Source organism: Apteryx mantelli, chromosome 3 (genome assembly GCF_036417845.1).
Source record: "Apteryx mantelli isolate bAptMan1 chromosome 3, bAptMan1.hap1, whole genome shotgun sequence".
In the NCBI taxonomy this organism is placed as follows: Eukaryota; Metazoa; Chordata; class Aves; order Apterygiformes; family Apterygidae; genus Apteryx; species Apteryx mantelli.
In genome coordinates, this window is record NC_089980.1 from 15,201,577 (window position 1) to 15,273,665 (window position 72,089).

Here is a 72,089-nt window from a genome sequence, read left to right on the forward strand (position 1 = left end):
TCTGATTTAGGCATTGCTTTGAAGCAGTGAGGGTAGCCAGCAGAGTCTGGTCTCCATCACAATTTTTCAAACATAAAAATTAAAAAATGATGATAATTATGTATTCTGAAATCTGGATGGGGCCATGCTACACTGAAACATATTTTCCAATGTAATTAAGGCTTTCAGCTGATTCCTTCCGACTGCAATTGTTATTTCAAATGTGAATTAATAAATCATGTCCATCTAGTTAAGAATTAAAATCAGTCTCAAGTATTCCTGCTTAGACCAGCAAACTTAAAGAGAGGGAGGAATGAATGCTCCCAAGAAATTCTCAGTGAAAAAAAAACAAAAAACAAAAAACCCAAGAAAAGGCCCTGTCTTATTTAGGGTTTTCCAGGCATCTAAAAAACACACAGGATGAAGTTACATGACTTACACATATGGAAGCATTTTTCAAGCTTTATACCAAAACAATATGCAAATAGTCTACCCCTACTTTCACTCATGACTGGCTGCAAATACAAAATTCTAGCTGAATAATGTTAACTGCCCACATGCTCTGCTCTAAAGGATCCTCAAGGGCTTCTGGTCTCTTGTGGTATACACAAAGCACTTTAGCTATCACAGTGAATTAGTGTAAGGCCTGGTAATGCACCTTTAAGTATGTGAGCCCTTTTAAGGCACTTAGAGGTCAAGTCTGTGGCTATATAAAGTACAACCTTTGGAACATTTATTTTCACTTGCCCATCCAGAGGCTCGGATGGCACGCAAAGGCGGTGTTTAATTTCATAAGAGCCCTTCAGATTCCAAATTGCCAGAGTCATCAACTGGCTCTGATAGCCAACCAAAGTTTACAGTAATGTAATGAAGCAAGGTAAATATTGGCAATCAGGCGATGACTGCTAAGCATGACTGCTTGTTTCAAAAGTAATTGTCATTGTGAAAGAAAGTTGTCATTTTGCAAACAGACCTCTAAAGAGCAAGGCACAAGGCAGAGCAAGTCCAGATGGGCCTCTTCCCTGGAACATAAACACAGACACACTGTTCAGCCCCTTCCACATTTCTCAGCTATCCCAGGCCAAGAACAGTAGCTTCTGATTTGTCATCGATCAAAAATTCTCTTTGAGTAAAGGACTTTCCATGCAAACATTACGTGTTTCTACAGACTTCATGGCAAAAAGAGGCTCAGGCAGAAGTTATCTTAAATAAAATGGGAGCCTGAGAAAGGACTTGTGGATGTAAAAGTTCAGGAGATGCTACATTGTATCCCAAGTCGCCAAAGCAGCAAGACGGAGCAGCACACAGACAGAGCACCATTTTTGCACAGACCCATTTACAAGCGGGCACAGTTTTGCCCTGACACACTGAATTTTGGAGTACTTTTCCCTGGGAACAAAAATCAAGTGCGAAAGGCACAGAATGTCACTGCTGTGAGATAACAAGAGCTGCCATGTGCACGCCCGGAGACACCTGAGCTTACAGATCTGGAGAAGCCTGCTGGACAGCTCTGCCACACTGCCAGGCCTGCGCCGCTCCTGGCACCGAAACCCTGTCCTTCCCTATTCCACCGGGAAGTCCCTGGGTCCTTGCAAGAACACACCTGATTTGCTCCGTACAGTGCACCATCAGCTCCCCCTGCAAAGCCTTCCCCTCTACCACTGCTCCCTCAGGAAGTGGTTTTGTTTTGCCTTTGGAGAGTCTTAGATGGCTGGCAAAAAAGAGAAAGAAAAAGAGAGAGAGAGAGTACTTTGTACTTGCGACTTATTAAGATACTAGGAGAAAGAGTCAAATAAACGACCGTTTAACAAAGGTCAGTGCACCATATATGTTGTTTTTTCCTTCCTGTGTGCAGTTACCATAATGGTAAAGCCAAAGAAACAATTTGCCAGGCAGCACGTGCTTACAGTGCAGGTCTGCATATGTGTGCAATAGATACAAGAGCAGAAATTACCTGCTCATGTATTTTTCAGTGCATCTCAGGCTCTTCTCTTTATTTAATCCAAATTATTTAACTTGCATTTATATGGAACATGACTTGATCTAATTATATTTAAAAGGAAGATTAAGAGTTAGGAATCCGGTCTTATTGATTTAGATATCCACAACGCAAATGAACAAATAATGCAACAAAAAATATTCAGAGAGGTTGCCCATCGGGTAATGTCATATACAGCGTTATTGTGTGGTAATATTAATCAGTCTTATAGCTTTTGTACTGAGCTTTTTCTGAGCTGCTTAGTCACACAGTAAATGCTTGCCTAGGAGATCTTGCCATTCTCAAGTTCTGATCATTACTGGATGCTTGTCCTAACTTATCCAGGCAACCCTGACAGCTCCCTATATCAGGCAAGATTTCTGTTACTTGCTGATTTTGCAGGATGAGGCTTGTTGTGAAAGCCACACACTGTTCTCTCAGACTTTCAGTGCTTCCACCACCAGCTTAAATCAAAGTGGGCGTAAGAGGGAGAAAATTCAAAATAAGTTGCATCCTTTAAAATCCCAAGGCCACTTTGGGTGTAAATATTGATCTTTAAGCTAGGATTCTACTTTCTTGACATCAGGAAATGGGCAGGTGTGAGAGGTGTTCAGAGAGCCCACTGCCAGTGCTAGGAAGGGACCACACTGTATGTGACCAGTACAAGAGAGGCAGTGTTGCCCCAACAGGGTCTCTTGTCATTTGGTTCTCATTTTTTGGAGGCTGGTTCCTCTGTGGCTCCTCACAGTGTTTCATCAAGGAGAAGAGGAGGCAGCGGACTGGCTTGGCGCAGAGGAGCAAGAAGTAATGCCCTTTTCCCTCCTTCCCTGCTCCTTGGTGCTCTTGCAGTTCTCCCACCTGCCTGTAAGTAAAACCATTTCCCCAAAGTTATATAAAGGCTGATTTGAGGACGCTGAGTACCCTTGCATAGTTAAGCAGTTATTCAGTTTGCTGAGTGCCAATGCTGTCAAGGACAAGAAATATATTCATGACTCCATTCACTAGTTTTAGCAGCAAGAGTTTGTTTCATGTCAAGAAGCCCTGGGGAAAAAAAAAAAAGTTGGAGGGGAAGGTGGTGGAAAGAAATACATTTATACCAAGAGGGGAAAAAAAGTGTTGCACCCTCACTGTTCTTGTTCAAGATAATGCCTGGTGGAAATTGGAAAGTGTCACAACACCACTTTGAATGACACCGGTCAAATCAGTCTCTAGTTAGCACAGATTGCAGCAACCACTAGAAAGACAGTGCCGCAAATATACAAAGGCTTACACTACTAAACAGAGAGGGCGGACTTCCACTTACGAAACCCGTGAAGACAAACATCCCATCAGCTCTCAGCAGTGCTAGTCCCTCCCTTCCATCAGCAAGCCATAATATTCACTTTCTGCCGTGGCTTCCTCTCCCAAGCAGGAGGGAACCAACCATGCCAAGCCTCGAGCGACAGTGTAATGACATTAATTCACCAGGCACGCTGATGACAGCTCCGTGAAGGCTGGAATTTGAGTAATGCAGGTTGCACTGCCACTGTCCTGTGTCAGTGTCAGGGGTCAGCACGCGAACGGGCTCCAGCAGCTTGCTTTATGTGCAAGGTTCACGTCTTGAACTGAAACGTACACTATCAAAACCCAGCACATGTGGAAAACAAGGCCATTTTCTGGAACTGATAAAAGGTGTCATAACTGACTAGTATCAACATGTCCATAACACAAGAATAGGATAGTCGTTGTCCACGCTGCAGCTCACAGTTGATAGTTGTGAGATTGTCTGGCTTACGCAGGAATGAATGTTTCGGTTTAGTCTGGGCATGTTTTGCAGCTCAGCGCAACTTGCTGAGCTGCTGACCTTTGCAGGTGACCTCTGTAATAAAATGACCAATAAGTATCTGGATGATGGACAAAAATAGTCACATATTCCTCCCTATCTCCATTTCCCCCCTTCTCTCAAACCAAGCTACATGCAGGATTTCTACCTAATATAGCCTCCTAATAACTTGCTGTAGTCTGTCATCACTTACAAAATGCATATGAGACACTTTGTTGATCTTTCTCATTCAGAGTTCAGACCCCTCTGCTAACGGCAACACTGTCCAGAGCAATTGCTAATCCTCTGAGTCAAACTTGTAATACTAAAGAATGGCCTACAGAGAGATTCAGCCTGAAGTTCACAGGTGATGCAGAACTGGTGAAAAATGACAACTATTAAAAAAAGCAACTTTTTTTTTTGTGTGTGTGTCAGTCCCCCAACACTGCACAATATTAGCATTAGCTTAAGCTTCCTCTCACAGCCATATCACAGGGGTTAAAATGCTGCCTGAAGAATTTGGGCCAGGTTGCGGCTCTCCTTAGCCTGAGCGGAGAGCTCAGAGCTGACCACAGCAATACCATGCGCAATACTGTGCTGGCTAAGCTAACGAGCAGCGGGGCAAAGCGTGATCTGACTCTGATCAGTATAAAATGGGGTAACTTTTGTACCCCTGTAGAAGGGAAAATCAAGACTGCAGCAGGACAATGATGTGTTGGTGACCTGGAGCTTAAAGCAGACATGTCCTTGGCAGATACCTATGGAGGCAGCATGCTTTATTTGTACTCCTCCCTTGATTAATTTCCATCTTTCATCATACGCTGGGTGTAACTTGCCAGCTTCTCCCAGCCTGTCCCAGTTCACTGACACATAAGAAGTCCACTATTAGGTGTGTCATCTATGTGTTTGGTCATTAAAGCTGATACTGATTCAGGCAGCAGATATCTACAGCACGGTACAGAGATATGTGCAAGGGTTAGCTGATTGCCATCTTCTAGAAAGGGATACTTTAGCCACTAAAGACACTGCATTCAAGACTGCTCAGCTACTGCTTCAAAACCTGATCAGATGTTCTACAAAAGAGGAAAAGGCTAAAATTTCTAGAGAATTGTATGTACCTGACTCTCTTTGAAAACCTGTCCCACAGTAATTAAAAACAACATAACACTGCATGGAGTTCAGGTGTTTGAAGTTTAGCCAAATAAAAATGTTCTTGGTTTTATCATAACCATCTAAAAACTACCAGGTTTATGTTTGTATGCAAGGTCAAGAATGATTTCAGGAGATATGTATATGTAAAGTAGGCCAAAACAAATGTTACAGCTAGGATATTCACAGGAGCTCAAGCCACTCTAAAATCTTCGCCTTATGTTAGGCAAATTAAGGTAGCTTCATTAATCCTATTCTGTTAAGATCTCTCTGGCTATACCAGGGTAGTTCCATCTTTCTTTAGTCTCCTTTCAGGTCTTGCTTTTATCCCTCCTCAAAGTCATAATGTCCACCCACTCAGTGCCTGACATATAACTTCTTTCCCCTGATTCTTTTCTAATTGTTTAATTATGAATAGCCCTCACATGCCTCAGGTTTATTCTCTCCCTAGCCCATCAAATTTCTTTCTGTGACCTAGGTATTCTACGTTAGGAACATATTGGGGGGAAACAGCAAATCCTGCAAGAGATGAGTTGCTGCTGAACCTGAGATGTTTTGTGGACCTCTTTGCTTGGAGGCACCATTAACTTGCTTCCTTCCTCTTCTGTCTAATAAGACTTTAGACCATAGGTCTGGGAAGAATGCAGGTATCTCATTCAGACTTTAACAAAGATTTCAACAAAGGCAGGATGTAACCTTGGAGCAGAAAGGAAGGCGATAGAGCACAGAGCTGAATATTTCTGCAAGGTTAGTGATTTGAACAGCAAAACAGTTCTCAATATAGTTACAAATCAAAGTGACTTGCTGGTAGCTGATATTTCTTACATTCAATCATTCAGCTGATTCTTCCTTGACTAATTCTTCCATTGCTATATAGGCTATTCTAGTGCTGTTTCCCATTCTGTCCTCAGAAGGTGAGACATACGCCAGTGTCCCTTTAAAAGTGATGGCTAGGACCAGCTAGCATAAACTCGGCATAAGAGAAGCTTCCAGAGAAGCAATGCACCAGTTGTCTTCCTAGGTCTTCCACAGGAATCAGAGAATAAGCGACTTAACAGTTTCTTAGGATCTCTCTAGTGATGCTTTAAGGAGCTGAGAACTAATGTGAGCCCTAAGATCCAGCCAGAAAACAGCAGTAGAATAGAAGTAATGCTAGCAGTGGAGAACGACAAGTAAATCATTACCTGGAGACTGTCATTTTTTTTAATATAAGACTTGGAAGAAGTATATCTCATGAAACTCAGCATTTGTTAGCAAAACCAGCGAAGCCAAACGGGTTGGCTCCATTCTGTGCACCTATTCACCACAAAACGCTAAGATCTTCCTGCCTTGTCTAGGGAAGGTTAGCTTGGGGAAAATACAAGCGAGCATGTACAGATGGAGCTCCTATTCCCACATCACACAAAAACTTTCAGACAAATCTAAAAGGTTTGGTTCACTTCCAATCCCTGCAAATCAAGCAACACGGATTAGTTTGCAAATCCCACCATGAATGGAACCCTACAGGGATCGCACAGCTCTAATTTTAACCCACGCCCCCATACTCTGCACAAACACATATATCCATGAAACAGAACAGCATCCATATCCAAGGCTGCCTATTTGCTCATTGCCAAAGAGTGGATTAGAGTTCAATTCATTCTGATTAAAGGATTGGACTGATGTGTGAGCCAATCCTGATTTTTGCCCAACACCACTCAATCACTGTTCACACACTGGCCCACGGTGATCCTGGCTTATGTGTAGGCATAAAATGGGTCTCCTCCTGTTTTCAGTGCTTACTGAAAGAAACGGTTAAAACTGCAGGGCTCAGCTGTCAGGCATGGAAGGATCATTTGGGACATGCATCCATAGCAGTAATGGCCTGTCCAAAGGACTGTGGCTGGGGGACCAAGGAGTCCACTGCATGAAATGCGCTCTGCACCCTCTTCACAAGTGCCTGTCCTCTACAAGCCCCACGGTTGTCCTTCTGGAGCCCCTTCTCCCCCAGCCTGCCTCCACGCAGAGCCCATTTGCTTGCAAAACTGCTGGGGGCTCGCAGAGCGTGATGTGGTGATCCACACTGCTTGCACTTTTCCAAGACAAAACAAAAGTATCCTCTTTTGCTGTCCATATCAGAAGAAAGGATGTGGACACGTGAATTACCTACACTGGCAAGGGGGACCCAAAATGCTCCAGACTGAAGAGTCATTTAAAAATGCCTTCTCAGTATATAACTGTTTACCCAACAGGAGAAGGCTGTTTCGGAGCTGCTGCATTGCTCTCCTGCCTGCAATGGCCATCTGGGACACGAAGCAATGCCAGAGAGAGCAACTTGAGGCGCCACTTGCAGCCCGGCAAGAGGGTGCTGGGCACATCTCACACCCGACACAGCTCCTGCCTGCGGCTTGTTTAATGGAACAGGCCTGACGCTTCCCCGCTCCTCTCCTGCTGCCTGCACAGCCGGTGCTGCGTGTGCAGGCACACAGCACAGGCAGGTGGCATGGGAGAAAATGGCAACTCAGAATTGAAAGCAAGGCCACCGCTTGAAGCCGTATAAACTCCCCAACCCCCGAGGAGAGTAGGAAATGGGAAGCACAGGCTTCGATTCCAGAAATCCACCTCCGCAAAAACCAAGCAAAGTGACTTGGAAGACCACGTTTTCACATACATGCACACTGTGTGTTACTGCTCTGCCAGTAATGGGAGGTGACAAAAAAGCAGACACCTGTGGTGGTTATAGTGCATGCAGAGGCGACAGCCCTCCGCCGGCACAGCCTCACCGTCAGCAGCCACCCGGCCTGCCTGCCACTGAAGAAGCAGGTGCCCCCTTGAGGATGCATTAGTTTGATCTCCACGTTTTACATCAGCAATCATCTTTTTTCATATTCATTATCCCTATTTTATTCATTCACCTTCTTGTCTTCATTCACATAATTGTCTTTTGCTTTTCTTCTCCGCAATAACTCTTAACCCCCAACTTACACCTCTGCCAAGCGACTAGGTGTTTACACAATGTGGCCAAGCATGGTATTAATCAGAAGACTGTGGATGATCCAGAGAGCTGCTAGATTTCGAAGGGGTGCTGTATCTCTGCCTGTCTATAGATTCAGAAGCTAATTGACCCAGAACACAACCTTCCTTGGGACAAGCCCACTGATATTTTTTGATAACATTTGCGTTTATACTAAGTCACTTAATGCAGTGCAGATTAAGTTCAGAGATGCCATAGGCACATATACATGTGCACTGACCACGTACTACATATTGCATAAAATTATATTCTATTTATCATGATAACCATGGCAAGCACTGCATTACATGGCCCGTATGGCAGTTTTATAAAGACAGATCCTTCCACTATGAATCCTTCTTCTAAGTCCTAGCAGGAAGCAGGAAATAGCTTGTAAAGTTTACCACAGGTCCCTAACTTTCATTTCCACTGTTGTTCCTCTTCCCTCTCTCTTTAATCACGTCTTTCTTGTTGTTTTCGGAGAGCAAAAATTGTGGGCTGTCTTCTGGTTGAATCTGTTTAGGATTCCTCATGGGACTGCATGAGAACAAACACAGTTTCTGGAAACAACAGCAGAAGGGGAAATTTCGGAAGGATGGGTAAAATGGCCACAAGCAATTAGCCTAAAACAGTGCTCCCCTCAGCCTTGTCAACAATGTGCTTGAAAGTCTGAAGAGATGGATGTTCCAAGAAGCCTGAAATTTTTGCTTTTGTTCCTTTCCCCTGACCCAGTGAATCATCTGTAACATCTTTTCTCATACAGCCATGTCCAGGGACTATGGCTGCTACACTAGCACATCTTCTTTCTCAATAAGGAGGATGAAGAGGGTAGAGAAGAAAAGCTGTTTGGGACCTATTCATTATGACTGTGTTTTCTAATGAAATACCTGAAACCTGTCATTGTCTCTCCTGTAGTTTCCCACCCTCCTCCGCCCCCCCACTCCCCACCATGGTTGCATATCATGACCAAGAGGCTGAATCATCATGCACTAAGGAAATATTAATCCCTTTGCTGTTGCATCTAAAAGCTAAGATGACGAATTTCTGTGCCATGCTACATTATACGGGGATAAAGGAACAAAAGGGTGAAGGACAGTGGCTGCATGGTGTCTTAATCAGATGCAGATCAGCCTAAGAGCATCAGACCATCAAATCCCTGCTCTGCAGCAATCGTGCACCTTTAGTCAGGCTCTGAATGGGCTGAGATAGATTCGGGGCTTTATTGAAAGATCATACAGGATGACTGCAAAATCCCATTACTTGTTGATTAAGTATTGATTGCCTCGGTATTAACAAGCCAGCTAATATGAAGTGACCTCTGAGGCCACTGGTTGGAGGAAAAAAAAAGACAATTTACTAAAACAGGCAGGCAGATGAATAAGAGGGCTAGATCTGCTCTTGGCTTTTAGCTTCGGTTAAAATGTCACACTCGATAGTGCAGATCAATGCCCACTTTATTTCCTTGCAGCCGTCTTATTACCATCATGAGGCTGCCTCCTTTGATGCTTTTTAATGACCCTCTGAACCGCGTGCTCTGCTTACCCACTGCCTTTAACTAAAAGGAAAGGAAAAGCTTTTTTTTCCCTTGCTGGTGATGGAGTGGCTGAGAACGTGACATTGTGCCAGCATAAGTGGAGCAATGAGGTTTCTCAGGTCACCGGTGCTGCGACTCTGCTCTTTCACTCGGTTTCTAGCTTTTCTTTCTTTCTTTTCTAGATTTCAAAAAGTCTTGCTCCTTTTCATAACTTCAAAACTGGTGAGATATTAAGAGACCACCTACTGACAACTTCTGTCCAACACTCTTATTTGTGTTTTTAAGTGCAATAAGTTTAGCAGCTCTTGCTACATTAATTCTCCTGAAAAGCACCTCACCCAATTATTTTGAATCTAACCTTTTTATTTATTGCCACTTGCAAATATAAGAATTATTTTTGCTGCTGAAAAAAAAGCACTGAGGGATACAGTTTGCATCTCCTGAATCGGAACTGGATCATATTAAGAATTCCGAAAGCTCCAAGGCTTTTCCCTTCAACACATATACAATCTTTTAATCTAAGCCCATGTATTGAGTCAAACATAAATGGCACATTAAAGAGAAGACAACAATTTTTATTTTCAAAATATTGCAATTTGGTAATGCACTTATGTGAACATGTTTAGTTCCCATTTTATAGACTAGCTTGCCAATAATTTGAAATTCTGAAGAAGTAGACAAACGCCACATAGAATAAAGATGATTCTATTTCTCTCAGAAAAAGATGTAAAGAGTATTTGAAACTCATGGAGAAATTAAGGACATAGGAAAGAGAAGGTGAGTTGGGGAAAGAGCTATTCTGCCAGCAAATATTTTCTTCTCCTTGTAAAAGTCTATAAAACTGGTGAGCCGAAGTGGAATGGATGTTAATGTAGAAATTTTGTGTGCACACACTTGTAGGCTGTAGATTTCAGCAGAGGGTGGGGGCACCAGGAAAATGAAGTGGAAGGCAAAATAAAAGGATGACTCTGAAAATACCACACCTTTAGGGTGGGCCTCAGTTTTAAATATATAGTAAGAACAGTGGAAACTCCTGCCTTGGAAGTAACCAGAGTGAAGTGTTCTGGTACTGGTACTACCTGATGACTTAACTACCATAGGCCTGATCCAAAATCACTGAAAAGCTTCCCACTGATTTCAGTAGACTGTGGATTAGGATGCAAGTATAAAAATCTCTGATATGTTCAGCAGTAACAAAATGGCATAATTTATGTGCCTCATCTCTTTAATTTCTGTCTCTTCTCCCTTGCACTCCCACCACTCTGCCTTTTTTGTGACTTTGTGGTAGAAATGTATAAAAGAAAAATAATAAGGAACATCAGGAAACTCTTTAGAGAGCATGCAGAAGTTTTGGTAGTATGCAAAGCCATGCTCACCCTCAATTGCTGAATCAGCCACAAATGCAGAATCTGGCTTCTTATTTCCTCCTTTCCCCCCTCTCCTCCTCGATGTGATGCTCTTAAAAATCAGAATCATGGGGGTAATCTTCAGAGTGCGAGACCTTGATGGAATGGCTTAGATTATTGCTGCATTACTATTATTTATATAGTGCCATAAATGTGCATGATGCTTAGCAGAATAAAAGACACCACCTCCTGCACCAAACTACACAGAAGCCTGGTTAATACAGACGGATAATTTCAAGCACACACACGCTGGTGCACACCCCTCACCTAGCTCTCTTGCAAAGGGGGCTAGAGCTCAGGGAGCTTGCTACTTTTATTCAAATTAGTCAAGAAAAATCCCTCCTTAAACGGTGAGCCCAGCTTGAAGGCTGTTGGCCAAACGGAGGCGTGTAGGGGCTCAGATCTGGAGTGAAGCCTAACAGGCTTGTCCATGAACGTATGCCTCTCCAGCAAACTGCTTGCTGCAGCTCTAATTATAAATTACCCCTGTAGATACACAGGGGTTCTAGTGAATTAAGCAAAAAATTTAGACTGGCTGATAGGAAAACAAGTTTTTGCACAGCATTCCCAATAAGAAATTATACACTTGTTATGCATTACAGTCTGTGCTCAAAATGCCATTTCAGCATTCTGGGTATTAAAAAAGGAATCTTATGTGGTCTTGTGGTGAAAGACTGTGAAGGATTATTTAAAGTAAACTGTAGGGAAATATAAAACAAACTCAGTTAATTTATCACAACAGTGAAGATGCATAAATAAGGTGTTTATGAATAACAAGGACAGTTTACCTATTATTCCAAAGAATTCATGTTTTCAGTAGCAAAATATTTTCTTTAAAGAAAAATGATACCCATTTTGCTCATCTCAACAGTCTAGAAGCTTGCCTGGGAAAGAGACTGCAAATGCCTCATTCAATATACTTTTCAAAATATCTAATTATAATCAGGATATCTGATCTAGTGATGGCAGCGTGCATCTTGTTGAAAGTATCTGCATTAGATCAAAGATAGAAACTAGTTTACGGTGCCCAGCTAGCTTTAAGAAGGTGTAATCCATCCAAGGAAACTCATTAGGACCAGAACCTCAGCCACAAGAATCAGACGAGATTCACTGTCTTTAACGATGTTAGCCGAACTCAGCACAGATGAAGTACTAGCTAATTACACATAATTCATGTAGATCTTTAAAACGATATTGGACAATTGATGAACTCATATTCCATATTTTCCACGCTCAGCTCCCTGAATGCCAGTATTGCAAATGATGTCAAATCCAAGGATTGGTGCCTCTATACCAGCTTGCTAATATATTGCTTTGCTTTTCATGATTCAGCCAATTTCCAAAAGTGGAAATCCTAAAAGCCCTTAAAGAAGTTTGAACCAGTACTACGACTGTGGACACCAGCCTTCATTTTTATGAGCACACTTTATAGCAGAACTGTCCAAAGCCTATCTCTGGCTTCTCTGGATTTATGTCAAGGTGGTGCTGTTCCTGGGTTTCCAAATGGTATCTGCAGCCTGATATTCTTTCTTCTATGTCAGCTGTCCAAGAGGTCACACCTCTTTCAAGCAGATGTGGACCTAGTCATGGTGAGCTACACGCTTGTCCCCTTCAGCAATTTGCTGAACCCAGGACTAAAGATGAACTGCAATAAACTCCAGAAGGTCAATGTGCAGCATTCTGGTCTTCTACACAACAAAGACATGAAGTCAGAGCTAGGGAACTCTTTTAGCACAGGGTTATTTTACCTGCATATCATTCATTTTACTGTCTTTGAAACAATGAGCTTTTCCGATCATTGCTCATTTAGCAACACATGCTGTAGTCTTTCCTTATGAACTCTTTCCCTAACTTGTTCGCTTAGATTGCAAGTTCTCTGTGGAAGGGCCAGACTTTTATTTTGCTTTTGTAGTATTTAACAGGGCACTATCCTGACTTGTTTAGAGTACACACATACATACAACTGCACAAAAGAAAAAAAAATTTAGGAGACGGGAATCAGAGAGTTTGTCTCCAAATTTACAGCCAGCAGGATAGCTCCAAATTAGCAGGCTGCAGAGACAAATTGGGGTACCTACCTGCTCACAGGGTTACTGTTTCAGGCTGCATTCATATTCACACAAATATGAGGTCGGTTTAGAACTTCTTTCCAATTGAAAAACTGCCTTCTTAATCACACAGGCTAGAGAATTATTACATTTGAACCAAAGGGGGCATTCCAAAGCATGAAAGAACAGTCAGGAAAAAGCACCAGCATGGTGAGTGCTCATGAGACAGTCCAAGTCCAGCCTGTAACAGCCACCTCTTCTCTACAGCTCTATTTTTTCCAGAAGACAAGAAACGCCTGTGTTCAGTCACATACTCGCTGCACACCACAAAGAGGAGAACATAATATTTGGACAATTATATGTTTTAATAATTCAGGTAGCACCTCCATACTCCAGTGTGTGATAGACATCCTAAAACACACTGGCTGGACAGCCAGATTAGATAGATAGAATAGATAGATCATATTTCAATAAAATGGCCGCCTCCTCAGGAATGCCAATTGTAATTTAAAAAACGGTGACAAGTGCTTCTTAGCCTGTGAACTTTCATATTGCTGGGCTGAGCGAAATGGGTGCAGTTTTCCTTTAAATTTTGCTAGTAATGATATGGTACACAAAGTGACAGACTACAGGGTTTGGGTAGAATGCTAACATTGTTCTTTTTCCCTTTTAAAGGTCATGTGCAAGAAAACCTCTCTAGTTAAATCTATCCATTTAAAATCACCATTAGGTCACAAAAAGCAGCCTCAACATGCCAAGAGGCTTCATTTGAAAACACATGCCAGGCTCTATCTTCTATAGATCTGCTGTACGAAGTGAGACTTTGGAAGGTATGCTCCAGTGCTCTTTTACAAAATCTTTGTTTTGCTTTTGATACCCATTTTCACCCTTTCAAATGCAACCAGATTTCAGTGCATATCACATCTTTAATAAGAAAGGAAACAAGCAGGTGTTGATGTGTGGCATATAACTGCAACAACTCCAACTACATTTGTCTAATGGGGATGAATAACACTTTTCAGCAAGGTATGCACTGAGGAATAATGAAAATAGGACTGAAACTCATTCCTGAATTGGGATCCTATCAAGTACATATTTAAGTTTCACTTTAATTTGTTACAGGGCACTGTTGAAAAGCAACAGCATTTAGAGATTACTGAGCAGACACTAATGTGCTTCAAACAGACAATATTAATAATCTTGATATTACTTAATAACACATGCTTTCCCTTCAAAGACATTTACTGCAGAGGAAAAGCACACTGAAATACTGAGATGGATTTCACTTGCAATGCACATTCACCTAAAGCATGGGGGGAGAGGAGTTTATTTTGGGCTTTCCATTCTCATTTTCCCATTCCGAGGATCTCACAAGACTCCATTTCTAGGACTTTCTTACAGAAACTTTCTGCCTTCTTCAAATGGCAGGCTGGGCTCAACCCCCATCTCATGCAGGCTCAGGTCCCCTTGGGACCTGGACTTGGATTTTCAGGGGGCTTTGAGGACGTTCAGCCCTCTGTGACACACACTACAGGTGTTGCAAGGTAAGAGTGAAGCCCTTTGCCCTGATCCAGCGTGATCCAGAAGTCATTTAAAGGCTTTTAAGTAGCTTCAAATAGGGGTTCAGAAAGGACTCTGGGCACAAGCTAGTACACAGACAAAGAAAACTGTAGCATGGGGGCTCTCCAGTGCAATGGTCAACTGCACAAGCTACCAAGTACTAGATACTTGGATACATCACGTCCTGGTCAAACCTAAGTATTAACATTCATGCTACTTAAGGCATAAATTATTTTTAACTTCCCACCTTTGTTTTACAAAACATTTTTACAACAGTAGTAATGACATTTCTCACAGAAGGAATGTATGAAAAAACAACTGCCTCTTCCAAGGAACTTGTAATTGTTCTGTTACCGATGGATAATACGTCACATTTGGCAAATCACTATATTCACTCTCTTCCACACTTGCTCCAGTCTGAATATAATACGCAAGAACTCAGGAAAGAAGAGCTAGACAGACAGATCTTCTAATCTAAGGAGCAAAAAAACCCCCATTTTGGGGGTCTTTGGCAATAGAAATTCCATGTTGAAACAACTGCTTTGCATTTTCAAATGAAATGATATTAAATACTTTGGTATAGTATTGCTGGGTTGGCACTTGCTGATTTTACTTACGCTAAGCAGTGATTTACTGTGATTTACTGTAGTCAGATTTTTTTCCAAAAGGTCTGCCGATTTGTGGATGTCATATGCCGTCCCATAATAAAAAGCACATTTTCTGCAATTTTGTGAGCACCAAAATTTGTAACACTTTATATTCAAAAAGTTTTTAATTAAATGCCACATTGTTGCTACTTGTATTGCTTTCTCATTATGGAACAAACTTTCAAATGAGCTCGCAGCCACATTTTCAAGTGCTCAGTATTCTCTAGATTTTAAAAAGAGCTCTGCTTCTATTTTAGCACCTACAAAAAGAGCTAGAGTTTCAGCAGTGCTCAGAGGTAATCTCTGTTAATAAACCTGTCCTATACATCTGAAATAACAGCATGCATACACATCAATGAATATATTCTAAACACCTTGTTTTAACACAGCCTCCTGAAAAGTGCTATATTGGGGTAACTATACATTTCTCTATTAAATTATTTGAAAAGCTCAGCTATTTCATTAGAATTGTAGGCTTTGCTTGCAAAAACAATTGCATGAAGAAAGCTCTTCAGCTTCAGTTGGCAATTATTAAAACTTTAAAAGAAACACATCATGCAGAAAACAATTAACAACATCTGAAGATTCCACTGCCTGCCTAGATGTCTTAATCTGGATGGTTAATTATAAATTATATTTATCACATACATGCAAAAAATATGCATATAGTCGCCCAACAATTTAAGATAATAAGAACAGAAAGGGAAAAACTTCTGTAAAGAGGACTGCGTGAAAAATAAAAGGATCAGCTTCAAATGATTAGCCTTGGAATCTGACAAACGGTATGCACACCTTACTTCAGCTCAAATTTGCCTTGACAATCAGGCTGCTAAATTACATAACAATTTGATGTTTCTTAACAAATGATAGCATCCTGTGTGTTAGCTTCTATTGTGGTAGTAAGAAAAATGAATGTCTACCTTCTGCCTACAATCTTTTTTTCCCTCTAATTTTACATTTCTACTGAAAGATATATTACTTTCCTTTTTATTCATAACATACTCCGTTTTCCCTATGAGTTGTTAGTCATTTCGTTGTGACCACATACACATAAAAAAAGAAATAAATAATTCTTTTCAATTCTTTCGGGGATACAGACAAACGTAATCTGTGTTGTGCTCACTTTCTTATTACTTTATGTAAGAGGTGGCACAAAACCAGCAAAGCCAAAACAGAATCAAGAAATACACATGCTTTCTTTGTCTTACGCACACAACTACATGACACTTGTTAAGTGGCAGTGATGTACCATGAACATCTCATACATTTTATCTTCATACCTGTAGACTGATTATGAAACATGAGAGGTTAAAGAGTTTTCCAAGAAGAGCAGAGAAAAATAGGGGTTTTTTTGGTTTGCATGTTGAAAGCACAAATGAGCCCACACTATATCAAGAGCCGTATGATCATGAGAGTAACAAAAGGAGATGCCAAACTTGAAAGACAGACAGCAGCCCACTATTCTCCTGCCTGTCATAGCTCTTTGTGGGCAAAGCACAGATCCTTCTGCACAAACTAGTCTATGTCAGTGCCTTGTTTCCTTTCATTACATCTCCTATCTCTCCAAAATACCACAATGATTTTGTTTATTGGGGCTATCAGTTTATACATTAAAAATATTTGAAGGGCATGTTTCAATTCTAACTATCATATGCAAATTTTGCTTGACAGCTTTTAGCAAATATGAATGTTGCCATTTTTTTCTATACCTACTAGAAGACATGGCGGCTTACAGGAATATTCTGCATCGCATGTAGAAATAAAGAAATCTCAGTACAGCAGACTTTGGGGTAGATAATTGTTGATCTGACCGACCACATGTGAAGGACAGGGTACATCTGAACACTACACATGATGTTCACCTGTGGAAAGACAGTACATTCACAGGTAGGAAATTCGGTTAATTGCACAGATTAATATGTCAGAACACCCTCAGAGTAGACTGCTTAGGCTGAAAACAATTTTTATGGGGCCCTGCTTCTGCATTAGCCTCACCTTCAGTTACTGGTGTGATCAAACATGTTAGAGAGTGGAAAAGGCATACCAGTCTATGTGCACCAGCCTATATTCTCACACGGTGAGAAAAAATCAACCCTAATTTCCACCAAAGTACCTATGCCTTGATTTTCACTTGCCTAGACTATTCTTTTTGTGCGTGTCCCTGATTCTCCTTCTTCCTTTCTTCACGTCAAGCAACTTCCACAGAGAAAATCATCTTCCACTTTGGCATCTGATAGCTTTCCCCTTCGCAGTCCTGCTGCCGGTCAAAGAAAGGAGCAGCCCCCAAATGGAAGTGTGGTGAATGGCTGCCCCCTTGAGTATGTTCTCCAGGGCACCCAGCGTAATGTCAGCAGAAACAGGGAGGGTCTGCAGGAGCCTGGGAGAAGAAGAGAACTTCAAAACCAGAGGTTTCCTCCCACTGATCTCAAGCAGTAAAAGTAGGATTTCACTATCTAGTCAAGCACCTGTGGCTGCAGGACAATGGAGAATATAGGGAGTGTATACATCAGTGGTCTTTCCCCAGCATTTAAGAACGATTAGCACATGGTGTCATTTGAGACACTGTTTTTTCCTCTTATCTTAGGAACAGGAAATAACAGTATCGTTGCTGACTTTTTATGGATTCTTCATCTGCATTGATCCTATCTCTCATTCCAAGGCCATACCTCTCAATGCTGGTTGGAGAAAGCCTTAGGAATGAAACTGTTTTATTGAAGTGCATGTTACTGTGCAGTGACATAGGAGGAACAAACCCCAAACAAATTCACTTCATGTACAGTCTTCAAAGAAAGGAAGGTGCAAGCTGAGAAAAATATTTTCATCATAAGGGGCATTACAGACATGTAATGAGACTGCAAAACCCATGACTATATTATACCATTCAACCTAACTTTACAGAATAATTGTGCTGAAAGCCACAGAGAAATCTTCTTGCATTGCCCTTGAAGCTACAGGAAATCAGACTAGCATCATGAGGGAACCCATCATTTGGTCCCTGGTCTCACCCTTCAGTAGCTAGATGCAATTTCTTCTGAAGGACACCTGATACACATTGCACAAGTGGGCCCCTAGAGGACTGGGTGAGAGATAGAAAGCCATTAGCAAAACAGTTCTTCTCCTGCACTACTTACTGTTTTTGATCAATCCTAATGTTGTGCCTTAAGACCAAGGAAAGCCATCAAATCCAAACTACCAATATTCCTTTCCACATGCGCAAGAAAGCCTAAGGCCCAAAAGAGTGCCGTCGAAGGTGAAAATGTTAAAATATCACTATCTGCAGGTATTGCAGACTCTAAGTCAAATTGAGAGGGTTCTTGTAGAGAGTTTCAGATTTATAAGGAGAAAGGGAATTTTGTATACTGATGACTTTTTATTTGTTGTTTTTATCCACAATAAGTATGCCTACCTCCTTAGATGCTTTTTAATTTAGGCATGAATCTAGGCATGAATCTAAACTTCATTTCAGGGAAATGAAGACTCTCATCTCCAGTCTGTTTGAACTATTTCTTTCAGAGCAAGGTTCAGCAGGGCTCAACTCTGTTAGTCAGTGAGGAACCTGGTTACTGCTAGGTATTTCAAGTTCTCAACTTCCCCCCAGGTCTCCCTTCCCTTTCTCCTTACTGCCTTGTCCAGCTTCATATTGGTGGAAGACAGTGAGGGTTAGAGGACGCTGTTTCAGAGAGGAAAAGATAAATAGTCTAAGAAGAAGATGAGATTTTCCATTTGCCCTGAGCTGGGAGGAGGGCAGGCGAGGGGAGAAATAAGGGAAAAAGACAGGTAGAGCTGGAGGAGAAAAATGAGATTCTGCCTGGTGTTTCATTAAACAAAACAAAAAATGCAATTGGTTTGGAAAAAAAGAACAATTTAATTTTGTAGGCAAAAGGCTCCTGGCTTCACTTCCTAGTGGAACAATTTGGTTTTACGAGAGGAGACTTTCCAAGCCAACCGTGACTGTACATATGGCACAGCTTGATACCTGCTCTCTGTATCCTGATGGCTCAGCTACTGAATTTGTCACATTCTTTTGCTACTCTCAGTTTTTCAAGAAATGCTGTAGTGCTTCCTACTCTTAGGAGTTATTTACAGCAAATTTATGAGTCTGCAGAAATATCTGCCAGAAGTAAAATAAAAAAGAAAAGAAAAAGTTAATGCAGTTAATGTCTTGGGCTCTAATTCAAAATTTTCTAACCATGGCTCACATACATGAGGCTTCTGATGTGTTCAAACTTATGTGTATTTTTAGGCAGTTAGCTGAATCCAGGCCTCTCTGCTTTGCTCTGCAACACAGGGATTTGCAGTAAGAAAATGGGAAGAAGTTAGCTGCAAACTTCTCGAACGGCTATTTCGATTTTGTTCATTATCAAGGTTAGGCAAATAATTCAGCTGTGTTCAGGTCTCACTTCCATTTTCATGTTAGTCCCTCAGCAGTTTGGTCCTATACTTTGTGGCACAGAGTCACGTTTATCTGTAGTACTTTAATACTCTATATCTCTATTAGTTCACATTAACAAAAGCTTTAAGTAGACCTATGGGTCTCCATTCCTCTGGCCAGGGCCTCCTAGGCTGTTTGATGAACTGGCCTGACAGTACTGCAGTAATATGTAGATTGCATATTTGTGTGCTTATCATATAAAAACACTATGGGCAATATATCTTGCTCGCCTTGCTGCATGAGAAGCAGTCAAACCGGAAAGGACTTCTGCTGGGATGAGCCAATGAAATTCTGTTTTATTTTATTTTATTTTATGTTTCCTGTGTCCATGCGATTGGAATAAACTGTAAATTAGGTGTTATAGCACCGTAGTTTGGGTAGATGTGATGTTTTAGAAATGTAGCTTTAGTTTGTTATAACATAATAGCAGCTTTGCTTTGTTGTGACAGTAGCAATAAAATAAAGTTACTACAATGTATAATGCTGTAACCAACCAAAACTAGTCTAACAAACAACAAATCAAGGGGAGCAATACCCACCAAGCACTTTATGTACAGAAATATTGATGATCTGTGCTTAAACTTCTCAGGTTAGAAAGTTTTCATTTTCAGGAGATCAAGTGATGGCGATCTGCTTTCTCCTCTGTCCTCTGAGGTGAATGGCAAAAGAGGGTTCCTGCCATTTTCATGCACTGCTAACAATTGCAAACTACAGAGGTGACTGCCTTTTTTTCTTTTTTCTTTTTTTTTTTTAAGTAAGTAGCAATTTCTGGCAGTTCCAACATCCTTATTACGATTACACATTACTCAGTTTATTCACATCAGAAGACCAGCGGAAGGCTGAGATAGGCAGGGGACTAAAGATGGAAGTCTTACATAGTTAAAAAAGGATTTCCATTTGTTAACAGCTCGCCCTATGAAGTATGCAATGACATTTTCCTACTGTGCTATTTTCATGCCTCCTGAGATGCCAGGTTATAATGCAAAACATCTGAATCATTAAATTTATACAGTTATTTAATAACCCATGTAAAATGCATGGCAATGTTGCTTCTTTTAAAACATATGCACCTCATAAGAAAACAATTTCCTGCACTATATGGTGTAGTCAGATTTCAGTACTTTAAGTTGGGTAGAAAGGGTTCAAACTTCTATGCATCTGAGGAGCCATGATATCAAATGCCACCAAGCTCCTGCAAACAGACTCTTCTTCTGGACAAAACCAGCTCCCCAGTAGAGCCATACGATTGCTAGAGATATCGCAAAGGTGAAATGTAAGCCCTCGTCCAGCAAAGCATTGAACACATTCTTAACCCTAAGGGTGTGTGTTGTTTCATTAGCCCTAGCAGCACAACGCATTTTCTCATCCACCACCTAATGTGCTTGGGGTCTTCCTTGGGGTCTAAAAGGGAATTCAGTCATCTGGCTATCAACTAAATTCTTACAATTTTCAGTAGGTACTTTCTAACTCCAGTACTTGGAGAGAAATTCTCTTAGACTGTAGAATAAATGCTTCCTTAGTACAGTTTTTAAAAGATCCCGTGATAGACAACTGCTAATATGGAACATGAGGAGAGAAAAATATTGCTGGCACAAGCAGGATTCAGCAGATAGAGGGTCAATTCTGTTTATAGACTTGCCGAAGTTTTTTGGTTGGTTAAAAAGCTGACAGACTGCATTACAGCTAACATTCCCATATTGATTATACCATTTCTAAGCCTGCCCTCACTGTGACAGGAGCGGCATAATTAGTTTTTTCCTTGTTAAATATTTGTAAATCATTCGTACTTTTATGGGTTACATAACCTGGCTGTTACCCTTCAAATAATCTTCTTGTAACTTGTTTAAACGTGAAATAGCTGCTGTAGCACGGCGTCGTTTCTGCCCTTCTGTGAGAGTACGCTGCCGGAGGAAGGACCTTGCCTAGGGGGCACGGCAGCGCCCCTGGCACTGCAGCTACAGGCGCGGAGGAGCCGTCGTGGACTTGATCCAGGCGGGATAAGAGAGCATCCACTGCAGCCTAATTGCGCTGATTGCCCCTTCAGCCCGCTGCCAGCAGCAGAGGGGAACGGTAACGGGGTTGACAAGAGGCACAACAGCACAGGCCGCCAGTGATGAGTCTTGCAACTGCGGCGGAGCAGCGGTGATGCATTTATGATGCAAATCGAGGCCCTAATTCGGCAGGCACTTAAGCACATGTTTAAGTCTCATTGACTTTGGCGGAATCAAGTGAATGTTTAAATGCCTTCCTGAATACTGTATAACTGTACAAGGGAACAAGGAGAGGGGGAGGAGGGGAGAAAAAACAGATAACATAATGAAATTATATTTTTTAGGGTAGAATGGTGGAAGTTGTTTTAGAGTTATTCTAGTAAAGATGAAACAAATGTACGGAGGTTAAATGCACAAAATTAGAATTTTACAGTATGACTTTAGGGGCTAAATTATATGAAAGTATTGTTTCAGAAACCTTTTCATCTCATTGGTTTATTAAACTAATAGAAGCAGTATCATGCTGAATAAAGGAAAAAGAGTTATACTTGATACTTCCTTGGATTTTAAGAATCCCTCTCCCATTGCATTATATAGACATTTATACAGGAATACCAAAAAGAGATTAGGTTCTTATTTATATATACCCACTATCGTTAGCATTAATCAGAATTATAATGATGATGAGAGTTGAACGATCCTTGAAAAAGTGTGGATGTTTTGTTCATTTCAGATAACCTTTCAGGAGTGAGGTCTTCAGGACTTTCTTATTTTGGCAGGGTCAGAAATACCATTTTACTTCAATATTCCTCTCCCTTATCTAAACCAAGAGGTGCTGAAGCATGTGAAAATATGGTGAGAAAACCTTAACTTTCAAACTGCCAAAAGGATGTCTGTAGCAGAGGTTTTGCTGATGGATAGTTTTCATTTCACCCAAACTGGCTTGCCTCTCCCAAATATCAATGGGGGAACAAGCTTTATAGTCTACAAAAGACACCCAAATTTTTGTTGTTATTCCATACTCTGTTTATTTTCCCTTTGCTCTTCCTTTTAGACATTTTTATTTCTCTTCTTCAAACCAACCTTGGGAAATATCATATCTCATTTTTCTAAGAATGACCATATAAATAACCTATAGCATCAATATCAATTTCCTTATATGTCTCTAACAGATATAAGAACCTGTGGAATTCTACAGTGGCCAGAATCCAAAATTATTCTGGATCAGTTTTATATTTGGCAATTATTTCTATGATTGGCAGCATCAGTGTTTTGAATATAATCTTGAATTTTGGGTTCTAAATTGAATTTTGGGCTCAAAAGCAAAATCCCAAATGCAAATAGGCAGTGGCTCCTGTCTCTGGAAAAAATCAAAGCAAAATCTCAGATCCAAGCACCCTCAGAGCTCCAGCTAAAACAAAAAAGGCCAGACTGCTGCTAAACTCTTTGATGGCAGAAATCTGGATCTGGAACCAGATTTTAAATTTGGGAAGCAGCAGTAACATGAATGACAGTACTGTTAGAGAATATAATACTTAACTTTTAATGCCTCTTTTGCAGATAGGTTGTCTAATTGTCTTGAAGTTATTCATTTGTGTATGTCATGTCACTTGGAAAATGCATTTACTTTATCGACGTGACATACACAACTACCAGCAAGAATCAGGGTATATTTGCATCATGGTCAGCAGCAGCCGTGCTGGGGAGCATTCCAGTTCCTTAAGTGGGTCCGCAACGATCCTGTAATCTCCACTCTAAAGTCAGGACTGACTGGCTTTAGAAGGCATTTAGCCATGCATAATTCCAGTGGCTGAAGTGTCTATAAGCAACGCTTGTTACAATGATCATTAGAACTGGGCTTTCCAAATGACATGTCTCAGCTCTCATTCACACATGATGATATTTGCTTCCATCAGAAAACAAAGGATACGTACATAGTTTTCACAATTAAAAAGATAATCACATTGCCAATAATATAGATTTGTGCCTGGTTTTCCTCCGATACTGCACACATATTGACATGATGTTCAATGCAGGAAGTGATTGATACAGTTTTGTAGAATTAAAAGAATTTCTTCCTATTTCCACCATCTATTTTATATGAGATATTGGAACCTGTTCAATAAGTGCAATAAACATAAACTGGCACTTATAACACTATTCACTGGACTAATATAGGGTAATATTTTTTTAAATGCCACTTAGAAATAAATGGTTGGATATCTTTCAAATTCAATGTATTTAGACTGAATCAATCCAAACCTTGAAATCAAATTCAGAGACTTAAATCAATATTCTCCCCACTAATTTCATATGCACACACTCCCTCAGACAGCATTTTACAAGTACAAGAAAGAGAAGCTATATCACTGGATTGTCCAATCCCTTCTTGAAGGTATTTTCTTTCTCTCTCTCTCTTTCTTCTTAAACTGTTTCTCCAGATTTCTGTAACAGATAATTCTCTAAGCCAGTATTTTTCAGTTTTATCCTCCTTAGGTGATTTGACATCTGTACTGTTCAGTACTGACTAATTTCCAAGTCCTGGGAGACAATTTCTTAGCAGTTGCAATTCATCAAAACCCTAATGAATTCTGATGGAATTCTTGGGGACCCGTTTACTGTCCTCTCTGTGCAGAGACTGCACAACACACCCTACATATTTAAGCCACATTAAGAAACTAAATGAATTTAATCAATATTGCTCCAAAGACGCTTGAAGAGCCACATACTAAACAGTAAATCACTCTCATCAGCGCTGTCATGGAAGCGTTGATACTACACCTACAGCTGGGAGGGACTGACCACACACCCTGAGAGACGACCAGAAAGGCCGGACAACCGCATGCAACTAAGTGGCCAGGAGAAAGTCTAAGACACAGGGAAGGACAATCTGCAAGGCTGCAGGAAAGGTATGGGTTCAGGCGCATTGTCACATTCAGGGTAACTTGGATACGTTTAGATATATTGGGAGCAAACTGGAAAAACTAGACAATATAGCATCTTACTCTAGCTTCACAAACAAAGATCAGACTTCATTTAGATTCTCAACCTACTTCAGCCGGTTCTCAGAGGAGTTGCTGTAGGGACTTGACTTCCACAATTTGGGGAAACTTACTGGGAAAGAGGGAATAAAAAGGTAGTTCATAGAAGCCAGATGGGGAGGCCAAGAATCTGGCAAATATCCCTTTCCCACATTTCTTCTAAAACTCAAAATAAATCTGAGTCTCTCTGACATTTGAAAAGAAGTCTGGCTATTTCTTCCCACATTATGTTTTCTTTTTGCTCGCTTTTGCACAGGGTCTTACGGGAAGCAGAAACTAGTGCCAAAGTAATGCAAGGAAGCAAGCTGTGCTGATAATCTCAGAAAGGCCCCTTTTCTCATGAGACACCCAGCCCAATTGCATGTACACAAGGAATTCAGAGGGCAAGATTCGCTGGTATGCTCTGGCCGTTCTGGCAATGAAAGGCAGCCGTAAACCCTGCTTAACTGGCCAGCGCCACCGGATTTACAGCTGCTTTGTATCACCAGAGTGAAGCAAAGCTGCCAGAGCATACCAATGAATCTGGCTCAGCGAGTCTGTAGGCACTCGGCATCAGTTTGCGAACTTATCAGTGTTTTTCCAAATCGGACCTCCAAATCTTCTGAGATTCACTTATCGCTATGGAACAACGCGTCTGTGGAAAAGATTTATCGCGGGACAGAGAGCTGTATCCAGCCTTGGACGCCACGAGAGTTTTGATCTCGTGATAGTTGCACTATCCCAAAGCCTTTCTTTAAAAAAGTTAGTATTCCAAGAGCCGACATATTTTGGACTATGTAAATGTGACAAAATAAACATAAGTAGTAACTTCTGGTACTTAACAGACAGATTTTTCTTATGTCTGAGAAGAGTACAAAATTCAGGGCGTTTCACTACCAGCGAATCTTTAATGAGTGGGTAGTAAAAATACCTGCCTTACTGACTGTCAGGGGATATCAAATTTGCTCACTTCTGACTTAGTAATTACCCACCAAAAATGTAGATCAAGTGGTCATCACCCAAATTAGTACCTGCCAAAGATTACTTTTGGAACGGCTGTCAGCTGAGAAACAGGAAATGAGTTGCAAAATATTATTAAAACTTGAAAATAACAGCTTTAAGGTATGAACCACCACTCAAGCACACAATGGAGCGAGGACAGGGAACAGAGCCCATGCAGTGAACCAGGTATGGAAAGGGGTTGGCAGCTGGGGACCTGACTTACGAACAACAGGGGACGCAGGCAAGCTGCCACCTCCTCGCCCCGTTCGGCTGCCTTCCCTCGGACTCTGCGCGTTAATGTTCTCCACTGGCCTTTCTGCTGAGCTGCACGCAAACAGCCTCCAAACACGCGCAGCCACGGCACACAGCTCAACCTGGGGGAGGAAGAAGCGCCGAAGGTAAAGAACCGTCCCTCCTGCGGACCGGGGGGAGGCAGCTGCAGTGCCTGCCACAAGCCTTCTCTGTGAGCCGTCGAAATCACCCCAGGCCGCGATGTGCCATTCGCCAAGCGAACGCATCTCCCTTCGACAAAAGAGCCACAAGAGGATTAATTTCCATAACTGGAACAAACTCAAGCCCACTCAGGTTACGGAAAGTGTTGCATGTTGGCAAAATCAAAGACCAGGCCATTAAAATATGCGAGAAAAACAAAGCAGGGCTAACAATTTTTTTCCATGTTCCAGGAGCATCCAAATATGAAACAGAGGTGATGATAGCACTAATACTAATCATGGCATGATGCATATTTCACCACCAAATACTTTGCTGCAAGCTGCACCATGGGTAGGTCAACTGTCTCTTGCAGAAAGTAGTGACCAACTGGCTTAAAGCAAAAACTCACACAACAGTGCCGGGAACAGGATTTATTTATTTATTTATTTGTTGCTCCTGGAATGGCAGTCCAGACCATTAGTCTTACTGCAAGGGGCCTCATGGTATATATCTGCTTACCCTGGCTGGGCAGCGGTTTTGTTCTTAAAGCCATAGTTAAAAACAACAACAACAACAAATCCTCTGGTCAGCAAACTGCATCTCTGTCTCTCTCTCTCTTTCTCTCTCTCTCTTTTCTTTTTGGGTATGGATTAAGCTGAGTCAAATCTGCCAGTCTGCCAGTACCTGGATCTCTATTTCCAGGGACTAAACAAGCCGTCTTCTCCACACTAGAGCTGACCGGTTTGTAGCCTTAACAGACCTGGATGCTGTAGCAGAGCTCAGTATCACTGGACATCTGGGACGGGAGTTATGCATTTGTCCCTGCACCCTGTGTGAGTGCTCTCAGCAGAACACACGGAAATAGTAATACTTTGAAAATAAATCTGTATGTTAAACAAAGACAGCCGGAGACAAACAAAAGAGTAGGAATAAATTGTTGACTGCTAACTTGCTAAAAGGCTCACCATGAAGTACTTCAACAGTCAGTATTAGGACTGGTGTTGTTTAATGTATTCATTAGCGTTCTGGAAAAGACAGGGGAAGGTGGCAAAATTTGCACAGGACACAAAAATATTTAGGTTAGTCATGATTACAAAAGATTAGAAAAACTAGACAGATGCGCAGCATGAAGACAGATGAAATTCACTGTTGATAAATGCAAGGTAATGCGTATTTGAATGAATAATTTTCACCACTCATGCACAAGGCTAGGCTGTAAATTAACTAACTGCTTGGGAAAAACAGAGGGAGGAGGAAAAATGTGCCACTTCGGACAACTCAATGAAAAAGCAAAACAATTGCAAGAAGTGGTCAAAAAAAGCAAAGATGATGCTGGACTATATAAAGAACAGGATGGAAATTAACTCTAAAATTCTATGTTATTGAATAACTGGATGGTCTGTCCTATATGAAGTGCTGTACCTATATGAAGTGTATATCCCATAAAGCTGAAATAGAAAGGGGCAACAAAAATGATTAGTGGCAGAAGGAAAGACTGTGAAGATTGGGGCTGCTTAGTTTATTGAAGAGAAAAAAAAGGGGACATGAGAGAGTTAATGAAAGTTACAGAGAAGACCAAATACCTGTTCCTATTTTCTTCTTCTCCTAATGTGACAACACCGGAAACCAACATATTTACAAAACAATAAATAAATATTATTTTATACAGTTCATAATTAACCTACGGAACCAATTGCCACAAGATACTCTTCTGCCTAAGGACTTAATACGATAAAAAATAGTTTAAATTAGATGCTCATAGGAATAATGAGAACATCCTAGCTGGGATTAAGATAAGTATCTTAGAAGGGCTGAAAACCCTAATGCTTTGTGACATAAATGAACCATGAGCTGATGGAGGTTAGAGAGAAACGTCCTCTTTGGGCAATAAAGAATGTCTTTGGGAGCACTACTGTTTACTATGGTGGCAAGGGGAGAAGCGAGGAAGGGAGAATTTGGGATATGAGACAGAGCTGAGTGACTCGGAGCAAGTTAATCCCCACTGTTGTGTGTGATTCTGAGAGAGGAAAACATGATCTTGTACTTTACGCCATCAAGCCTGTCCAGGTTTTCTAATTTACCTGCCATGCTCATTTTGTTTAGTAGATGATGCCATCACGATAACACAAATGTACACATAAAGCTCTCTAAGAAGCTAAGGTATTAGAATCCTGCCAATTTTCAGAAGCACGTAGATCCCATCCTCTGTGACCAAAAAGGGGGAAAAAGTTTAAAAATGACAAAAGAGAAAAGTTATTGCTGCCTAAATCCCTCTGAATGGGAACCTGATCTCTTGGGTACATGTGTGAAACCTGATCTGGAGCTTCATAGCAGCTCTCTGTAAAAATCACTTAGGTTAAAAAACGGCCCAACCACCTACAAACACTTTTTTTTTTTCTTTAAAGCTATCCAGTTAAGGAAATGTCTGTAGTACAGAACTAAACCTGATTCAGTGATTAATATGTAAACAGAATTTGACTGGCTCTTCTTTTGCGCTTATCGCCAAGATACAATCTGGCACAACAGTTTTGTTTGATAGACAGCCCTGGCCTATGCTTGTCAACTAGCCAATATAAAATAACATTATTACTGTATAATCTCGAATTAGGCTGTAAAATATTTCAATTGTGTGACACACATGATGAGAAGATTTTAGAGTTCTCACATGTTTACATAATTAGCGCTGCATATTTGTTAAATGAAGGTATCGCTATCACCTTTATTACCATATCCCTCCTCCTCCTCCGCTGCAGTGTCTGCTTCTTGTGCAGCCTCACACGCGTTAACTTTTCAAAGGCAGCAGAAAAAGGAGCCTGTGTCTCTGCAAGGACTCTCTTACTTCTGTGCAATTGCAATAAAAGGCATCAGAATACCCACCCTTTCTCATAACCCTTCAAAAAAATATCTGCCGAGGTCCGACTCAAGTAAGGAAAAGAAAGCACAAGAGGGAAACGGCCTCAAAGACCTGACTTCAGGTGTATTTAATCCTTCCACTACTGGTTTAAAAGTATTAAGTAGCCATAGGCTATCCCTGGGTAGAAAGACGGTTCAGTGACATCCCTTTTGTAAATATGTAGCTGCTCAGCCTCCTCCTAAACTCCACATTGAAGTCTGCTGCTTTTTCAGATTAATTCAGTTTGAATACTGCTGACTGTCTGTCACTACAGTCATATGTCACTGGTAGCAGCTCAGAAAGCCTAACCCCTTCTCTAATGTCATTGCACACAATTCATTTTTAAATGCAGGGTAATAGTTTAGGAATACCAGTAAAACAGTGGGGGGAAAGGCATTTTCAATTTAAGGGGTTTGCAACACAGTTTATAACACTATATTAGACGAGCCAAGCATGCTTCCTCGAGAGAGGCATGTACAGTACAGGTAAAACTTGCAAAAATATTGTTCTAATAATTACCAAGAGTGCTAATAACAGTATGGTAGTCTCAAACCAAGTAGAACATTACTTCCTAATTATCCCATTTAATTCAGAGATCTTTCTGAAAGAGCTAGGTACTGCCTGGAAAAAAAGCATCTAAATTTGCCCCAGAAAAAACACAGCCCCCAAACCAGGCTCCATGGGCACCATTAGGCATCAGACTTGGATCCTGTTCACCTCCGAGAGCACCTCGGAGCTTCAGCTCCATCTACAGAGGTGTCAGCTGCAGGCTGGGCGCAGCCGCAGAGAGGACCGTGGTGGTGTGGCTGCAGGGCTCTGACCGAGGCTCCTTTCTACAACGACATGCTTGGCTCCAAATTTACACTCTCAAAATCATTGACACCTGTACATAAGATGAAAAACGGAAATTTTATGACCCCAGCAGTGCTCACCATTACCCCTTATAACTTCATTCATGTCAAGGAGATGGCAAAATAAAAGGTAGAATCAGGCCATGCAAGATTTGTGCATTACCCTCACAAAAAAGCCTGTTTCATTACCAAACAAACGTGCCGTCACTCCACCCACAGAACTTCTAAAATCTGGACTAATCTTCCCCCAAACTTCAGTTTTCTGGCTTTCTGATTTAATTCCAACTGCAATAATAAACACACTCCTCTGTTTACAGCTCCATAAATAGTGCCTTGTGTTTGCTGAAACAATGCAGCTCTGGGCTGTCTCTGTGATCGTTTATTTTATATCATCCTTAAGTTGCCATTTATTTACATTTCTCAAAACAGCTACCCCATGAAACAAATGGCCTGTTTTGTTAAGTCATGGTCAAGGATGTTTCCTTCAACTTATCACATCTAGAAATGCCACAGACAGAAACGCTTTCAGGCTATTTTCTAAGAAAACTAACATAAGCTCCTTATCAGAAAATATTACATTTCCCCAAAAGGTGAACTGTTCTGTCAGTTTTTCAGGCCATGTGAAATTCCTTCTTTACTATGACAGGTCACTGAACAGAAGTTGATGGCACACAGTAGTCACCCAGAAAGCAAGCCAAAGCCTTCAGCTACGTATGGCTGCCGGCAGTGACCCAGACGCAGCAAGCCTTTTCCCTCTGTCACATCGAAACTGAGGGTTATATTCCAGCTTGAGGGCTTTTGTTGTTTGCTTTGGGTGGGTTTGGGACTTCTCCTTCCCTCCCCCCCCCCCACTCTCTCTTACTTTTCTCCTTAGGATGCATCCACAAGCACCGCAGATTTGATGCTGACTTCTGTGCGCGCCCCAGAAGCAGCAGCCAGGAGGACTGGCTCTTCTAGGCCTAATACACCATCCTTTCAAACCAGCTACAAGAAATTAAAGCAGAAGAGGAGCTATGTCTCGTTATTTCTAGTACTTTGACCATAGGTTTCATCCTGCTAAAAACAAAATACTGGCGACTACAGACTGACAATTAAAAGTTTAATGGAATGTGCAAGAGTTCAGATATTGTCGCTATTTTTCTTAACGGAGGCAGCTAATTTCCAGACTGAATTCCACTAGTTAAAGGGGTTGCTCATGTTAGTGAGAGCTAAGCAACAGCCCCCCTGGGATCAACACTGTACTTGCTTTGTGTTATACAAATTTGCATTAAGCTTATGAACCTTCAGGAAAAGCTCTCCATAATGAAGGGGAAAGCTCCAGCTGGCAAAACGGGCCGATTTTGTGGCGTTTTATAAATTACAGCAGAAGAAGGTACCCGGCTAAGTCCTGATGCACTGGCACACACAGCCATGTGGCAGCACAGAGTGCGCACGCAACGGATTTAAGCAGGTTTCCCTTGTGGGCTTGCCGAGATCTGCTAGATGCAAGGTTTAAGATACAGACAGACCATGGACATTGGTAGACAAGGAGAGAGCTAAAGGAGCAATTGATGAGACCCACCTTTTTTTTCAGAGAAAGTACTGTTTTTAATCTTTTCAATTTGATTTTTTTTTTTTTTTGGTCTATTCAAGTTCAAAACTCATTTCTCCTCTTTTCAGGAGAGTGTTTTCACTGGGTGATGATGAGGGGCAGTAGAAGATAAAGTTTTAAACAAAAGCTGTGCTAGCTGCCATCCTTTGGCTCGTTCGTGACTCTCAGCACCCTGCCCTTTCTGCCAGTTGTTACCCACACGCTGCTTGGGATTTACTGCTGCGGAGGAGCAGCCAGACAAGGCATCATTATATTCCATTCTCTCTGCAACAACAGCAGCTGACTTCATGTGTTTGTTACAATTTATAACATAAATGACCTTACGCTCTGGCCTGTTACCCCTCTCTCACCCCAAAAGGAGAATCCCTTAAAATACCCATCATTTCCCTGCTGGTCTCCTCCTCAACAGACCGAGAACAGGTAGCACTGCGACTGGAACTGGTTACAGCTCCGTTGGAGCATATCAAGGTGATGACTTCCAAAATCATGGACAACTCGCATTTAAATAAATCTCTCTCATTTTCATTGCAGGGGCTCAGGAGTCAGCATCAGTGTGATCTTGGCTAGGTGGCAGAAACAGGAGAGAGGCAATTTCGCAGTTTTGTTACAACTTTCCCTTTTTATCGCTCTTTCCCATTTCAGGAGAGCCACAAACACCCTCTGTTACTAGTATAAATGTCCACTGCAAGATGGGAATTAAAGAGGCTAGTGTTTATAGCAGCACTGCTATTTGATGCCAAAAATAAGTCTGATGTTTCTATTCAGGAATAGGAAATAACACTCTGAACAGGCAAGTCACTCCCCAATGGGCTTTCTTTGAATTTTCTCCAAAGGCTATTTCCTTTTCCGAAATGTGGGAAATACTTCCTGTCTGTGAATGAGCACAATGCATATGCTGAGAAGAACAATAATAAAGCAAACAAAAAGAAAACAAACAAAAGGACCTTTGTTCTGAGAAGAAATGGCACCAGCTATGCTCAGGAAGCATAAAGAAACCCAACTGATGAGAGAATAGACAAATCCTAAACAGATTTCATGTAAGATGATTAAAAGTGCTTCCTTTGCTGCGTGTTTGGCACCACGTGTGAAATCCTGAGTCAGAGATATATCCCCTTCCTGGTACCGTTGCTTGTAGTCCATAAATAAGTAAATGATTAAGAACATTTTAGATTTGGCATTGTCAGATATACTATCTGTCTCTTTTTGTTTCAGTCCTGCCTACAGCTCTGACCAGTGTAGATGTTTTTTGTGTCTTCGCCCTTTTCTTGACTCCACCGAGTAGCGAGAGACATTCCAGAATCCCCCAAAGTCACCGCCAGTCGGCTGTATCCAATATACATGGATTTATAGACCACCACCTTTAATCAAGGCATTGCTCACTTGATTCCAAGCTACGACATCTCTACTGTTACTCACTACCCTATGGCTTGGTTATGCTTGTTGTCTCATGTACAGTACAGCATCTGTGGTCGGGATTTCAAAGAGAAATCTATTCAACCTGGAAATTTCCAAAACAGCTCACAAAAGTTACCGTACGTGGATGTACATCACTGAAGAAAAAATACCTTTTTACAACATCTATAAAATGATGATTATAATAAATGTCTGCTTAATTAATACATCAAGACATAAAGCCATTTATTCTCTTCTCATTTGCTATCATTCTCCCTGTTCAGATTTAATAATGCAAAAAGGTTGCTTAGATGCCAAACAGTAAAAATAATAAAAATACATTCATCATTGATAAAAAAAGCAGGAATGCCTGGAAGTACTGCTGGCACAGAGAATGCAGCCAAATTTCTTAACTGAAACGCAAATAGTGTTTCACCCCAAAATCTTCAAAACATACAATGAAATATATAATATGATAAATAAAGAAGCCTGAAAAATGCATGGAGAACAGTAAAACAGGTGCCCAGAATAACCGTTATTACAATATGCAGACTAAAAGGGGGGAGAAGGGGGCAGAGAGAGAGAGAGAGAGAGAGGAAAAAAAGCTTTCAAGACAGTTAAATTCATGAGGGCTACAGAGCCTCAAATTGAAATTATCTCACTCTGCACTGATAAATAAAGTAGCTCTGGTACCTAAATCATGACACTAACTATACGTTTCGATTTTTTTAAGTAGTGATTAGGTGGATACTCAGGGGAACCTACTAGCCTTCACAGAGATAACAGACTCAACTTAATATCAACTTAAAAAGAGACTTGAATTCTAACCAATCTCCTGTAATGAATTGAAATTCTATAGCTTTCAGAGGAAAAAAAAAAAAAAAGATAAAAAAGCGATGTGGCTCCATTCTCTAACTTGCTGTCAGGAAATATAATTTGTGCTCTCAGTGATTCACCTAGCTCATATGCAGCATGCAAATTTATTTCCCTAATAATCAGACCTGGAGATTGCCCAAGAGGATTAATAGCATCATTCCTTATGACCGCCAGGATATTATGCACCTCTGACATGGAAAAATTGTGTTAGTTCTACAGAGAAAACGCAAGGATATTTGTCCTGCTAGACAATATAATAGGCTGGTGCATCATCAGATTACAATGTCATTTCAAAAACCTTGAATACAAATAATGTACAGTGGGGGAAATGTTGGTACAACCTCCCTTAATTCAGTAGCCTTGAATTCACATGTATTTTTTTGCCTGTGTTTTTTTTTTTTCTTTCCCCATTATAGTCTGTAGAACAGTGCAAGAAAAAGGCAAAGGTATTTTATATTAAAACCATATCTTTTTGTTGTTCTTATGTTATTCTTTGAGAATAGCCTATATGGACACTGCAAGAAAAAAATATAAAATCCATTGCTTCTAGTTTTTCAAAGAGCTGAATACACACACAGCTACGGCATACTGTATTCTATATGTGGATACAGAGCAATTTATTTGCACAATTGCTTAATTTTGATTCACAAGTCAAAGCAATGTCTTTTGCAGGCTCTGGTATTCACATAGGAAGAATTTTAATTTTTAAAATCTTTTTTAAATGAGTTGGTCAGGAATTTTCTAAAAAAAGAAATGCTTCCTGCTGTACTTTAGACCAAAGAACACTGCCTTAGAGACAAGACAAAATTTCATTATTATGCGCATGGGAGCAATAAGATTAGCTCCTATTGCTGCCCCTAAGGTGGAGCAGCAGGAGGAACCAATGGGACGATGCTAATGTGTATGTTAATAGTATTCTCCTAGAAGAAGTTGGGATAATTAAACATGTACCATCTCTTTAAGACAGAACTGCACACATTTTCTTCGGATGGGTGTTTACAAGATTTCCAATTTCAGGTCACAGCCATTTCTGAGATTGCTTAAGAAAGAGATGGGAATAACTTATCTTATTCATGTATTCAAAGAACCTTATAAAATGTGCAAAACATAACAGTTTTAAGGGGCAAAACATGCATCTTGCCTTGACAGACCTGCTTTATTATGTGTAGTGTTGTACACTGACCTAATATATTGAACATTTTTAGCTAATATACCTTGTAGGAACCAGCCCTTAATGTGATGGATTTTATAGTATCTCATTAGGGTGTGTTTATATAACCTGATACTAAACACATTTTCAGATTCATGTTCCTTATTAAAATTGTGAGCTGTATTGATTTTTAGTTGAACAGCAACAGAGTCATTTTAATATTAAGAAAGGCTGCTCTGAAGTTATTTTCACAGATCACAACTACTGTGACACAAGCAGTGCACATCTCTCCCGTCTTTCTTTACAGCCCCAATTAGAAGAATCATGATGTGTTACCCCACCTGCTTTTCCATTGGGCGAGCAATTCAGTTCGACCATTTCGAATTGCAAAAGGCATTTTTATTCATTGGTTTGGGGACGGAGGGGATGTTTTCAAATGTACATTCGTGACAAGCCCCCAAATAGTATTTATATTTTTCCTTGCAAAGAAGCGTGGTTTTAAGAACAGAATACCTTAATGCATCTGCTTTTCAAGTTTCCATAACAAACACAGTAGCTATAGCAATGTTTACTCTAATACAGCAAACACAAAAACTTAGCATTCCAAGCCGTGTAAAAAAAATAATGACTTTCACATCCTAATGTCTCCATTTTGTAAACCAGCCTTCAAAGGTAAATCTAATGTCAGCAGTAAATAGAGTGGCTCCAATATTTCTCTGAGGAGTCATGGGGAAATAAGGATCTTTGAGGCACTGTAAATAGTTTAAATTATTGGAAGGTCCTTGTAAGAGATGAAATATGGGAATTAAAAAAATATTTTTGATTTCTTTATTGTGAAGTTAGGGCATTTGGAGGTAGCCCAAATTTTAAATGCAAATATTTAGAGAGAGAAATAATCACTTCTGAGACAAGCAAATCATATGCTTATTCCTTACTGTTATTGATTTAATGAACAGTTTGTTAATATAAGGTAGTTTAAAAAAAGGAAAACAGACACAGAAGAGTAGGTGTTCATTATGCTTCTGCATTTTTAAAATCAACCTTTAAGTCTTCAGCAGGAAAAAGGCTTGAAATTAAATTGCAACATATAGAAACCACTGGATTTAATGCAGCCACTTGTGTGCTTTCAATTTAACCACACCTGTTACTTTTGCTACAATACCACAGAAGCAGTTCAGGAGTCTCAAGTAATTGTTATATTTGTCCTCAGAAATTTTAGGTCTGAACCGGTTCTCAGAAAGGAGATTTCCCTTTATTTTGCCCCTGGCATGCTATTCATTATTAAACATTAAAGTTGTGTCAATTACTTACTTCCAGAGTTGATTATTATCCTGGTTATTCTACCAGCTAATCAACCCTTTTCTAAAACATGTCTGGCAGTGACTTTGAATTGATGTTCAGAATATAATTATTTGTGCAAATTTCTTTTGTTTCTTGTTAACCACAGAAATTGGTTAATTACTTTAATCCACACAACCCCCTCCCAAAAGAAAGTATCTCTATTTACCAATTTATTTTTAATCAATATTAGGCTGGGCTTTTCGCGTTGACTTTTCAGCCAACGTAAGACGTCGCACAGAGAGAAAAAAGTATTTTTTACATGTCCTTTAAAGCAGGTTGAAAACACCTCCATCTGAAAGACTTTGTTAGCTTTATCAGATCCAAGGCTCTCCTGTCTGAGGTGTAATTATTTTACCATTATTACATACAAGGCTTTTAACAGAACAGTCGTTCCCTCTATTTAAGCAGTAAGTTTTATAATTTATTACATCTCTTTGGTCATCAACTCACTATCCAAACAGTTGGTCACCAGTGACCAATTACATTAAGGTTAAGCAACATAACTTTAAATTAGAAATAAGCTAATGTATCTTCATCAAGGGCCTGCTGTGTTTTCAGTGCTGTTTATGAGATGATACTAAATGTGGATATAGAGCACGCTCACTGGGACCAATTCCTATCGGCCTGAAAATGGGAAAGTCTTGAGCCTGCTCAGGTCCAGAGCTAATTAATGGGATAACATCTGCTTTAAGCATTCTGCTGTAGTAATTTCTATCAACTTCTCTGTGAAGATGCATGGGAAACTATCAGAGAAATAAGTATCCATGTTGAACCATATTAATCTGTAGTGAGGCTGAAAATGGGAATTTCAATTCTCCTATTATCCTTGCAAACAGCAGGGTGGGGGGGGAGGAAGACGATGTGGGGCTTAGTCCTATAGATTATACAATCTCTTTATATGTAGCGCAGGATAAACATCTAGTTCTGTTTGCATGCACACAGTTACATACACTCAGGCTATTCAACTGCACGTGGGCTTGTTTTGTGTGGTTTTTTTAAAGAAAGAATGCAACAGCAGATGAAGATGACCATGCTCCTCATGCAACAGTTAATTTTATACAGGAAGATGGTGAAGGGGCTTTATCGCATTACTTAAAAACACAGCATGAATCGCTAAGGAAAAAATGGGGTACTGTAAAACAGGCTTCCAAAGTGATAAGCCTACTTACTTCATTTTATCAGTCTGTGTACAACACACGCTGGTATGAAGGGTGAGGCACCTATCCTGATTTGAGATTTAAATAAATACAACATGAAGGGAGTATTGACCACAAAAAAAAAGAAAGGAAAAGAAAAGAAAGGAACAGACTCCTTTTCTGAAAAAACAAGATTGCTGAATCCAGGAGTCACCTAAATTTCAGCACTTTGTCTGAAAATTATTGGAAGGCTTTAATTGTAGTGAGTTGCTCACTGCTGCATTTTGTTTCTGTATTTTTCCTGGTGAAGTCCTATAGGTCACAGAATTAGATTGCTGAGAAGAAATGTTATGTTTTCACATATGTATGCTTCTGTGTGTGTGTGTATACCCACATATCTAAAATATATGAAATGCATACACTTTTATAAAATATGTCTGTATTTTAAATATACATGCATATGCATATGCATGTGTGTATGTGTATATATAGAGAGAGAGGAAGAGATAAAAAAACCAAAAACAGGTATGCACCATTAAATGTCTGAGCTTGGAGAGGGCAAAAACAGAAGAAATCATATTGTTTTCTTTATATTATTGCTTAAGCTATGATTTACAGGTTTAGTTCTTTCAAGCTAATGCATGCGAATGAATTGCATATGAACAAAAAAAAAAGGACGGAGGTCCTTCTAATAATGAAATTACATTAATAGTCATTCACCTTTACCTAAGAGGTTAGGAGTTCATGTGTCAACTCTATGGAATATAACTCTATGGAATATTTTCCATAATTTGTTTGCCATTGTGTGCATTCTATTTATTTGTTTGCTACTAGGTATTGAAATATTCAGGGTATTTGGAATTAAATGCTTATTTGACTAACAATGCTTATCTGTGAATTAATGGTATAAAACATGGAGCTTTCTAAAAGGCTGTCACTCAGTTTTATTTATGGAGATACTACTGAGACAAGATTCAAGGTCTTTCAAAGAACACTAACATCTCAAGCTTGGGGGAGAAAAATATTATTTACTTTGCATTTTTAACAACCCTATATAATTGTATAAATTACTGAAATGAAAAAGTGCTTGCTCGTGCCACATGCAAACGACAACCGCACACGAACCAGGAATGGTCTGTTGCACACGCAGCACCCAGAACGGTTCTGGTTTGAACTTTTCTGTGTGCATGTGCCTGCGGGGAGGGAGTTTGGAGAGAGAAGAAATGGGATTTAAAGACCTACATAACACCAAATTCTTATGTGAACCATTCAATTTGAGACCAGAAAGCACACCTGATTTCTAATAATTTGCTTAAGCATACAGATACGGTCAATGTGCCTGCTGTTGCAATATGCTGATGTGCGGGTAGGATTAATAGAAAGCACACAGCTACTGCTCTGTGTCTTCCTCCTGAAAACGTGCCATAAGGCAATATGGTTGTAACAGGGGTGAATCCTCAGTTCTGTTACTCTATCCACCCTGTCAGTGTTATTTGAACCCTTATTTTCCTTAAGGGGCTCATTCAGCTGTCCTAATATGTATACAGTGATAATATAGTCATACGCATAATAAAAAAGAGCTTCAAAATTATAGTCTGCTTAGTAATAATGCAGTGCTGTGCTGGAGTGATTGGCAACTGTTGATCCAATTATATAACTGGTTGCTTCTTAAAATTCAGGGATATGAGATTGATATATAATGTGCTGTAAAGTGTAAAAGAACTGGACAGGAAATAAGGCGGGTTGAATTTTTTAGTGCTTTGATCGAATCAGAACCAGGTTGATGAAAGGAAATGCCTTGGGTTCTCTGCTTGAAGTTTTGTGTTGTACAAAAGGCTCCTGAAATGATCAATTTTGCACATGTCACTCAGTGGGTTTAGAGGGAGCAAGTCTGTGCCTGTGCAGGGGAGACTCTCCGTGGCGGATCGCTCCCAACGCCAGTCCTCGCAGGCCATAAAATTTGGCTGATGCTCAGCAATGAAAGTGATGAGCCAAAGGAGGGACTATCGCAAATCGTGGGAATACCCCAAACCTGCCGGTTCGTTTTTAAGGCTTCTGCACAGCCTTTACTTTGACTCAAGAAACACAGATCTAGAAAGACACATAAGGGTCATCCGGTGAATCCCCCAGAAATAAATGCAGAATTCTCTTTGTTGCTGTTCTTTTAAGCATTTATCTAGCTAACTCACTAACTAGCTTTCATCCATTGTAAACCTCTGCCTGTCCCCTGCTTTTAAAACAGCTACTATTATTTATGAAGTGCTGTAGATGTGCAGAGAGAAGCACGGGGACTTTTTGCTCTTATTTTTCCTTGAGGACAACTTAAAAGGAGAGAAAAAAGTGAGTATGAAAAGGCACCTTGCAGGTAAGACTGTGGTCCTTCTGTTGCTTGGTCTGCCTCTGAAGAATGACTCCATAGCGGTTAGGCCTGTGTGAGAGACAACCTCTCTGCTACTTTTCTGGGAACAATATCGCTCTGTACTACACGCTACTCAATCGAGCGATTTAAATCCCACGGTTTCAGTCTTAACGCTTCAATGTTTCAGCGCCGCTCAGATATGTGCTGGAGATCTGTCTCCTCCTCATAATTCTTATCCCCAAATCAGGAATCATGCAAGATTTCAAGTGAGGCACCTGAGTCCTGGATCCATCAATACCTCCGCCAAGGAATATAGTGTGGAGATCCAACAATAAGTATGTTGGGGTGGGGCTGGTGGAGTTACAGAAACAAGCAACTACCAAAGCCAGGGGGCCACAAAAATTCTGGTGACACCCTCTACAGCAAGAGAACAGGTGGACACTTCTGAAGGAGCCAACGACATTAAAATAACCTGCCGAATTTCTGTTACCCTCAGGATAGTACCTGCATGGAAACTCTTTTTTTGGGAGGGCATGATTCCTTCTGCAAGTGACACCTCCAGAAAACAGTTTTTCCAGAAATAGAATTACAGGCCTGGGAGCACGGACGGATTGGTGCAGTAACCTTCACCCAGGCCCTTCCAATTCAGTTTTGCGTGGAATTACATCAAATTGCGGTGGGTATTTGTGTTGGATGCTGGGCAGTTGAATAGCTGCCCATTTCTACACCAAAGCAGCTCTTTTGAAGTTGATTGGTGTTCCCCAGGAACAGAAACACTGCACAGCATCAGAAACGACAGAACATCACAGTGCAATTTCACTAAAAGAGATGCATGGGGTATTATATGAATAATATTTTTCTGCGTTCCGAGATTGGAGTTCGAGAAATGTCTTTCCAATTTGTATGTGAGACGCTCCCAGACCATAGTGGTAGATATTCACGAGTGCACCGTCTAATACGGCGTAATTTGACAACATGGTAGAGGTCCTTCTTCCCAGTCCTATTATCTGCGAAAGATACAGTTCCTCAGGCCGGCTTGGTTGCACAGCAGCAGCATTTTGCTCTGCAGCCAAAAAAACCCAAAGATCTGGCAACTGAGCCGCCCGCTAACACGCGGGGCCAGCTGAGACGGGAGGACGTGGCGGGGACGGCACCGGCAGCGCTGCCCGCGGGCTGGCCGACGCTCACTCTTCCTAACGACACAGAAACACGCAGCTGCGGATCGAACACCAGCGGGGCACTCGAGACACGTACCCCGGGCTCCCAAGAGAGCTAACCTGGGGTTCGGGTCTCACCGCGCTCCCTGAAAACGTTGTTATGAAAACATAAGAAACAGGATAAAATGAGTACACTTTAAATAATAGCTTATTTAAAGTATTTAAAGTAACGTTTGCTTTCTTTCTTCTTTCTCTCTCTCTTGCTCCCTCTCTCTTTTTTGTTTCTTTTTTTTTTTTTGTTAGATCACACTTAATATGATTCCATGACATCAATGCTGTGGATGAAATTGAAAACTGTATTCTTCTAAATGTGTTCTTAACATTCCATTTTTTACAGAGCTGCCAGGGGCTATTCTGCATTCCCACAACTGCTACAAATGTAACATATTGTTTTGCAATAAAAATTAGCTATAAAAGTGTGAAAAACGCCAGAGATCCAAATGTGAGAAACAAGAGAAGGGGGTACGGCTTTCGCACCCTTTTAGTGGACATTTTATTTATTTTTTCAAATGGAGTAGACATATTTATAGCTACTGTATTTCAATTATCTCTAATTTCACACATTTTATGCAAATTCTAAGCATTTTAATTGCAAATGAGAAGGGAACTTATTTTTAAAAGTGGAGCAACACAACATTTCAGATTGTTCTCAATTTTAATTCCAAATTTGTCTACATCACTGTTAAAAACTTTCAAAACCTCATTTACACTGTGACTTAAAATTAGGTGCAATTTAAAACAAAAACAAAAAAGACATCCATACCAATTAGTTGTATCTCCAAACCCTTTTCCACACATTCTTAAATCGTTTCTTTTTAAATCAAAATTTTTAGGTAGGAAAGTTTAGGAAGTTGAAACAATATTATTAATCGGTGACACATTATTTCAACCAGAGTCAGTAATTTAATAGTATTGTCCATAACTGATGAAAATTAATACGTTATCCCATTGCATTTTCACTTGCTGTCTCCATGGCTTCAATAACCTAGGGCATGGGTTATTAGCTCAATCCTTGCTTAGCCGTCATTCAGTGGGATATTCTCTTAATAGGCTAAACCACAACTCAGCCCTTGGCTGGATAAAAACTCCTGCTATACATTAAAAGCATTAGTGACAAATGTAGCTCTTTTCCAAGCAGTATTCCCCAGTAGCTTACTCTTAAAGAACATTAATAAGCATATGGCCTTCAACGCTCAGCAAAAACATTGGTGATAAATGCAAAAGCAGGCGAAGCCATGCTGGTTCCCAGCAGGGCCGATCTCCCCACAGCTCCAGGGGCCACGCGGAGCGGTGACCGCCCCTCTGAGCCGAGCGGAGCGATGCTCCTGTGCCTGGACCCTGGCTCCTCGCTGCCTCCCTCCACAGCCCGCCCTTTGGACCGGGTTCCCAAAATCCAGCCTCTGGAAACACTATTCCCAAACCATGCAATATAGACTGAAAACAAGCTCTCTTCAACGTTTTGGTACTACCCTTGGCCCCCAAGCGGTTACCCCAGTTCCTGTCTTTAATATGCACGTGGTCATGTTGACTTGCACACACCTAACCACAGGCTTAAAATCACACACGTGCCTATGGACACTTCTCAGCAGAGAAACCAGCATCTGACTTCTCACTACCCAATGTAAAGATCTTTAAAAGTTCAGCTGTTTACTGAAATGCATAAAATAATTTTATTATAAAGGAAAACTTCCTAAATTTATTGTCTGAAATGCATTTTTTTCCCTGCTTTCTTTCTATGTGGTAATTTATTTAAATGTCTAGCCTATGCCTTCAAAAAATGAGACATAGCACTTCAGTTAAGACATCTGTATTTCAAACCAACATCTCCAGAACTGTGAGCAGCTCTGTTAATACTCTTTTTATTTGATTAGGGTAGTCTGCTGCTGTGCTGTCTTAATCTTTATCCTCTATCTTTTAACCAATCAATATTTTAGGGTTATAGATTTGGAAGGTAGATGATAATTCTGCAGATAAACTCTCTAGGCACTGCTGACATGGTGAGGTTGCATATTTAATATCTTTTCAGAGGATTCACAACTCCAGCAATGTAAGTATCTGCCCAGAAAAAAATGTTAAACCTTAAATTTTCAAAGCTGCGTGCAGGGATTTGGCCACCTGACTCCTATTAATGTCAGCAAAAATTTAGGGGTAAGAAAGGCAACGTCTTTTCCCTCAGATCATTTCTTCTTTGAAAGGAACCAGAGAACAAGAGAAAGGAAATGAAAAGCAACTTGGTACCACAGACTGAGACTAGCAAGGCCTGCTATTGAGTCAGGAAGTGTAAAGAAGCAGAACATTTGTTCACTAAAATTAGTGACGATCTCCACACTTATCAAAATAGGTAGGTATGAGGAGAAGTTCAGAGGCAAAAAAAAATTTTGTGCTTTTAAAGTGTCATTAAAATATATATTTTTTAATTTTGCTCAGCTAAAATTATCTGTTGCTCATGATATTCATTTTGCTGCAGATAAAATTAGGTGTCAGACCTCTGTTTATGGCCTAATTACCTTTTGTGGGGAAAAAAATAAGGGCAGGAAAAATAAAAGGAATAACAGTAAAGCACAGTTATCCACCTTCCCGTAGGTGAGGTCCTTTGTTCTGATGTTACCGATGTGGATTCCACTAGCATCTGCCTGTGCTGCGCCTACACAAAACCACATCTGCTTGGCCATTTTGGCCAGTCTGGGCTGCACCATCCTCTGTTTGCCCTCATGTTTCTGTGTCTGAGGACACACAGGGCAGGACAGGCGCAGCTGTCCCTCAGTTACTTCAGAAAAGCTAGGACTCCTGAAATGATTAGAGTCCCCTTTAATGAGGGAACAAATCAGGGAAATCTGCGGACAACGTCTTCAGAAAATAGTTGCTGTAAGGTAAATAACTGTAATTTTTGCTTCAAATGTTCGTCCAGTTTGATTCCAGTTTTGGAAACGGTAAATCGTTTTTGTGTTGGTTAGACTAGGAATCCCACTGAAAAGCTGCAGGACTTGTAACCAAATGGACTGCACGCAGTGTGACAAATGTTAGAAACCAGAACATTTTGGTCATCTCTAAGCATATTGCCTGATCCTTCAGCTAAGGAACAAATACCACAAATGCCAAGTATATTTCTTAATAGCTTTGCCCGTTACAGTAATAAGAAAGATGGTATTCCCTCAGAGATGAGTGAGACTTGGAGAACACTGGGGCATGAGTACATTGGTTCATCTCAAACTCTAAAACTACTTTGACCAGGAGAAAGGAAAAAAGTGCTTATAAACCGGTTCCCATAAGACAAATATGAGAATTGAACTCCTTCAAGCTGACATCCTGTCTACTAAATGGGTCCCCTGAGGGTCTGAGAGTGGAAGAGAATATGTCCGTTCCATACATGAAGAGAAGACGCTAGACACAGTCTGTCTCTATTTGTACAGCATTCACGTTAATCAAGTTGCAGCCAAGATGCCAGCTAAACTATAGCTCCACCTGGCAAAGCTTGGGAACAGAAAATGTAGAAGATGAGTGAATCTGGCCTCAGACAGAAGTTGTCCTTTGAAGCATTCTTTGGAGCATTGCCATGAGATCTGCCCAGCTACATTTTTCAATATATTTGATGAACAAGAAACGTATACTTGTGTTCATTTCACAAGATGCAAATGTCTCTTTCGTGGTAGGAAAAATCCCACTCCCTGGATGTGATTCTAATCAAATTTGACACACGGTATTTGTAAACATACTTCAGTGTCCCAACCTATTTACAGTGTTTACATTAAAAACCCTGAAATCTCCACAGCCCCTGAAAAGTTAATCCAGTAAAAATATTGACTGGCTGTCAATTGAGCATTATTGACTTGCTCCAGGACCATGCTTTATTGCCTTTAAGTGATGAAACTTGTTTTCTATGCTAACCTTAATTTCTTTTTTGGCCCATTTTGGGCCAAATGCCATTTGCTAGACTGCACCTCTTCCACTCACCACAACGGGGCTATCTTTTCTGGTTAGCTAGAGCAGTGGGACAGCCTAAGTACTTTGTCTTATGCAACAGAAACCTTGGAGAAGGAAGGCAACAACCCAATCTGTAACGCACCTGGGCTGGTATCAGTCCTGTCTCCTGTAAACATTTGGTCCACACCAGCTCCAGTGAAGCAATTGCTCTCCTTACAGCCGCAAATGTTTGTACAGAGCAGGCTTCAGCAGTGTGCTCGTGACAGGCTGGAAGGGTCTACAGACCTGTCAGCAGGGTTTGTGAATGGTAACTAGGAAAAGCGAGCTGATTGCCAAGAGGCTTAAATTCACTATTTGGCAGTCCACACCTGCACTGGGATTTTTTTTTTAGGAATTCTCAGACTGGAAAAGCTGAAAACCTTAGATACCTTGGTGTATCTTTACCAGGAACATTACAAACCAGGTTGACCAGAAACCAAAGTTTGACACACACACATCCTATTTGGAACACATGTGAAAACATTATTTATCCTCTCTTATTTTATCTATCATTTCTAGACACAGCAAAACAGAAATCAAAACCAGCAACTTTCACAACATTCCTGATTCTGCAACAAATCCCATCAAGCCTTTTAATTTTTTCTAAAATGTCTCTCGCAGGTCAAGCAAAACTGACAATAAATCTTAGGAAGGATTGGATATTGTTAAACTGCAAAACCCCAAATCTACTACGAAAGATTTATCAAGACTCATTATACCTGAACCTGTTTCAGTCAGTGTGAGGAAGGACAGAAGGGTGGAATGGTACACGGGGAAAGAAGTGCAGGTCTTGAAGGGACGTAGTAAGTCAAAGAGCAGATACTCCTCTCAGATCTCAAACAACATTTACAAAGCAATTTGGTGAAAATCCCTTCTGAAGAAGACATAGATAGTTGCCTTTTTTTTGCAGAGGAATGTAACGGAGTAGACACTTACTGTTTGCAGGAACACTAACTGCTTTTCTGCATGCAGATGCTTTTTGCAAAGTACACAACTCCAAGGCGGTATTTGGTGCTGAGACAAGACGCCACAACTGTCTCTTTCTTCTCTTCTCATCGACAGTCTGGTGAGAGAGAGGGACAGAGAGAAAAGAAAAGATGTTCCATTTTAGAGGTTAGAAAACAATTATATTAAATTAATTCAAAAAATGTTAAACATATTATTGTGAAAACATGTCCCCTGGATTCCGGCCTTCAGATACAAAAAGGGCTAAATCTTGAGAAATAATGCATGCGTTGTCTTTCCATCTGAATGGGGAATGCAGTTGCTGTGGGTGGGCAATGGCTGCCCATTATTCGTATAGGAATTTCAGATTTCTAGTCTTCAAAAGGCAATCAAAATTGTGCTGTGTTTGTTACAGATTTATAATATGGTTCAGTCAAACTAAAGCATGATTGTGCCCTGTTACACTTAGAGTAAAGTAAATATATGCCTTGCCTTGATATGCCTATTCTCACACTTGTGAACTAACATGGGTATATGCCTAATTGCCACATCTTCATTTAACAGTCTTACTTCATTAATTTTTTATCTCTGAGACAGCCCAATTCTTTTACTGGAACATCTTCAGATTACTTTTTTGGGAACTGGACAAAGTCATGATGATAGCATTGCTCTTCAGACTGCCAACCATACAGCAAGTTTCTTCTGAACTGATTTTTTTTTTTATTATATTAGCTTTTACCACCCACTTTTTCTACAAGACCTCCTTTCCTTTTAAATGAAGGGCTTCTCCTAAACATTTAGAAAACAGGAGAATCTACCCTGCAATACTAGCTATGCCAAGGCTGCACCTGTCCTCTCTTAAAATCCTTTGGCTAACTGAAACAAGGTAAAATGTTATTTTCCTTAGTTCACTGGCTACTAAGTTTCTAAGTTTGGGTTGCCTTTTTTTTTTTTTTTTTTAAGAAGAGGGCTGATTAGGTAAGACCTTTTTTTTTCCTTTAACAACACATACATTATCATTCAACTCATTTTCAACCAAATGAATGTGAAGTGTCTGTCTCAAGCAGCTCAGCTAACAGTCTCCACGAGGGTCACAGCAGAACCACCATCGGGCCCAGTTTTTGGAGACCGTCTCCTCCGCTCTTCCTTCAGCGGACCTCCTGCTGCTCACTGCTGTCCTCACTGACCGTGAGGAGCAAGAACAGCTGGAAGCACCCTGTCCCATGGCAAGAGAGCCAAGCGGGGCTGCCCAAACGAAAACCTGCTAGAGAAGACCAACCAATTCAACAGTCACTATCCTCTGCAGGATATTGCCAGGAGATACGGTTATCCAGTGAACGTTACTTGGATATTTAACACTGGATAGGAAAATCAGTGTCTTAACAGGCCTCTTCCTTTTCCATCAGCTTTAGCCATATAAAATGAATTTCTCCATTTACTCAACAGGTCTGATACTATCCTCGTTCCTGCATGAAAAGCCATTGTGCACCTGCAATTCAACCAACTCGCGTTACACCTGCGGTCATAGCCCCAGCAAGACAGAGCGTGCTGCCGGGCGGCAGCGGTTCCAGCGAGCCCTCCTCCTCCTGCCTGCACCGGCCGCTGGCCTTTCCCCTCGCTCATCCGTCTGAGGGAAACACGCTTTGCCACACCTCCTCCCTCAGGCACGCTGCTCCTGACATGCAAACTCAAGCGAAAGACAAAACAGATATTTCTTTCCATGCTGTAATGTCATTAAACCCATTTTCTGGCAGGATATGTATAGCTGCTTGCTGGTAGGGTTCAAAAGACGACGACACCTGCATCGCCAGAGGTGCGCGTGGCGCCCGCGTTGGCCGCCGGCTGTGCCTGCCCGTCCCCTCGTGCCCACCTCGTGACGGGCTGAGCCTCCGCACGGCAGCGCGCGGGAGACAGGCAGTGCGCACGGCGTGGGAGAGGGGACGTGCAGCGCCGCGCGCCGGGCTAACGCCGGGCTGTCAAGGTGTGAGTCTCAGCGCTGCGCGTGCAGATGGCATATCAGTTTACATTTCACACTCAGCCTTCGTGCTCGGTTACACCAGAGAAGGGAGAAACAAATGACAACAGAGTCAGAACCCCCCTGATAAGCTAGGCTACGGGGGACCCCAGATGTACTTCAACCAACCACAGTTACACCATCACCATAAGGTGTAAAAAGTGACAAAACACGACAAAAACATTGACACTCCATATGTTAAAAAGCTTGATTTTTGCTGCAGCCCAAAAATCTTCCATCCCCACATACCTGTACATAATAAAAATAATAATAAAATAAACCCTCAAGATCAAATACTCAGTGATATCTTAAAGGAAAAAGAGAAGACAGGCTTAAGAAACCAAATCCTTGTAATAAATAATATATTATGAGTTAAGGAGGTGAACTGACAAAGTGGTGCACCTCTAATCTCCTCCCTGCAACAGCAAGAACAGCTGAATCACTCACACAACATTTTTCTTTAAGCGTGTTCAGGGATTGCTCCTACACTCCGCTTTCTCCAAGAATATCATGCTCTACTAATTTACCAGATTGACTAAGCTGCGTATCAGCGGCACAGTCATTTTTAACCTGTAATTTTATCTTGTAGAAATGTATTCTCTGAACACGTTTTTACTAGAATATGGGTGACAATCTTGGTCCAGGTTTCAATTAGGGATGAGGGAAACCTGCTGTTTAACTGACACAAGCTCAACTGTCTTCTTGGGGCCCAGAGGTCAGTCCCTTCCTCGCAAGTCTCCCATGGTCACCGCTAAGTTGTCGAGCCCAGCAGCGGCAGCAGCCTCCTGATGGATCTGACATCCATCTGAATGCAAACCGTGCATGTGGCCCTGCAGGGCATCGAGGGCCACCTCACCCCCGATTCCCAGTTATTCATTTATTTAAAACCTGCAATGGCACCTATCCACCTGAACAATGACTTTAAATAACAACCTACACAAGAAATAACCATCCAGCAGCATGGCAGAGATGCCATGCACATAAAGAAAATTAACTGGCCCATATTTTTACACAATAATATAGATTTCTTCTGTTTATACCTTCAGCTGTCTGCCAGAATGTCACTCAACAGATGCCTAATAGTGTCTTACAGCTCTTTCAGACCAAGATGGGGGTAAATCCCACGAGCAAGGGTCCTCCCACCTCATACCAGCCCCATGCTTCTCCACCAAGGGAAAATCACTTCAGTTCTTCCTCTCATGGCTTTTCCATGTTTGGAAAAATGGTCTCCACACCATTTAGGATGTTATACCCCACATCAGGACCTAAAAGCCATCATGCCAAAGTGCACCAGCTTTTATGACAAAATATACGCCTTTCAAGCAATAGCTATTGAAGAAGGGAATGCTTTTGGTATAGCACACCACACACTAATTTTATAATGAAGCATGAGGCAGCAACACAGAACAAAAGAATGCGCGACATGACTCTTTTTTTAGAATGAATGACAGTTTGGCATTCTTGTATGATAGGTGTAAACTGAATAAAACCTGTATTTTGCTTTTAACAGCCCAGAAGCTGGACAGTTTTTTCTTTTTTTGTATGTAATTAGTTTTAGTATGGTATTAGCATACTTTCATGCCTGCTTAAGCCTGGAATCTATGTTATTGCACTAAAGACCCCTTGTATCTTGACAGGTCAAGAAGGAAAAGGTGACAGTGTAACTCATTCATATTAGAGCTAAGTTAGAAACAATTTCAGTGATGACATCATACATAACCATCTTTTCCAAATTATTTTCTCAGTGCAAACAAGCATTTCAACTTAAAAAAAAAAAAGACTGGTGCCAATTCATAATAGGGTAACAACAGAGAGAGCATTTTGTTAGCAGTAAAATAACAGATTCCAAATTCTAAATTAATTATTTTTGACATAAGCTATTTTAGTATTGCAGAGATTTATGATGCAACGATCATCAGAAACAACTGTGCCTGCAATTATGTCTAAATGGAGTTGTTATTGGTCATCAGCTCGGAAGACCACACTGATATAGCTAAGACTCATAATCCAAGTTAAACAAACACAAGTAGGAGAACTACGAAAGTGTGAAAATAGTATTAAGGGATTAAGAAAATGTTTTGCTAGAATAAAAATGGAGTCAGTGGCAAATACAAGTAATTGCTTTTGAAATAATTTCATCTTGACAATTTGACATTTCTTCATTAGCATTAGAAACAATCCCCAAAAGAATTTAGAAATGAGAAGATACTTACTGTGCAAAAGATTTTCAACTCAACTACCAAATCATTCCCATTTAAAAAAGCTTTTTTTTGTCCTGCAGAATTCACCAGCAGTCACCAATCCTTCCAAAGCCAAATTCTTGCGTGATGATGGAATTGTCTCCATCTGAGTTGCAGCAATCTCTGCTCATACAAGTTGGATTATACCGGGGACCTGTAAACCACAAAGTGCTTCATGTTTTGTGGCTCAGCACGGGCACAGGCACCCTGCATGTGGATTTGGACAGGACATGGACCCAGACAGTGTGCTGGGGTCCTGGTAGTCACCATACCTTATGTGCTTCCCTTGCTTTCCAAGGCTAGTTTCAAAATGTTCCCCCGACCACAGATATACATGTCCGTAATGGCACGCTTGAGCTTTGCAAAGCAAGCAGGGGGTACCACCTTTCTCCCCATTCTGCACAACGCTCTCAGGCACTGTCTGCTTTTCTTCACAAACTCCTGTACTGGACAGGTCCAGGTCAGAAGAGAGCAATGCCACGGTATCAGAAGGAATTTACACTGGTAAAACTCACAAAAAACTGTTTGCCAGCAATTCCTGTAAATTGGAGCACTCTCAAGGCAATAGGATCTATACTAGTAGAACTGAATACAAGATCAGGACATGAGTTTGTGATGTTTCCTCACAGTGCTGCAACTCTGCAAAAGACTCATGCCAGGCTATTGATTCAAACACTGTCAGAGGTGGCAGAAAACCAATATAAGTATCCCATATCTTTGAACGACTGGAGATCCCAGCTAGCTGTCCTTTGGTTTTTATATGTAATCACAGTTTGCATAAGGAGACCAGAAACACAGGGACTAGGGTATCTCCTGGGATGGCGGCCGAGTGTTCTGCCCTCTGTGGTCAGGATATGCTGGCTCTTTTCTAGGATTCATGCTTTTTTTCCTATACCACATCTCAAGCTTCTTGTTAACACTTTCTCATTGCTGATCCATCTTCTTTCCCTGCAAAAGTCTTTGTATCCTCCTTCTTCAACCTCAGTCTCACTATAGCTAGCATTTTTCTCCCCACCTTTCAGTGTATTTTCTCAACATAATGAAAGTGGATACCAAAACCGAGAGCTGGCCTGGCCCAAAGTGGGCTGCCTCCAAACCTCTAGGAAACTGGGAGGGAAACCGGTGAAGGGCAGCCCAAAGAGCAGCATAGTCACTAGAAACCTACCGCAGTGACAGCTATTGCTACCAGCAAAGGCAGGAACTGCAGTTACATTAAAAAAAAGGGGGGTGGGGGGTGAAGACTCCATTTTTTCAGCCTGGCTATTTGAGAGATAATTGCTGTAATTTTGTCTCTCCTGAGTCTTTTCACTAGGCAAGCTTACTGAGGAAGGAGAGTCTTCTAGTTCTTAAAAGTGCAATAATTTGCACATTTCTGGACCAAGTTTTATCATTTTGAAATTTACACTTGGCTATTTGTAAATTCTAGGACATGACCTAAAAAATGAAAAAAATATATCTAAGAGCAAGAGAGACAGACAGACAAGAAAGAAGATCAAACTACATACTTCTGGAAAAAGAAGACAAAGATTTTCACTTTGTCTGGCACGGGGTTTTCATGCTTTTTAAATTGTTCTGTATTTTCACAGCTTCAGCTGATATTTCTGAAATATGGAATTTGCATTTTCTAGGTGGGGAACACTGCCAAAGCTGTTAATCCCAGGCAGATGTAAAGTTGCACCACTATATTGTGATATGGCTCCTTAAAAACAACTTAAAGGGATAAAAAAAAAAAACAACAAAACCCAACAACCACCACAAATATTCACCAACCCATATGGTCAATAATTGCTGTTTAATAGTCCTCCTATTACAAACCTAAAAAGCAGCAGCCAGAATTACCAGTAGAGTATTAATAAACAGGAATGAGTTAATAGTGCATAAAGACCTTCTAGTGGAACAGTGGGGGAGTTGAATATTCTTTTCTTAAGTCAGCTGTAAGTAATTACTACATGGTGTGCTTCTGACTATTACCATAACAGAGCAATTGGACGTGAAGAATGGATAATAGTATGGACATGGAGGTATTTTTAGAATATCAGCAGTGAGGCAGGTAAATGCCCTACTCAAGCACAAACCTTTAAATAAGTTTAAATAAGTTTTCCTAATGACACCTAGCCTGAGTAGAATTTTGAAAAGATCAATCTAATAAATTATTTAAAATAACTTTATAAAGACGTCTGTGATATGTAAATAAGGGAAATGGCAAAAAAAAATCCCATGCAGACATTAAGCAACCAGCCAGCATTACGGTAACTACATAATCACAGGTTTCTCTCAGTTTCTTTTAGAGTAGTGCCTTCATCTGTTTGAATGCGGGCTGTGCTTTGCTAGCTTCTATTGGCTGCTCAGGTGAAAACTAAAATATTCAAATAAGAACCGTAACTGTGATTGCAGGAGTTGTGGTTTTTCTAAAATTGAGTTAGTCATCCTCAGTGATTTAATGATGCATATCATTTATTTTAAAATATTATTACAGGAGCATTCACTGAGATGCAGCTTCGCGTTCAAAGGACTGTCCATTATGTTATGCAGCAGGGCTTTTCATGTACAACTACAGGCTGAGATATTGTCTATCGACACAACATATGTTCTCAGATAAAAACAGCTTGAGACTTTTGATTCAGAGAGTAGTAATTTTGTAAATGCACAGAAATATAATTTAAGGAATATTTTGAATTTTTCAGGCTATAGGTCTTTCTCCTGCTATGTTGCTACACAGGGCAGATGTTGATTTTTCAATTTGCAGGTTTGTTAAGCATCATGGAATGTTTTGGTTCTCAATCAAGAATATTCTTCCCAAGTGGTTCCAAAGTCCTACGCCTGAAAATAAATGCATGTCCTTTTTGTTTCTTAGCAGCACGTGTTCTGCATTCAATAGGAGAATAAAATAGATAAAGTGATGCCATTTATTGGGCTGCTATATAAGTTTTAAGCCATAGGATCTCAGAAGGTCATGTATCTGTAGGTTATGTTCTACAAAAGCAGTTTATATAAGATGAGCAGCAATTCCATGTATACTGTGTGTCATACCAACATTTATATTCAGAAAATTAGTACATACCATGAACTATGATGCCCTCAGTATTGTGTCCAGCCACTGATGAACCACTTTAGCCACCAATGACCTTACATAAGCAACAGCCCCTGTACAGATAATTTTCATGACCAATAGTACAGCAGACTAGAACTATGTGTATATACGTTTCTTCCTCCTAAATTTCCTTGTTCCTCGCACACTTGCATACCCACAGACAGGCTAAAATAAATTCATCTCCCCTGAAGACAACAGGGGTCGTGATACTGGCTTCCCACACAGTATTTGCCAACTTCTGCAGCAGTTTAGGACAAATATGCTGTAATGTCATTGATATTAGTCCTATAATTTCACATAACAAAAAGACTCTACAGTTATGGAAATCACGTAGTGCCAGACCCATCTCTGCATAAAGTTGCTGACTTCAGGGCATTTTATCAAGATGGGTTTGGCCCTTTGCAGTCTCCTGCCCCATTAAATCTGAAGATTATGTGTTGTTGTCTTCTTACTGATTCCACTGTTATCATAATGGAGAGCTGATGCTATAATATAGGGCAAACAAATGGCTAATTGTTCTTGGGCAAGGCTTGAGCAAAAATGGAGTGAAGAGACTGAAGACATTAATAATAGTACTTGGCACTATTATAATAGATAGCTTCTATCAGAGGATTTCAAATCACTTTGCAGGCTTTATAGTAGCCTTGCATATTGCGAAGTGTTTTTGATACTCCCATTTGAAAGTGAGACTCTCTTCTTAAGACCACGCTCATACATTTAGGTACTGGAACAGTGTGCGTTTAAACAATCAGGAAAGCAAGACATTATAAAAGGCACGCTTTTGAGAGCCAAGCTAAATGAGCCAACTTGGAATTAAAGCAAAAGTTTGTGAAGACATGTTTAAACCAACAAGGTAAATAAAAAGAAAACAAGCAGGCAACGCTGAAGGAATAAAGCTGCGGATGGACAACGTTCTTTTTTCAAAATTGAAATAACATATTTGCTTTCTATCATTCCTCTGCACTACTGCCTATCCAGCAATCGCTTTTACAAAGGGAAGGCACAGACAGATCTCTGTGTGTGGTTAAAGCTCCTCTGAAGACAGGGGGACTCAGCACAAAGAATATATGCACCAGGTTGCAGGAACAGATCTTCCAAATGTAAGCAGTTTCAAGCTAAGAACTATTGTCCAGCATTTTTGGTACTGCAGACACACACACACACACACACACTTTCACATTCACGCACATGTTTATCAGAATATTAAACAGTAACACCCCAGGCTATCTCCTGTATAGGAAAAATCCTATGGAGGGGGTAGAGCCTTATGCTCTTAAACAGGGAAGACAGAGAAAGGGTGAGAAGGGAAAGACACAGAAAAGTGAAGTGGAGACACAGAAGTCACAGGATTGTAGGCAGAATCAAGGTCACCCAAACTGATTCAGAAGCTGATTACGGGCAGAATAAATCTGGAGCTGACAGGGGGAGGAGGGGACAGGCAGTGGCAAAAGTGTAAAAAATAAGATACTTTAGCACTGTTGCAAAAGTTCCTAGCAGACACACAGGAAAAACATGAAAACTGATCTAAAAAACTGTCAGCCAAAGATGTCACAAGTGAGCACATGGGAGTGCAAGTGAGCACCTGAATTGCAAAGATGACCATTTTTCTCTTTTGGTAGGTTAGCTTTAGAAAAATAAGTTGCATTCATCTTTCCATTCCTCAGTCACATTCTTCAGAGGTCCTTCTGTAAGGACCAAGAAGGATGAAGTCAGTAAAAAGAAGAAGAGAGAGATGCTACCACTCATCTAGGATATCTCAAGTATTTATGGAGAGCAAAATTCAATTGTCTAAACTATTAGCCCTAGGGAAATGATTTTGTAGTTCTCATTCAAGCTGTTACTCGAGATGTATTCTGTCCTTCAGAACAACCTGAAGCTGGTACTGCAGTGTGAATTCTTTTAAAACAAGATAATGGAATAGTTAAAAATGATATTTCAGGAAGTCTGGATATTTTTTGTGATTTTCTAATGTGGCACACTAGCTTTACATCATCCAGCTTAAAATAAAGTGGAAGCACTGAATCAGCAGTTACATATAGAAGTATCTGGATTAACAAAACAATCCCCAAATAATATCATTATACATTTCCACATCACTAAACTCCCAGAAGAATCTCAAAGTAGTCTGAGACCAAAACACAAGTTTACAAGGGTATCAGTCTCTCTTGTCCGTGCAGTGTCCCTTGGATAATTCTTGAGAAAGTGCTGAGCATGTTCAAACCTACGTCAGTGATAGGCTCAGTGCTAAGGTGTTTAAGGTCCATGATTATTTTGTATCATTTCCTTAAAATGGTCTGTTCTATATTGGCTTTATTGCCCCTGAATGAGATAGTAAAATGAAATACTTTTTAAAAATCAGAATTGAAGCATTCATGCATGGCTGCAATTGTTACTTGTATTACACTCGCTTCTCAAGATCTCAGGCAAGAGGGGGACGCCACTGTGCTAAGCGTGCAGCATGTATCAAAAGACATCACCTTTTCCAAAGAGCTTTCAGTTAGACAAGAGAGAAATACATGGGAGGAACTAGAAGGTGTACTTAGCCAATGTTGAACAGAGAGAACAATTTGTCTGAACATGGATCCTTTATATAGCATGTGACATAAATGTCCAAAGGGTGATGAAGGAAGAACCTCCAACATTTCCACAATTTTTATTTTATTTATTTATCTGTGCTTATGGCCAATACAAAATAAGGGCTGCAAAGAATCATCTTCTCTCCCCACTTTTGCACACATAGTCACTTGGCTTTTTTCTTTTTCCTTTTATATTACTAGGTTAGCAGGTGAATCTTGTAGATACAACTTCTTGGTGAAATTTGGGAAAAAAGAAATTTATTGCAGGATATTTTCTGACAGGAAACAATATAATAGCATTGCAAGCTAAACTGGGAAATGAATATTCTTGACAAAGAATAGTGCAGCAACCTGCTAATCACTAGACAAAGGTCTTTAGCTGAGATGATGCCTCCAAGTTTATCAAACACTTCTTTCCATGAACCTGCATCACAGCTGCTCTGATCAAATTAATCTCAAGTCAGCTGCTTTCCATTTATGCTTTAGGTTCACCAAGACACAATATCAGGGAACAAGGTGATCTAGAGAGATATGCAGTATTGACATAGTATGGGAATTATAGCCCATAACATTTTGTGGTCTCTGTCTGTGGTTTTGGCTAATAGTTGAATAAGATTAGGAACGGGACTGTACCTCCTGTGGTTGAATAACAATAAGGAAGAAAGGAAAGAGTGAGAAATTGGTCCAGCACTCTTCTGAGATCTCAGAACAGAAACATGGCCCTGGTCCTCACACGAGCCTAGGTTTGGCCACAAGGCCCCTGGCTCCCATGTTTCTGACGTTCCTGTAGTTCTGCAAGGGTAAATCATCTGCTGTCAGCAGACCCGCAGCATCTCCAGGCCTGAAACACAATGGAGGGAATCTTGACTACAGAGAAGAGCTTGGAGCGGCTGAAGTGGACAACCCTTTCCTCAGATGAAAGGCACAAAAATCAGCTCCTTAAAGAACTGTCACACAGCAGTGCCTCTGCCACACCAGGGTAGATTAATAATGAACATTGCATCTACAGGATACTTGTCCATAAGTCACCTACAGGTTGTGCTCTTTCTGAGAGACCAGCAATTGGCCTAGGTGATGTTTTGTTGATGGAAAAAGTCAACAGCGTTAAGGTTCATTTATTTCGTTCTCACATCCTCAACGCTGATCAAAGGGGTGGTAAATCCTTCCCTTGCACTGCAGGCAAAATTCTCTTCTCTGTGAAGTGGGGCCCATTCCCCAGTAGCACAGAAACTTTACACAAAGGTCTTGATTGATTTGTTGACTATCTGCAACAGTTGTATAAACCAGGGAACACTGGAGGAACAGAAAATTTACCCAAGATTGAGTAGGATTGGGACAATGGGAGACAGCTTGCATCCAGCTGTCTGCCTCATTCCTATCATCCTTGTTGCAGAGATGATTCAACTATCTGAGCTGCAGGGGTTGAACTGCTGTTTATTAAGACAGAACAGCCTTATTTTGGAGGTACCTGAAGTGCTGAGCCGAGAACTGCAGTGGGTGGATAGCTAGGGGGGCAAGAGGTCCCATTTGTCAGTCAGCGACCCCAAACCACCGTGACTTCTGCAAAGGCATTTCAAATAAGATTTTCACTTTTTTGCTACTGCTCTGGTTGGCCTAGAATACATCATCACATATCGCTGCCATTCATCCCATACGTTGTACATACTGAGGCTCAAAACTGCTTCCGGAAGAGCAGTTCTGTTCCAAGTCCAGCTTCTGATTTCACACAGTATCGCTCATTAACTGTACAAAGGTGATACCCATTACATTTATTAGAATATAACAGCCAGGCACCATTTTACTTGCTGCACTGACATCACCACCTGGATGTATTCCTAACTCTCCCTACCATTCTTCTTTTGTTTCTCCTTCAGCTGACTGAAACACACACTACTTTTCCCCCTTCTGCCTTGCTATTGTTTTTGCTCTCCAAACACACTTTTACTCTTCTCCCATTTAATTCATCCTTCCTAACTACATATTCCCTTAAGATCCTTTCCTATTAGCCAGAGGTTTCTTAGCCGCCCCTAATGGGCCATTCACTTACAGGTACTATCACTTGCCAACCTGATCACATTTCTCCATGTACCACAATTTGACAGGTAGTTTTCATTTTCTATTAACTCTTCATTAAGGTATCATTTTTCTTACGCTGTACCCAGACTGCAAAGGTTCTCAGTGCCTCTACCACAATCCATGGCAACAAAGTCCTAAAATGTTATCTCCCATTACTTCTAATTTTGTGCCAAGGTGTCCCAAAATAGCACAGCAGTGAGCAGTCACCAGTAAAAGCAGACAGACTTTTCCCAAGCCTTGACACAGCTATACAGTTTTGGACCTTTTTTTTTTTTTTTTTTGCTACTTACTCAGTTGGACCCCAAATGGCAGGAAGATTAAGTTAGGAAAAGAATTCAAAATCAGGACATGGAGGAGATAAGCTATTTACCAAAGGCTGCAAGGAGAGTATCTACAGCATGGAAAAACAGTCAGGCCTTCCAAAAGCAGTGAGAAAGAACAGACTGACATTCTCAAAATCCCTTCTTTTTTTTATATATTGCTAGTCTTTATTAAAAATACTGTTAAAAAGCAACCTGCTTCTATGGAAAGGTTCAATTTCAATGGACAAAAATTTTCTGATGGAAAATGTTTCATTGGAAAAAACTTTAAACCAGGTCTACTGTTATATTTTCATGTTTTTTTCCTGAAGAAAGCCAGGGATAACTATATGAATCTCTCCAGGGGAAAAGGGGTTCCTTAGCTGAAAAAAGACAAGGTGTTTATTCTTGGAAGCATGAGCAAAGCAGCAGCTGATTAATAGCGAAAGCAGTACCAAGAGAAATTTATGCTAAGTTTCAGCACAGAATTAATTTCTATGGGTAAATATGTATAAATTCCTTACAGTAATAGAATATGCTGCAAAATTCAACAGATTTCTCACTGTAATGGTGACCAAGGAATGGTAACCAAGGAATATATTGAGGTAAAAAAAGAGACAGCTAGATCTTTAAAAAAATCTCCTTTACTGAATGCATGATGTTGCTACAACAGTAGTCTGTATACAATTTCAGCTCAAATTTTTAAACCAACAGGTAGGGTGAGGCAGAACCTTCCTTACCTGACTTCAGTAGATCTGTATCATTTAGAACAGTTGAGGATTGGCCTGATCAGTTCAATGGAAAGAAAGAGAGAGGTACTAAGTGTTTTGGTGAACAGAAACACAGAAAACGTTTTAGCAATTTTCAGCATGAAGCCTTTCAAGCTTCTTGAAATAAGGGCTACACAACCAGAGAAAAAGCAAACAAAAGCTAAAAACCAAACACCCTTTACCTCATATCCTCATATGGACTGCTAAAGAACTTCAAAATTTGTGGAAACTGAGCATGCAAAGTCAGCCCTAAAGCCTGAATTGACCATGCTCTGACTGAGGAGTCTTTTTGGAAGAAAATTCAAGATCTAATGCACTTACAGTAGAACAGTCAATTGACAGCCTGTTTGCCACTGAGTTCACTTATTCAACAGCAACAAAAATAATGCAACAATCACACCCATACATGAAATGCTATATATAAAGGATCAGCTCAAGCTTTTTGAGCTGGTTTGTACTCTAAAAGCCACACAGCCTACTCAAAAATACTAAATAAAGAAAACATCTCACTGACATGCACTATTTATTGATGTTTATATAGTTTCAGTACATAAGCAAATATTTTAACCTTTTTCTGCATCTCAGCATTTCAGTCTCAGCACCTATGTACAATGACATTAAACAGTTCCTAAATTAAATGCTGCTACACTATTGCCCAAAATTTTGGAAACAAAACAAAGCACAACAAAACACAACAGCATTTTTAAAAGATGTAATGATCAGCAAAAACGATGCATAAAGCCATTATTTTTTGCTGGGCTTTGTTGTGACAGTTACCATGGCTAACCCATTAACATATTTGCTGTACAAGTATGGTCATTCTATGGCCTTAATTAACTTTCAAGTGGAGAGTGCTGTGGCTTACCACTTATTAAATATCCACTACAGTAAGTTACAGTTTTACCCTTCCAACCTCATTTAGCCAAGACACCTAGAAGAACCAGCTTTCTATCTGACTATAATTTTGTAATTGCTTTTTACTGAAATTATGTTGAAACTGGACCTCCTATGTAAATGTATTTTGCCTAGTTCATATAAAATTGGCCACCCCTAATCAGATCTGGCTGATATTTGATTGAATAAGTGGAAAATTAAGTTTCTGTATGATAATGTTTTGCTTCTTCCTCCCTGCCATTATTCATAACGTAGGCATTTTTTCGTGGCAATTTGAAAGTATGCCCCCTAGAGAACAGCAGAAGACAGACACATCAGAAAGGCTGCTCCTGAAGCTGATCTGCTTCTAGTACAACACACAAACAGCGCAGTTACACTAAGCAAAGCTAATTTCGGCAAGCACTTTATTCATGAAGAAAGCAATGCGATTTGAGATTTAATCGAGTCAGAATTAGGTTTTGTGATTAGCTAGGCTGAGCTGTTAAGGTATAGTCATAATGATATCATTATTTCCACACATCCACGTGCCATGAGCATCGTCAAGTAGTGTAATGCTCTGTATGTTTAAACTCGTACACTGCCAGCTAAAAGCAACTGAATCCACCTCCACCAGGCATTCCACTGAGAATAAAATAGGGCTTGAGTTAGAAGAAAAAAATACTCCTACAAAGGGAACACGTGAAAAGGCCACAGGAGTGCACAACTGAAAAATATATAAAAATGCAAATTTCCCTAAACTTCACCTTTGGATGGACTGAAGCATAAGTGAGAACTTCAACAAAGCTATAGAAAAAGATGACAGGTCTGAGTTTCAGAAATTTAAGACAGCAGTAGGATTAGACACTTCGGGTTGTCTTCGCATACATTTCTTATGGGAGTTAATTCCATTTGACATGCAAGACCAAAGCAAGATTACAGAGGCATAGCCCCATGGCGAGGTGTATGCTGTAGCTAAAAGCTGGGATTTGAATAATTGTGCAGGCTTACTCCAAGAATCAGGCGAGAACAGAATGAATGGATTATTACAAGGAACTTTGTACATTTTTAACTGCTGGACTTAATAAAATACCGTGTGTGTAAGACTGGTATTATGGTCCTCTGCACTTACTCTAGTTGAAGTTTGTGGTAGGATCTATCAAATATGAGAAAAAACAGAGGCTGTTAAAAAAGAATGTGTAATGAAGAATTGGGCAGGGCCATGCCCCATGCGATTTTCTGAGGGAAGCAAATTTGGAGAGCTTTAGTTCAACACATTCAGGCCCCAAAAAGTTAAAGGGAATTCATTTCCTGTATGAAAGAAGGTGGAAGGAACACAAGAGATTGGAGCGGAAAAATGAGGGGACAAAAAAAAAAGGTGAGTTTTTATTTCACTGTTTCAGCTTGTTAGCTAGGTCATTTATTACGGAGAAAGATTACTAATCCACACATCATTTTTTTTTTTAAATTGACCTCTTCCCTTTGTGTCTGTGGAAGCACTTGTCTGTAAAAGGAGGTAATAGCTGACTGCTCCTTAGAGTCAGTGCTGCTTAATTAACTGTCCAGTGAGAATTATTGAAATACTTATATAATTCTTATTTAGCGCTCATTAAAGTGAGGGATACAAATACTGGACAATGAGAGGTTCAGAAAGGCTTTGAAAAGAGAAAGTTAGTACTCTAATAGCAAAGAATTACGAAAGCCTGCCCATTAACAGTAACAGAGTAGACCTTTCATTTCAAAAGCCACTGACTCAGATCCGGACTTATTTGATATTTTTTTAAAAGCTCCTTCATCTAACCCCCAGAAGAGGAGATCTCCGATTCCTCCTGCCGTGGCTCACCAGACTGTACAGTAGGTGCGCGAAGGAGGTGAGGAAACTTCTACACCGCCACGCGACGGCGCCGTGGGCACAAAGTCCGGAGCACCCTCTGCCAGGTTCAGCAACAGCTTTCCCACTGCCGACCTGCCCGCAGCCCCCAGGAGTACCGAAACCTCCTCAACAGCTAAGAGTACGCCGCAGCAGGTAGGAGATAACCAGTTGCAATAAGTTGTACCGAAGCAGCACCTATAAGTTTGCTCTGAGAAGCAATATTAACAAGGTACGTGTACTTTCTTAATGCAGGACATCCTTGTCATAAAACGTGTCTATGAATATCAGTACATTACGGATAAAGAAAAATTCAGGTGATGATCATTTGCCTTAAAAATAAACTTTATTTCATTCCAATGGGTGCTTTGGAAACCTGATGTAAAAGGTGATGAATACCCCAAATAACTTGGCAGCTCCCAAAATGGAGATGGAGAATCTGCTGGGTATTGAGCAACTGCAAGATTCAACGCTGCCTATAACTTGCACTGTGACATGGATTACAGCAGTAATAGACTATCCTACAGAAAACCAGTTAAATTCATCAGTTACTTTTTGCAAGAGAGAAAGAACATACATGTGCATCTTTCATGCACAATAAAATCTTTTCAGAATTAGCTAAGTAAAAAGAATTAATTGGCCTAATTTCAGTGTGTTTCTTGTAGCAGAGCTGGGGTGTTCAACATGTTGGAATTCAGCAAATTTACCGAAAATATACAACAGTGCTACCATCATGATACAGGTTTAGAAGGTTCATTTCTCCATAGGAGGTGTGCTCCTCTTCTCTCTCTAATCTGTATATTGTTAAAGTTCTTGAATCAACAGGAATTCACTTAGAAATGAGGTTCAGATATCCTTTCTATTCATATAATGATTGATGAAACACGAGGGAAAATAAATTGAATTATGTTAAATCTCTCAGGGAAACATAATTAAGCTGTAAAGCATTCCCTTGAAATCCTTGTATCACTCAGGCTGTGTCTCCTATTACATGATCAATAATAATATTAATTAAAGACAATTATTTTGAAGGGCTGGCATGAACTTTCAGCTTTTACTATATTTTATACTATTAAAAACTAAGGATTTCTTGGGCTATCATATCTGTGAAATCCATCTAAAATTTCAGCATGAGGTTTCTAAAGTATTGTATTTTTTTTTTGGTAGTTATTGCTGTTCTTTAATTCTAAAATCTGTATGTCTATATGCAGTTCAGTATATGTATTTTTAACAAGCCACGCTGAAGATGTATAAACATTACAACCTTATCTTGAGTAGAGAAGCTGGTACATTGCATGTTCAACACCGGTTTCAATTTCTCTTTCACTGGAAACCTAGGCATTAAATGCATGTTCATAACGGTTATATTATATGACTACTTACAACATATGCCTTTACCACACCAAAATGTGGAATGTACTTCCAGTTCTCCAAGAGGAAGATGAAGTAAGGTCTGTTCTAGGTTAAAAATCTGGAGACCCGGATCAAAAAGTTTTGGGATCGGAAGAGAGAAGGAAGAATTTGATACTCAGGAGGAAATGTTGTCATCAGTTTTCCACAGCAATTTTGCAATTGATGGAATTTTTGGACAAAAAGGCCAGGGAAAATTTGGCTGGTGAACAGTAACTCTTATCAAGGCTACAGAGGAACACAACAAAACAATGTAGAAGATGATTCTTCATTTTTATTATCTATGGATAAATATAAGTTATTTGTGTGTATACATACATATGTGTATATATATATATACATATATAAAAGAATATAAATATATTATGGTTTCAACAATATTCCCTTGTCTACTGAGACTTATGCTAAAAAAAAAAAAAAGGTCCCTTTTCTGGGCCAAAAAATTAATTTAAATGAAATGGTGAAGATGACAAAAAGCATGGCATTTCTAACTAAGTCTAAAAATCAATGCAAGCATGTCATAAGCATTGTGCTGTGGATTTTTGCAAAGAGAACTCTCACTAGGCAATAGCTTCCATTTTCAATGAATGCTTGTCATAAACTCACATATATGGAAGGTAGATGGCCTTCTCAAATATGAAATCATACATTACAACAAATACAGAAAGCTTCTCAAGAAAGTAGACACTGAAGTTGGATCACTAAATACTATTATGGAAGACATAAAATAGAGCAACAATGATTAGAAGGAGAGAATAACTTGGTATTCCTAAAACTGCAACAAGGCAATTTAGCTAAATAACAGGATCCAAGATGTAAATAAGTTGGGTGTTTTTTTGTTCTTTTAATAACAAATGCACTGAGAAGGCAAATTTCAGACCCTGTGAAAGAAGGCAAATAATTTCTCCCCAAAGGCAGAGGAAAGATTTCTCAAATGAGCTTCATCCTAAAAAAGATGAGAGTAAAATATATGAAGCAAGATGACATAATGGGCTGTTGCTTAAACGCAGCCACCGATAGTACCCTATTCTGAAAACTAGGTTGTGGGTAATTGAATGTAAGACGAAGCAAAAATATAGAAAAGGCCAAGCTGAAGCTGAAGAATAAAAATGCAGTGTGTGTAACAGTATTGAGAAGAGCACAGCTCTGTAGAACTGATTAATAAGAAGAGTGGTGAACAGTACAGAGTGGATTTGCAGAGATTAGAACGTTGCAGGCTTTGTCCAAACAATTGTATAAAGTTCTTATTGGGCTTGAATTTAAATAGGGTAAAATTTATCTACCACCATGAATGTTTCCCTTTGACCTTTAAATGCATCTTCCCTCCACCCCAAAAAAGGATACTTTAAAGTAAAATGTGTTTATGCTCCACTATATTATTTTACCTTGCAGGTGTGTGCATATGCACACCCACCTATTATATTCATTTGCACTACAGTATGAAATGAAGCAAGCCATTACAAACATAGACTGTATGAACACTGGCAGTCAAATTCAGAGCAACGTACGGTTTGATAAACCCTTCAAGTCAGGTTTCTACATTAACATGACCAACAATTAGAAGTACAAGTTTGCATGTGAGGAGCTTGGTTACTCTTGTTTCAAAGCTCTCACGAACACTCCACTGGACATTGTATTGCATGTATTGCATGCATGTGGCAATATCACCTCAGAGAAGTTTAAACTAGTACTAAGGTATTTTTATGAGGAACTGAAATACAAAAATGGACTGGGCACTAAAACTGAAGATAGTATTTAATAAACAGAAAACTACACGCAACAATAGGAGACCGAGTAGAGATGGCAGCATCAGAAAAACATCCCATAGCATTCAGTGACAAGTTAATGATAGAGACCATCATTACAGACAGAACTAAATATTTAATGGATAGACTCTGAGGGGAAGACACCAGAATGCAGATTCAATTTACTTGTTACAGTGCCGCTTTCAACATGTCTTTGAAGCAGGACTTCTATACCTAAGCTATTGTGTTTCGGAGAATTTATACCTCTTGAACATAAGAGGTAGGCAGTTGTTCTCAGTCTGGAAACATTCACAGTAGCCCCAGTCGGGAAAAAAACAGATTTTTTTTATTTCCATCAAAGTAAAATATTTGCTACAGACTTAAACCAGAAAGTACCAGGGAAAAAGCCACAAGCATAAGGCTGTTTCTAAAGGCAAAGCACATAATGACTAGCAAACATAAGATGTGAAAATATCTAAAACTATAAATGCAATTCCACAAAAAAAAAAAAGTTTTCAACAAGGATTTTTAAGAGGTAGTCATGGCAAGACAGATTTTTCTCATTTAACTTTCACCGTTTAAAATGTGTAAATTAGAAACCCAGCTCCTCATCCAATCTTTGGAGGGGGACAGGCACAGGACACAGTGACTCATCCTGTAGAGGTGCCCATCTCGCTCCAGACACTACAGAGAGAGCAAGGAGGATTAGTTTAGAATATGTTAGATATCCAGCATAAAGGGAGGTGAATCCCACCTTACAGAAAGTGGACAAGCTGGTCTAGCTGAATCTTACCTTCAGCAAGCCTTAGCTGGTGACTCTTCAGTAATTTAGGATACCTTTATGCATTTCCTTCTAGAGATTGAGTAAGTTTCAGAATTTGGAAAAAAAAAGTAGTCTGTCTAACAAGTGAAAAGTAAGACAAAACATGAAAAGACTGATTTTAAATGTAGGTTTTCCTGCCTCTACGCATGCTCACCAATGGCTCTTCCTATATACAGAGTTGACTGAAGGGAGGGGTGGGATTGAATAACAAATTGATGTGATACAATCACATCATTCACAATCACATAATGGACTATATCCCAATTTTCAAAAGGCATAAAGTATCCTCATTAATACGATAAGTGCAGCAGTCAAATCAGTACTATGATTTTATCAGGGTTTTTGACTGTACATGAATTAGAATATAAAATGCATACAGAATTTTTAATGGGAAGGCTTCAACATTCTGTGAATGTATTTCTTACTGTCATTTACATCGCATTAAAGTGAAATTCCACATAAAAGCATAAAGAGAATACTCTATGTCCTAAATTATAGTTTTTCATAGTTGTCATGTCCACACACTGGGAATCTTATTCATAAACTGTAATATTATCTTAAATCTGAAAAGGGTAAGGTATTTCTCTGTTTGTTTGTTTGGTATGGCTGACAAGCAGAGTTGTAGCACAATAAGGTCAGACGGTCAGGATGAAGCCAATGGAGATCTATTGGGAACGGGACTGTGTTCGGTGTCTGTTCTACACCACGTTGCTAAACTCTGGGCCTCTAGCTCTCATCCTCAGCAGAGCACTAAAATTGTCACCACGTACAGAGAGATGTCGTCATCTTCTTTCAGCTCCTTTCATGTTTCCAACTTGCTTTCAGAACATTAGTTTAAAATAAAGTTTGCCAACAAGTATTTGTCTTTAATTCTAAAGGGATATACTTAGTCTTTAAAAAATAAACATATACTATTTGTGTATGTATCTACTTGACATCAAATTTTACCATAAATACTACTAGCATCATTTTTTACAGTCCAACCTATTTTCTGGGACATAATAGTTCCATGCTGCTTCAGATTTGATGATTAATCTTGAAGAAAAAGAGTCTGTAAACTATGATTTGTTCTATACTCATCAAACCATTTGGCATAGGCTGAGTAATGTTTCTGACCAATATATTACAGTTGGTCTAAATTCTTCTCAACTCTGAATGTTGTCAATTAAAACACTGTTTCTTTCCTAGTGTAACTGTAAGAAAAGGAAGAGGATGTAATAGACCAATGTACCATTGGTGCAACAACACACTGCCTTCTTCTCGCTGCAGCATTTCCAACAGATGGAGATCAGTTCCTTCTAAAGGAATAGCAAGTAAAAGCATGATACCTACCTCACTAGGTATCACTTAGATGCTGAACACACAGGAATCCTGGAAGCTCTTAGCTGGACTCCTGTATTCAAGCCCCGATGAAAACATTTGGCTAGACACTACATCACCTATATACCTCTACTATAATCTGTTTTTTGTATTGCGCCACAGGTGACCACGTCATCTTGCAGAGCTGCAGCAAAAATGTACCGTTCCGCCGCGCTGGAGTGTGTGCGGCACTTCTAACAGTGAGCCCCCACAAACTGGGCTCTTTGCCCTTTCTCAGTCTGTGGTCATTTGGTTTTCTATTTCAACATTATTCTAGAGTTTTTCTTAAAAAAATACACACACACACACACACACACACACACACATTTTGATGTTGTCCACAGCATCACCTCTGTGTGAATCAGATGTAGGATTCCAGGACATATCAAATAACTGCTGGATTTTAAACTGTGAAAGAGCATATGCTCTTCTTTTCCATTCTCTTCTAATTTTTCAAAGATAGGATCTTAATTTTATGTTCCCACCCCCCATCTCATTAACTGTCCACTGGGTCTAATGGCATTGCAAGGACTTTTTACAGCATATGCAGCATCCAAGCATTTGAGTGGGGTGGGGGGGGAAGAACAGGAAATTTTGCTGGGCTCGTGGTAGAAGCAGCTCCAGCTTTAACAGTATCCCTTGTCTGTGAATTTACAGATACTCTCAGACCAGAGAGTAGCAAATATTGGCATTGCTATACTCGAGTTGTAGAAACTATTTATCCACACCAGGGCGGGAATGTTACTACATGAAGAACCGCACAGACTGTTGAGCATGATCAGTTCCATTTTCAGTGCTGCATAAATTGTTAAAAGACCAAGGACTTTTACACAGTCAACAGGAAATAAAGAACTTGGAGAAAGCGATACCACCTGCAACCGCCTTTGTGCAGAGCAAACAATCTGCTGCTCAACTCTAGAAAAGGAGATAGAGAAGTGAGAATTGTACTTCCGACCGAATCTGTCAGCAGCAGGTTACAAAGAAAGAAAACTCTCTCCCTCCTTTTGTGAGCAAGTATCTTTATCCTGGATATATACAACCACATGTATCCAGGTCACCGCAAGTCTGTATGTTGCATACTCATCATTTCAGTTGCTTTAGTTACCGTGCCATTCTGGGCCATCTTCCTCAGAAAGAAGTGCAAACACAACTGGCATGCATTTCCTAAGAGTATCGGGAATGAGGACGCGCACCTCAAGTCCTCATTGCACAGGTCCTCTCCTACTCCTGCTCCTGATTTTTAAGAAAAGGCGAATTGCACCCAAACCGCCACGCACAAGCCCCGCCGAGGCTGCTTTCCCAGCGTTTACTCTTGAGTGACTCTGTACCTAACAACCAGAAGCCTCTCACCCATGCCAGTGTGACCGGCACGGGGTTTTCATAAAGATCCTCTCAACACCCCGGGTTACTTCTCTTCTCCAAGTCTTTATCCTCCTTGTCTAAAACCACGTTGAAACCACATTTTTTCTCCCCCCACTTGATTTTTTCAACTGTCTATTTCCCATCCCTCCTGACTCCAGCCACTACTGGATGAGAAAATATTTAGAGTACATTGGGGTAAGTATTTTCAGAATGATTTCTGCAGGGTTTTTCTGTTAAGCCTCTAGTTAAAGTTAAGAAGTTACTGGGCTGACTTGAACAACTAAAAAAAATAGTCCTGATGAGAGAATGGTATTAATGAGCATTTCACAGATGATAGCTTCACCCAATCAGTTTTAATCTTGCTACATTTCAAAAATTAAGAAAAAACAGATTCTTGGACTATGAAAAATCCAAACAAAACCTGGAGCATTTCAGTAGGGATATTGTTTAATAATTAATTAACTGAATATTCATCCTAGAGGTGGCACTTTTTTCCAAGAGAAAAGAGAATCAGTGCCTTACTGTGGTGTTAAATGGCGTGGTATCAGTTTGCTCTATCATCTTTCAGGTGAGATATGAAACAGAGGTCTGATCTATAATGGTATTCATAGATCATAGGGTATATTTTTAATAAGTGTTAAGGTCAGTGCGCTATACTGGATTTAATGTTGAATAACTCAGTTTCAGCTACCAAGATCTCCTTTGCAATTTCCCTTTAACATAGAAGTCATACTCACATCCTGCCCAAAAATTGTTGCAATGTTGTTGCACCTTTACAAGAATATTCCCATGAGAAAAGCACTGCATTTCTCTTTGAGTGAGCAGATTCCCATATATAGGGGCATAAGGGACAGGACAATTTTAAAACCTGACCTTCTGAAGTAAGCATTAGGACAAATGCATTTAAATCTAAGTTTGAAAATGGAGCTTGTGCTGCTAAAAGGTTATTTTACAGTTCTTTAGTGTCAAAGACGCTATATGGATACAGAATATTTCACGAGACAAAGCTACAGAAGCAGTATTTTATAATTTTAAATACATCTTCATTGTCTCTCAGTATCTTTCAGTTCTTCCTATGGATGCCTTTGGCTCTAATGAGATATAAAAAATCAAATAAGCATGAAGAAAGGAAGAAAGAATTACAAATGAATGGATAACAATCATTTTTATAACTACAAAATGTACAGTGTGCTGATGAGTTAGTCCATTTCTATCAGAAATTCAGTGTGCATATATGATAAATCTGATCAGCTGTTTGCCTGTTAAGGACATGTAAGTCTTTTCTTTACTTGAAGTTTTCTGATTAGGATTTTAGGTATTATTTCTGATGTTTTTCCAGATTGACATCCATGGTCTACTTTGATAATGAATACCCCAAGAGAGCACAGAGACAAGACTGGGTCTCAGAAGCTAGGAGCATTTCAATCAAAGATGGTTTGTTAATAATAAAGTAAGAAAAAAAGCCATTTGCTTCTTTTGCAGTGACTGCAGCGCTGACCCTCTCTTGGTCCTGCTAGGCCTGTCTGAGCAACAGCAGAGTTCAGTGGTAATTAAAGCAACAGTGTTGTGAAAAAAGTGTGAATTACTTTTACAAGAAGACTTGGATGTTGCTACCGACTGACAAAGCACAGCAGGAGAACTCTGCTGGATATTAAAGAGCTATGGTAGTCACTCTATTGTAAGGTGGCTTTTCAGCACAATGCAAAATTGCGACTTTTCACAAGTTTATATCTCAGGAACCATTTGAGTTATCGGCTTAAAATTTAGTATGTTTTATAAGGCACATAGCAGACACCATAAATGTGTCATACGTGGTAAAATCTGGTCCTGTTTAAATTATGTAGGCCCTAAATCCAATTTCTACCCTTCAATTATGACTTCACTAGGTAATTATTGCAATATTACAGCCCAGACTGTTGTGCAAAATTGCAGAAAAGGCTACATATTCAGACATCTCTCAACAAATTATTGCAGTCTCAAGTAGCCTGAATTTCCCTTTTTGACATTTTTAAAGCTAAAAAGCCTAGCACCTCACTTTTTTGGCACTGCATATATATACCATGTATTATATAGCCCTGTACTGTACTGTATAAATTTCCTTTTAAGACAACAGGATTCTGTAAGGCAACACAAAGGGCCAGTTCTGACAAATGCTTCACTATCTCGGTGTTTTTTTCTGTATTCATCAAAACAAATACATGTTACAGCACTTTACATGCTTTTGTGAGCACGAAGTGAGAACAAGGGAGAGATCCTTATATATATAGATCCAGTTTCATACATATGTAAATCCAGTAAAGACAGCATATACAAGTAGGTATTCCCATTTATTTTGAGATATGTTATAATTTGGCCTGATAATCCATCAAAGGGAGCTCTGGGGAGGGTATCTACAACATGTAACGTGACTGTGTTGTCCTTCTGTGATATGATTTGATTCGACAGTCACTGTAGTGGTTTCTGAATTAGTTTCTGGTACAGTGTTAGCCATTTATATGACCAGCACTGTAACATTTACATTTTGAGATTTACTTAGAACTTGAAACAGCAAACAAGGATTTTCTGAATATTCATTTGGGGCCTATTTTGAACAAAATCTAGGACCTACTCGGAGCAGCCCATTTGCACAAAAAATCACAAAGAGGGCATATTTATCTGCATAAAATTTAAAGTGAAACATAGCACTTTTCATCCTAGCAGATGAACACAAAAGACCACCAGAATTAAGAAAATCCATTTATGAGCCTAGAGCCATGGTTGTGTAAAGAAATGTAGTCCAACATCTGGGGGTTGGGAGCCTCAGAACCCAGAAAAATTTGTCTTCCTCAAATTTTTGGAAGACCACTGGTATGTGCCATTCACTATTTCAGAGAATGAGAGAGAATCTGGGTAGCCCATAGGGAAATGACACACACACATTCAATTTTTCAGTCTTGGGGTAACCCCAAGACAAATCACTCTACGCTATTTGGCAGAAGTTCCACAGAAACCACATTAACAGTCCTTCTAATAGGTACAGCAGTTCCATAAACTGTATTCATGGAGTCTCGTGATGCAGTGAATCACTTTATTATAGAAATCTAACAGCAGAGGGATCATTTTCCAAAAATTTTGTTACAGCAAAATAAAACCATGCATTTCAGAACCCCCACATTTGGGGGTAGGGGGGTGCGTGTATGTCCTGTCTAAGCATAAATGTCACACAAGAATAAAGGAATTAAGAAAATACAGAAAATAAAGTTGGAGGAGGGACATAAGAATAAATAACCTCAAACAATTTGAGGATCCCTCTCTACTGTATGTTCAAATGAGGGGTGCTGTTTACTGCATCTAGACGATGAACAGCAGAAAAATATTTTTAAAATATTATTCTACCTGATTTTTTCTGAATTTCTAGATAGGCAACATGCATCCTTTGTTCAGCCCTTCCTATGTCTCATACGTAGTTCCTAAGACCTGATGCAAGTCTTTTGTGCTGGAATTGCTTGCTGGAATTCAGAAACACAGTTCAAAACCATAAACCTCCACCCAAGAATTCAAATGCCCTGTTATAGCTCTCAGATATATACACAACAATATATAAAAATAATCAGATCTCCAGCATCGGTACTGTAAACACATACAATATCAAAACAAATGCCCATGAAACTAATCTCTTTAACCACCACTGACTCCTAGGCTGCCCTCACTAGTAGCTCTATCCATAAATAATTCCATGCCCTTGAAACAGAAGACTTCGAACAATGCTTTTTGACTAATTTCTAGTTAAAAATCAAACCATCAATGTCTGTAAAAGTGACACCAAACACGACGAAAACTCACTTCCCTTAGCATATCATCTTTTATTTTACTTTCATTCAAGGAAAGCTTGGTTTTTGCAGTGATCCAGCAAAAGATTTGAT